A 72,089-nucleotide genomic window follows, 5' to 3' on the forward strand; every position below is an offset into this window, starting at 1 on the left:
CTTCTTCATTTTGTCTTGTATGAGAATTGTGTGCAGCCTCCCCTGATGAAGAAAGGCATTGACAGTGTTTGTTAATAACAACATCGCAGCCAGAATAAGCAGGGGTCCATACCACAGCATCTTGGTCTCAGAGAACGTGGATTGCTACCGACGTCCTTGTTAGAAAACATTATCAAACCCAGCCAAGAGGAGACAGTCTGTAGGATCTTTCTGAGCTTCTCATAAACAAAAAACAGGGAAACACCAGTCCTGAGCTGGTCAGTCTTATCCACTAAAAAATGAAGGGAGACAATCTGCAGGAATTGGACTCAGCATCACCTGGAAATAATTCAGCTGAATGGTTCCACCTGATGTGTTTGACTGAAGGTAAAACTTGTTTAAAAATCTCCTAGCTATTACAGGTGTTTCAACTCTCAGTGGTCATTGCTGAATTAAGGTAGCCTTCAAGCACCAGAAACAAGTAGGGTGTGAGAGAGGCTCCCAGGTTACAAAGAGCCGGTGGAGGGCCCCCTTGCAGCTGATAATGGTTGTCAGTTAGAGGCATCATATCTTGACTGAAAGCAAAAACTAAATATTACTCCATCAAAACCCACCAGGAAACCACAGAAATCTGCAGGATGCATTAGTATCTAAGAAAACTTATATTTTTTAGGGTGAGTGGCTAAATATGAGAGCTGCTTGTTTTCAACAGCCCAACAGGGAGAATTAGAGTTCCTGTTGCCTGACCACCTGAACAACCCTACATGCCACCTGTCATGCTTTGATGGGCTAGTCCCAGTTTTGGCTGAATCCTTAGCTATTTCCTCTGCTGGCCCTGTACCCAGCAGAGTCTAATCTGAAGTGAGATGAGTTTACTTCCTGTGATTCCTGCCCCACCCATCCTCTTAGCTGTCACCATCCAATTGGCAAACTGAAATGAAACAATAACTAATAAGCCAGGGATTGACAGGGGCCTTTGTAACTCTCACTGGTTAATACATTCTTCTTATTAATAATAATTAATATAAGATTGGCAATAACACCACCCCCATTAAGTCCCTCTATTAGCTCCCCGTTTCCCTCATATTCAGTTCATACTTCTAATCATCGCTGTCAAGGCTCTACATAAGTCTACTCCTTCCTAATTATTCAACTTGGTCTCCCATTGTGTTGCCCCACCCAGTGTTGAGCTGCCAAAATCTTAACAACCTGTTCCCTATAAAAAGTTCTGATTTAAGGGATGTGCCACAGTATGTATCCTTTTGTTCCAATAGGGTTACCATACGTCCATATACAGACGGCGATTTAAGAACCCAAAAGCCTCACATCTAGGAAAATACATCTGTATGTAAACCGCACCTAACATTCTTTTTTAAAAAGATGGGTCTGAACTAGAATGAGCTCCGTTTCACATGTGTGAGTCCCTGCTACTCCTTGGGGGTGTGCTAGGGTGACGAGATGTCCCGATTTTATAGGGATAGTCCCAATTTTGGGTTCTTTTTCTTATAGAGGCTCCTATTACCACCCACCCTCCTCCCAATTTTTCACACTTGCTGTCTGGTCACCCTAGGGTGTGCACGTGTGGGTCCCAGCTGCTCCCTGCCCCTCTCATTGAAGCAGGTGTGCAGGGTTACTGCCCTGAGAACTGCAGGGCACCAGTGGATGTGGGGCCAGCTGCAGACAGGGGCATGGGGCAGGGCTAGCTGGAGGCAGGGGATGCAGGGCTGGCTGCAGGCAGGGCAGGGGGTGCGGAGCTAGCTGGAGATGGGGGTGGGAGCTGGCTGGAGACAGGGGCTGGCTGCGGGCAGGGTGGCGGCTATTCACAGGCAGAGCGGCTCAGAGCAGCCCAAGCAGCAGGACGCAGCCCAGGCCCAGCAGAGCAGCCGGGAACACATCAGGCAGCAGCAGGAGCCCCAGAGCCAGGCATCGGGGGAGCAGCAGCCGCATCAGGGCCCGTGTTCAGGGCCAAGCAGCAGCCCACATGGCTCCTGCAGCGCCCCCGGTGCCCAGAGGAGGAATTACATCACTTCCTGGCTAGAGCCCATCAAAGCTGCAGTGCCCCCTCACAGGGTTCTAAAACTGCTTCAAAATTTAACAACCAGTTTGCACAAACCAGCACGAACCGGCTCCAGCTCACCACTGGCCCCACCTCCACTCACTTCACTTTGCGACTGATGCCAGGCTCCATGTTTTTTGTCCATTTCCTCCACAACCATCTCACACTTTCTTCCAAAGTAACTGCTACAATAAGCAGCAACTCATCTTGTCCCTTTTATGTCATGTCCCCTATTCCTGACCCGCTGTTCGGTTTTCACTCAGCTGAGCTGAAATTGAAGTGAAATGGCAGAGACCTTCTAGGGAGGGGAGATGCCAACATAATGGACACACCCTAGCACTGAGATATAGATCCTATTTGACTATTCATCAATTAATGGACAATAAACGTGGGAGAGAAAAGAAATGAGGCTTATTCATGGCACTGACTCACTGTGTCTGCCCACTAGAAATAAGATTACTTAGCTATACATTTCCATCAGACATCATGGTAATGACTCACTATTTACAAATGGGACTTAACTCCTTATAACTATCTGGCAGTAAAAATTGTGTAGGGCAGGGGCATTCAAAATTTGCTCAAGTGAAGGACCCCACACTGGCAATTTGCACAGGATCCTTAAGAGTTGTACCTAAATTGAATAAAATGGAGCAGAACATGGTTGCAATTACTTTGAAGTTGGAGATGCTGCCTCAGAAATTACAGTCCCAGGATTAAATGCTCAGTCTTGGTCCAACTGGCCTGGACTCTATTAAAGATTGAGAATTGTTGGCCTTTGTAATGCCTTCTTTGGCCTTCAGGCCTTACTTTGAGCATGAGTAGTGCTGTCTCCAGATCATTCAGCTGCTCCAAGGACAGAACTTGCTCCAACAGAGCTGGTTACAGAAATTCTACTGAGCAAATGAGCTGAATATTTCCCAATTTCAATAACAGCTTCCTTCTGAGACAACTTGATCCACATACTTTAACTGGATCATTGTCACTTTTTGAAGAAATATATCATTTACTCTGATTATATAATGACAAAATATTTGTCTACTGTCAGAACATGTGGCTGGGTAAATAACACCCTAAAAATGTGTATATACAACTCAATATGAGTTCTCTGTACAAGTAAGTGACTGCTTGCATGTACAGTGATCCAGATTGCCTGTACATATGTCTGTTTGTAAGCACAAATGAAGAACTTGCTTCCAAATGACTACTTATGCAAATCTTGAAGGCAAAGTTTAGAGTTAACAAAGGAGTTACACTGATGTATCACAGATGAGGAAACAGGTGTTTGTACCTAGTTTTGAAAATGTACTTGAACATGTTAAAGGCAATTAAATGAAATAGTTCAGAAGTTTAGGACTGTTGAAATGTATATCTGCTACCTAATAAAATCACAAGTCTTGTGATATATAACCAAGGAAACGTTGAGGACATTTACATATAAATCAGTCCCTTCCTATTGAGAAATCTCTGCCTTGGGCATTTCCTTGTATATCTGGGAGAAACTCATATTCCTGCTGTGAAGGCTCCCTACAGATATCAACATGTAAATAGCCCAAATATTTACGTAATTGTGGAATCATATATTTCATAAGGAGGCTCCTCACTTTAGTTGCAAGCTTGGAACTGGCAATCTATTACAACATTCTCTGTGACTGGAATGAGTATGACAATGCTTCTGGATTGCAAAAAATGACTGTGATCCTGCAAAACATGGACACACATTGGTTGTGTTTATATATGTGAGTAATTCTATTTAGCCCAATAGGGCTACTCATGTGTGGAACGTTCCCCATGTGAATTCCTGTTTTGCAGGATTAGGGTCAATAACAGTAAATGATAGATGCAACTTTCATTTAAAAGTTGAGAAGAACCCCAAGTATTGCCAAGATATCTATATCTATGGATATATTTTTTCTTTATTTTTCTGTGCCTCTGCACTTCTTAATTTCAGACAGACAGAAAATGAAATTTTCCTTCTTCTAGATACTTTTCCACACTAAACCTCTGCATCATCTGAAAGTCTACCATCACCAGTAATTTCACTGCTGTTGCAGAAATCATCATCAGACTTTGCAAGATATCATGAAATGTCAAGGTAATTCTTTCAAAGATTCCCTTTTACTCAGAGTGACACTGTCATCACAAGATTTCTTAGGAAATGTCAAGAGACTTTATGCAGTAACTTATTTGTGCCACCACCATTGCCTCATAGAATTTATGCAAAGTGGGGATGTACAGTACTGAGGCATCAGTCCAGCAAAGCAAATGCGTAGCCCCACTAACTTCAATAGCATAACTTGTGCTTAAATTAAGCACGTATTTAAGTGTTTTACTGCATCAAGGGCCAAGTTTTATTTACATTGGAGATGATAATCAGACTTTTCTTGCTCTTAACTTTCTTATGTTTATTAAGTTTGGCTAATCAGTTTCACCTCCCACAGCCCCAATAACTGAAGCATGCTGATGTGAGTGAAACACAAACCCACAGCAGCATACAAAGCCTGGGTGAAGGCTCTCCAATTTAAAAGTTACTTGTTGTGGCAGCTCTGAATATAGGAATCCTGAAGCAGAATGGGATGTTTGGTTTGTTTATTGATATGTCTGAACGCTCTTCCAGCTCAGCCCTATTATAGCACTTTCAGTGTGCAAGCTCTGGGAGCAGCCTAAAAAAATTGGGTGGATTTGTGGTTGCACTTCCTTTGCTTGTGCGTGTATGTGAGATTTGTTTGTTTAATTTTGTTTACTTTTGAATCAGAGGCATTGATCTTTGATCATTTCTGGCACAGTCAGGGTAAGTTTGAAGGCCTGAGATTGAAAAATATCCCATGCTATCTGGGAATCTAAAACTAAAACTGCATATGTTGTCACAGAAACATTATTTTAAATGATGGCTTTTTGCAGGGTAAGTTAATGAATAGCTGTTGCGTGACAGAAAAGAAGTTTGGTCAGTGAACAAAAATATCCCCACTTTGCCTCAGGTTCCATTTTATAAGGTAATAAAGTAAACTTTTTTAATTTTTAATGAAAATGTCGTAATGCCTTTGGATTCATTGAAAGATGCTTAAAGCCTTTTGAAAGTTCTGTATCTGCCAAGCCATGAAGTAACACCTCCCTCCCCCAGACACGTACACACACTTCTCCTTTCAACATCTATTCCAGAGTGAAAGATCAAGGAGTCCTATGATTACTCTGCAGACAGACGGATACACAAAAGAATAAAATCTGAGGAAAATTACAGTCACACAAATGGCCTTGCATAAAATGAGAGTCGTTGCCTCACACTTGTAGTCATATTCTAGTCATACTTTTAAAAAATTACCTTGAATGATGATGTAACCAGGAGCGGCGCCAGGGTTTTTGGCGCCCTAGGCGCAGGGCCGGATCTAGCCATTTCACCGCCTCAAGCACGGCCGCTCGCCGGTCCCGCGGCTCCGGTGGACCTCCCGCAGGCGTTCCTGCGGAGGGACCGCTGGTCCCGCAGCTCCGGTGGACCTGCCATGCCTGCGGGAGGTCCACCGAAGCCGCCTGCCGTCCTCCAGCACTCCTGGCCCGGAGCGAGTGAAGGACCCGCTGCAGAATTGCCGCCGAAGACCCGGAGCGTGGAAGGACTCCCTGCCGCCAAATTGCCGCCAAGGGTGGCAAAATGCTGCACCCCCAAATCCTGGTGCCCTAGGCGACCACCTAGGTCACCTAAATGGAAGCGCCAGCCCTGGATGTAACTTTATAAAAGGCATAGTGTAATGGCTTTAGAGCCATTGTAAACTAGCTTTAAAGGTAAACTGCTTTTTCAGAAAGAGGGCTATTTTTAATTACTTCAATAATAACGATTACTTCATTGTAGATGGAAACAAAGTGATGAATGGGCCAAATTTGAGTGAGTGGTGTTGCAACCCTGTGTGCTAGATGACAATGCCCCTCTCTCAAATTTTGGCACATATTCCCCTCCACAGATGGAGACAGAGAAGTGGATGGGCCAAACCTGAGTGCCAGGGGCTGGGATGCGACACCAAGAGTGGGGAGCCAAGCCCAGCCAGCCCTGTGGGATGGGAGCCGCTTCAACTGGAACTGGAGGCTTTGGGGGGGGGGTCAAATCAGGACACTCTATGAAATCCAGGACCACTGGCAGATCTGTGTTTGCTTGTATGTATCAGCTGGGATGCCCTTAGTTTTATACAATTATATTAAATCAGGGTTTCTTACATGTTCTCATAGTATATAGTACTGCTGTCGGCTAGAGAGAACTTCTCTGGGCCTACTTCTTAAGAGGAAAGTGCAGGGTTGAGGGGACTGTCTCTGGAAGAATGTGGGGAACAATAGCGTCTTTCTGAAGGCTGAACCCATTCTGGCAGATATACTTTAGCCAAACACAATGCAGGGATAACTGGGTGAAGTTTTATGCCCTGTTATACAGGAGGTCAGACTAGATGATCTAATGGTCCCTTTTAGTCTTAAAACATATGCATACATGTAAGACTGCTTGCCTTAAATTGAGTGTAAACTATGGCCATATACACTGCCAGAGTGGAAATGAGGATCAGGCATACTGTGTACCAAGGCCCCAGGATTTGTAAATGAGAGGTGTTACGTTCTGACCCCATTCATTTAAAGGAATGCTGTGAAGATAAAAATCAAATAGGACTAGATTGTGCCTTTTAGACAAAGGCTCTTGGCAAGGAGGTGATGTGCAGCTAAATTGCTCCAGGGGGCAGGTGGGAGGCATTTTGCACCAAGAATGTCTCTTGAAACTCCTGTGCATACAGAGGCTGCATACAGCCCCTTGCACTGCAGCTTACTCTCCATTGTGCATCCAGTTGGCTCTACCTTCCACTGAACCTTCCCTGCTCATTTCGGAACTTGCAGTTCCCCAGAGGACTAGACAGAGAACAGTTCCTGCGCATCCCTAACTGTAGCCAGGGTGGCAAATCTGCCTGGCCCTTACATGGGCCGTGCATGGGGATAGGAAGGCTCCTTGCGCACTCCCCATCTCCCAAGACCAGACAGAATCTGGCCCATTGAGAGTTACTACTGACACTTTACGGGCCACAATCCAGAGAGATGATGAGCACCTGCAACTCCCATTGATTTCAATGGGAGATGAGAAGTACTGAATGCCCCTCAGGATTTGACAATAAAGCACAAAAATAAATCTATATTATAAATCTGATAGATTACCTAAAAACCCATCTTTGTTTAAAAGCCAATCTAAGCTTACACTGTATGCAAGCAGGAAATCCCTGCTGGAAAAGAAGCATATTTAACAGAAATATATTTATACTTTACCATGGGTAAGCTATGTCATGTGATCCACAGTGCAGCTCTGATATCCATGGCAGGAATGATGATTTACCTCAAGTTTCTTTGTGGAAATAGTCTTACTTCAGATTCTTCCATGCTTCCATCAAAAAGGGGATTTCTGTCAGTTGTATACAACATTCAGATTACAGTCCAAGCCTTTGAAAAAGGGGGGCATGCTTTGACCATAAAAGCTGCGGTATGCGTTTAACTTACTTTTTATTCCAAATCCTACAATCTGACAGAGTAAGATCCAATCAGATGCAAACTGTATTCCATCTCTGAAGTGGAATAACTCATCCATCATAGCTGTCCAAGATATACAGTCTCAAGGGAACTAAATGGACATGCATGTCTACACATTCATTCTGACAATATAGCTTTACAAAGCAACTTTCAATAATACAGAATACACGCAAAAAAGTTTTAACCAGTTTGCCTTTTTTGGATATTTATCAACATTTTCCCTTCTTTCTGAAGAGCTGAAAAGTGCTGGAGTTCAGAATGTAGCTTTTGGAACCTACTGGTGACTTTGTACTTTAGATGTTGTTTTGCTGACATTCGGAATTCTTTTTCACATCCCCTGTGGCAGGGTGAGAGGCAGGAACAGCCCTAGAAACAAAAGAAGCCCTCTTCAAACAAAGAGAACAGAGAAACCGGAGCATTGATCTAGCTGCAGCAGCTTAGTCTTCAGTTCAACCATGCTGAGACATCCTTTTAAATCAAAAAACTAGGAGCTCTCAGGAGTTAGACCTTCAGCCTGCATACGTTACCTTTTCTGTAAAAATAATTAATAGATTCACAGATTTTAAGGCCAAATCACCCGTTATGATCATCCCATCTCTCCCTCTCACTTGATGCAGGCCATAGAATTTCACTCAGCAACTTCTGCACAAGCCCAAAACTTGTGACTGAACTAGGAAATACATGTTAGAAACATATCCAGTCCTAATTTAAAGGGAGAACTGACCACAAATCTTGTCAGGGCCGGCTCCAGGCACAGCACAGGAAGCAGGTGCTTGGGGCGGCCAATGGAAAGGGGAGGCACGTGCAGCTCTGAGACGGCAATTTGAGGGCGGGTCCCTCAGTCCTCGGACTTGCCGCTGAAGAATGAAGGGGCGGCAGTAGAAGTGCCGATCGCGGCTGTTCCAATGATTAATTGCTCTCACTGATAAACATTTGCATTTTAATTCCAGTTCTAATATTTCTTAACATCTGCTTCCAACCACTGGAGTTATGCCTCTGGCTGCTAGGTTAAACAGCTGCATGCAGTGTCTAGCATCAGATATTTTCTCCTTTTGTAGATAGATATACATTGTGATCCAGATACCTGCTAACCTTCTCTTTGACAAAGCTAAATAAACTGATTTTCTTAATTCTGTCATTGTATTGTGTGTTTTCTGAATCACAAATCATTCTTGTACTGTTCTCTGAATATTTCTTTTGCCCTCAAGAGCTTTATACGGAAGGCATTCATTGCTACACATTAAAATGCCAACATTTACCCAATAACCACCCAGTAGTTTTTCAGACAACACAATATTTCCCTACACTCAGGATAAGAAATAAGGTCTGGATTCCACAAGGTGCTGAGAACTTGCAACTTTCATTAACATCAGTGGGACTTGTGGGGACTCGGTACCTCTCAGGCTTTTGGGGGATGGCTACTGCACATCATGCTGTTGCTTTTAGCGCTTTACAAACACGCACAAATTAAATCTCACCGTTCCCCTGCAGAGTGGGAAACAGAAAGGTGGAGTGACTTTCCCAAAGTCAAGCAGCAAGTCAGGGACAAAGCCAGGAATTGAACCAAGATTGTCTCAGGTCCAGTATCCTACTTTAATTACCAGACAATCCTCTAGTTGTTCCAGTATGGCATGAGGTGAGTCAGTTATTGAGTTCATTGCATCATTGGAACACTTTTAAAGATTAAGGTCCAGATTGTCATTTTTGCCACCCGAGGGAGTGTTTTCAAAGGTGTAGTGCCTGAGCAGCCATTGCGGGAAGAGTTCGGCATTGAGAGGGATTATAAAGAAAGCAGGAAGCTGGCCATGGTAGTGGGGGAACCAGCTCATAAGTGGCAAACACAACATCTATTAACAGGATGGATTGTGTGGCTCCCCCTGTGACAGACACAGCAATTTCCTGCTATGTCTTTGGGAGATCTTACTGTATTAAGTCTGGTTTCAGAGTAGCAACTGTGTTAGTTTGTATTTACAGAAAGAACAGGATCCGATGAAGTGGGTTATAGCCCACAAAAGCTTATGCTCAAATAAATTTGTTAGTCTCTAAGGTGCCACAAGTACTCCTGTTCTTTTTGTATTAAGTCTATGTATTAAGAAATCTGCCCCTTAGAATTCATTTTCCAGAAGCTTTATTTTTTCTCGAAGAACTCAACTTTATGTTCATCAAAAGCCAGTACACAAGGGGTATGAACATGCAAAGCAACTCTCTTTAAAAATGCAAATGAATGTTCAGAGTAAGGTTTTTTGCATCATTTGCTCTGCTGCAGTTACCTTGTATGTTCTGTCTAACTCCTAAGATCAGCTGTCCATCTCTTCAGGCCAGGCGTATCGGAGCAGAATCTCATCTGGGGTAAATTGGCATAGTTCCTTTGGCTTCAAGCCTTGAACCCAGTGGAGCCACTCCATTGATGCTAGCTGAGGATCTGCCCTAGCATTGAATATAGTACATCCATAATAGCCTAAAACTTCCATTCTTTGACATATAACAACCAACTAACATTTTGACACAGAATAGACATATTAAACAAAGTAGAGCAGTTAAAAGAACACATAAGAGAGAGAGAAAATCTGGTTAAAAAGATAATTAAAGAATACAAATTGAAAGTAGGGAAGCTGGTCTCTATACATCACACAAATACTGGCTGTATTTCACTCCTGTCCTTAAGTCTTTTCTCATTTCTTTCATTATGTCTGTTCTGTTATTAATGAGCTCTAGAAGGGCGACACAGCTGCTATAAATCAATGTTTCTACAACAAAGTTAGTGTATACCACTGTTTACATGATATAGCATCTTACAGGATACCAAAATGCTCTATCAGGCACTAATACACAAATTATACACAGGAGCAACTTCAACTACTGAAATGTAGCTATCTCCTGGGAGGAAACACGCAACATTTAAACAGCATCCCATAACACCACACAGAAGATTAAGATATGACATGAAGGACATCTTATCCAATGGAAATTTAATTACCCAAGGGGAAATTTGACAGTATAACAGTTCTAAAACACCTTATACTTGCACAAAGACCCACGAAATTATTGACACACACAGTTTTATATCTCATCAGAATCAGAGCACTCTCAGCAACCATGTGCCTTGGCATTAGTTCAGAACTGAATCAGAATGAACATCACTTTCTGAATCACCAAGGCCATTTCCTGCAGCATATGGGTGTTCCTTAGAGGTGTACTAATCAAGCACTGCAACCTCCTCAGCTTGAGAAATCAGACAGGATTGTAACATAAGGCAGTATGTTCCTTTCCTCTGTGTGCTGTTCTAAAAGAGAATTGCAGGAAGCTTTCTTACTCTTAATCTCCTATCATTTTTGTGTGTGGCTTAGCAAATTCAGATGTTCATATTCAAATCTTTATACATTTAAAATGAACCATGGTCAGGTGTAGCTCTTCCTGTATTTGCAGGCCTCTCATGGGTTGTATAGTGCTAAATAGAACCAGTATGAATGCAACCAGGTATCTGCAAGCTGGGAAATCCTGAGACAGTTGACACGTCAAGGCACCTTATGGGAGTGGAGAGACCACCCAAGCAAGCATTCTGGAAAGTAAGAGAGATTGGGAAAGCTCTCATTTTGAATACTTCAATGCAGCGGAACCCCTGATGTTGCAATGTGACACACCTGAGCCAAGTCTAGGGGCTACCATGCTGCAAGGGTGATCCTGTTGCATTCACAACAGAAGATTGTCTATGACAGAGAAGGGCTATGCTCAAACTCAAAGACAGTTGTTAGCAATACTTTTTGGAATGGAAAAATGTCACTGATTGTACTTAAGGTAGTACCGTGGACATACAATCTGACCATAAATACCTCAAAAGCATTTGAAGAAAGACATTACTCAGTGCATCAAAGTTCTAACAGCAGGTGATGATCTGACTACAGAGGTATGATGTACAGATCGAGGATTACCCAGGGAGAAATTTGGTATTTGCGGACACCTTGATCCATGCATACCTACCAGAACCCAGCAAGGCGGGATGCGTACAGGCCGAGGTGAAGACAAATATAGTAAAATACGTATTTATCCCAGAAGAAAGGCTGAGAGAGATACAGAGAGGTACACAGCAAGACAGAGTACAGTAGGCACTGAAACTCAATCCGGCAAGGATGGCTAACAACAAAAGATCAGATACCTAAAGAGATTACACCATTCCTCCAGATAAGAGATGAGTTGTGTGTACACAATGGCATTATATTTTGAGGAGAAAGAGCAGTTATTCCAGCAGCTTTTGGGAATGAGATTATGAACAAAGTTCATTTGTCACAACTGGGAACTGAAGACTGTTTCAGACGAGCCAGGGAAATTATATACTGGCCAGGAATGAAAGAGCAATTATGGACATTCATGGAAAAGCGTGAGGTATGCAGTTCCTGGGAAGATGGTCAAATGAGAGAGACCCTGTGGTAACACAAAGTTCCAGAAAGACCATAGGCAAAGGTGGGAGTGGGTTTGATTATGTTTGGAGACAAAGAATTTGTGACCATTGTAGACAATTTTTCCAATTTCTGGGAGACAGACTATTTACCAGACACAGGAAGATAAAAGTACATTTTGCATGGTATGGGATACTGGATATCATGTGTTCTGGTACCAGACCACAGTTTGTTTCGGGAGAGTCCCAGAAGTTCAGTAAGGACTGGTATTGTGATCACATAACACCTTCACTGGGGTATCCTCAAAGCAACAGCAAAGTGGAATCAGCAGTAAAAACTGCTAAGAAAATGTTGAAACAAGCAAAAATTGCAGATGCTGATCCATACTTAGCATTACTAGATCACAGGACTAGTCCATCCCAAAGATTGATGAGATGGAGAATGAAGTCACACTCTTGCCTTCCCTTGGAAAACTGCGGAGACACCAACAAAAGAAACAAGCATTTTACTACAATAGATCGGCAAGAGATCTGCCAGATCTGGAGCCAGGTGACAAAGTGCATATGTAAACCTTAATTAAACAGGATAGGTTCTAGCACAAAGCTACAATGGGGCAACCAGTAAACCAAAGATTATATCAAATGCAAATGGACAACGGACAGATAGTGAGGCAAAACTGTAGGCACCTTAGGAAAATAAAAGAAACCTCTAAGGATAGTACGGACAACACACGTCTTAGGATTCTACAGCAGGAGGAAAAGCATGTTTGGACAGAGATTCCACCAACACCAAGCCCAGAGACTGTGGCTGGAGGAAGACAGCACCAGGGAGGCACCAGTGAATCATACCATACTAAAGGAGGGTAGATTGTTAAAAGCCCTGCTCAGCTGAGGGATTTTGTGTGATCGACTTCCAAGTTGTATGGGTATATAGCTAGACAAACTGATAAGGCGATGAACACAGTAACTGCAAGAATGGTTAGCATCTGAACGGAATATGTTAGATTATGTAATCAGTTACTGCAGGGATGTTTGACAGTTTTCTTTAAAAGAGGAAGAATGTAACAATATGAAAGTGATAGACAACTGCAGGCAGCACACTGTTTTCTGGTGTTTTAGGAAGTGATGCTCCCAGGAGAACTGTCTGAGGAGCCGTAAAGCTGGAGAATCCATGTTGTAAGCAGTCCTAATAAAGGTGGAGTGTGTTAATTAACCCAGTGTCAGAGTGAGATCTTATATGCAGAAGATCCAGACACAACGAAGCATAAAACGCCTAGAGCGTGAAGATTGGCAACAGTGACACAGCTGGGTAAAGCTGTGTCACGGCGGGGTCACCAGTGTTGTCAGATGCTACCTTTGTGGTGCTCTGTTCTGTTCAGTGTTGATATCGCTTGGCTGCATGAGTGTGTTCCCTCTGTGTGCTGTCCCAGCTCTGCGCAGTAGGCTGACACAGGAGACCCGAAGGGAACTCCCAATGACCACAGAGTCTAGTAAGGTACGAAGGCACGTCGGCCAGGTTTATTGCCGTATTGGACACAATAGTAGTTCCCTGTAGATTTTTACTCTAGCTCAGGGCATGCTACAAGAAAGTGCCCTTTGGCAATGGACTCAACTCAGTCAGTGGAGGGACTTTCCACTGCCCCCTCAGACGGACAAAGATACCGCCCCAGGGATGCATTCTTATACACAGGTACAAACAAGTTGCACATCACTCCTGACGTATTGAGGTGCAACCCCTCTACGCAGCAATACAACCCCTCTACGTAGTAAGGTGATGCCTCTCACCTTGTACATGTTGGTGGAACAAAACAACTCTATCCATCATATTACCCTTTTGGCCCTGTCATTGGAATGGGTCAGCCTCTTCCTTGTTATCTGTGTGGAATGTGCAAGCATGTGAATGTTCTGATATCTAGTGTTCAGTACCTTTTAGGTACGTATCTTCTTGCAGCATCAGCCCTTTCCTTGCCAGCTTCTGTGAGCAGGGCCTGCCTCTGGCTCACAGCTTAACTTTGCTTTATGTTAGCAAAGTCTTGACCATTACTTTAGTTCAGGCCTCGGGCCTCATACCGGGCCTCTGATACCAACGTTTATATCTTAGGCCTTCCTCTTACTACAAAGCTTTCTGAGTTGTAGCTTGCCTTGCTCCTAGGATTACCGCATCTATAGTTCCACAATATGTAGCTTCTTAAACTGGTGCATAATCTTAATAGGCCAGGTACACAGCCATGATGACCTTCCACAAACATAACTGACTTCTAGGAACAAACCCAAACTGGCCTGAATAAAGACTGAGAGTGGATGGGTTATTACAAAAACTAATTTCCCCATACTGTTACTCACACCTTCTTGTCAACTGTTTGAAAGAGGCCACCCTCATTACGACTACAAAAATGATTTTTCCTCCCTTGATATTCTACTGTCTCGTTAGACTGACCCCCCACTTGGTAAGACAACTCCCATCTTTTCATGTACTATGTATATACACCTACTATGGTATTTTCCACTCCATGCATCTGATGAAGTGGGTTCTAGCCCACAAAAGCTTATGCCCTAATAAATTTGTTAGGGTCTAAGGTGCCACAAGGACTCCTCATTGTTTTGGCTGATACAGACTAACATGGCTACCACTCTGAAACCTGTCAGGATATCTTGACTCCCTAGGTGGGCCCCTTTAGCCTCTTACACGGAGAAGGTTTCTACACAGAATTCATGCAATCTAGTTTTGCATAGCTCAGGGGTTCTCTAATCTTTTCACAGTATGGACCACATCCTAACATACAGATAGTCTTGCAGACCATCTTATCTCTCATTTTCAATTGCAAATACCACAGCCACTCTCATTGGTAACTAACTTCTCCTTCAACGAAAGCAATTGTTCACATGAAAAAGTAATAACGGATTTTTAGTTTCTTTTTATGTGATTTAGCAACTAGGAACAAGGAGCAGCAGCTAGCATCATGAGACCAAGAAGTCACCTCTCTGTGGAACACCAGTGAATGCTCTGTGAACCGCTCATGGTCCATGGATCATAGGCTGGGAACCACTGATATAGCATCACTCATACAAAAATATCCTAGAATTCTTAATATCCAATTAGAGTCTATATATGCAAATACTAATGTAGTACAATATGCAACTATGGGAGGGTAAGAAGGGAAAGGGACACATATTAAGTTTCAGGAAGAATGACTGAGGTCAGGGAAACTTGATGACTCAGGGAGTAGGATGTGATTGTTTTACTCAAGAGAATGGTAAGAGTCATAGGCTAAGAGGAAGAATGGATTTTCACATAGGATATGAAAATAAATTATGAGCCATTTAGGTTCAGAGAGTTCATCGGTGAGGCCCACGTGGGAATGATCCCCTGTGGGGAGGAAGGAAACAGAAATAAGTCTAGTACTTGAGAAGCATAAGGTAACCAAGAGAACATAAAAAGGGAGGGATGAAAAATAGGGTGGAGTAGAATCCATGGAGTATGACTATAGCAGGGAAGGTTTTGAACTGGATGCTGAAACAATAACTTCCAGGGACAAGGCCTTCCCCCCCTTAGATCACTCTGGCAGTTCAACGGGGATGGAAAGCGGTCTTACACAGCCAGCTGGCATTGGAAAAAATCACTGGATGACTGAGTGGTAAAGCTTCAGTAGCCAGCTCTACACCACCTGCTCTTGGATGCTCAGCATTCGGGTTTGTCAGCCCCGGAAAGGGAGTGTGGCTGCAGTGCAATATGCTTTAGCAATCCTAGGCCATTGGCTCTGAAGCTGCTCTAAGTTGTGTTGAGTGCTGAATTGGCTTCCAGTGACCCCACGATAGGGTGGAGGGGAGCCAATGTAGCTCACATGCATCTGAGGATATAGTTCCTGCTACCAAATGAGAAGATGAGAAGATTCAAAATATTTTTGAATTTGAAACAAATTAATGTTTGGAACACCAAAATAGGAAGAGTAGTGAGATTCGTATTGTGTGAATAGCGTTTTGTTTTGTTTTATAAATAATGTACAAGTGCCTAAAGGCTGGGAGAGGTGCTTTTAGCAAATCTACATAAATCAATTAACTAAATAAATGAGGGAATTACAGTAGTAAAGCTGAAAGGAAAGGCAGCCATGGATGTGAATTTGAGTACCGGAGCAGTTGGGATTAAGTCCGATACAGGTTTCAGATTACAAAAATGACTGAATGCAGATTTAGAGGTAGGGGAAATATGGATAGCAAATGACAAGTACAATGAAAACAATGTTCCAGATCAACAGTGCTGACATACAGTTCCCCTTGACCTTGAGCTTGTTCTTAAAGCCAGGCAAAGGATGGCAGAAGTTTTTATAACACCCACAGGTAGCTAATGTATTTTGTGTTGCTTCTGCCTTTTGGAATTGAATATTGTGCAGCCCTAAAAAAGCAAAATCTGCCCAATCAGGAGAATTCAGTTGACAGCCAATGACAGTGGTTGTTTGATCTGAGGGCTCTAATTGGCTATCAAAGTTAGTGAGAGGCAACATCACACAGAACATCCACCACTGTTATTTTCAGGTTAGTTTTGAAGCTCCATGAGGCTGTCTGAACTCACCTAGTCTAAGTAGCAGTGCAGATGAAAACTAAGTATTGTAAAAAACTGCATTCACTGTTGGCAGTCTCTGACCATTTGTAAGTACTGTATTCAGATTGTTATTTTGGTTAAGGAGGTTGTGTGTCATTCCAGAACACATTTTTATGGAACACTTAAAAAAATATTTAACTAGCTGATGTGACAAAGTTCCTCCTCTACCTTGGTGGGTCCTGCACTTATTGGCAGATTTGCTCACCTCAGTGATCTTTCCCACAGTCTGGATCAACTCCTCCTGAGTCTGATCAGGAGTTGGGAGGTTTGGGGGGAACCTGGGCCGGCCCTCTACTCTGGATTCCAGCCCAGGGCCCTGTGGATTGCAGCTGCCTATAGTGCCTCTTGTAACAGCTGTATGACAGTTACAACTCCCTGGGCTACTTCCCCAAGGCTTCCTCCAAACACCTCCTTTATCCTCACCACAGGACCTTCCTCCTGGTGTCTAATAACACTTGTACTCCGTAGTCCTCCAGCAGCATAGCCTCTCACTCTCAGCTCCTTGCGCCTCTTGCTCCCAGCTCCTCACACACACTTCCTCTCCAATAGCTCCTCCCTCCCTAACTGGAGTGAGCTCCTTTTTAAACCCAGGTGCCCTGATTAGCCTGCCTTGATTGGCTGCAGGTGTTCTAATCAGCCTGTCTGCCTTAATTGGTTCTAGCAGGTTCCTGATTACTCCTGCTCTAGTCACTCAGGGAACAGAAAACTACTCAGCCAGTGACTAGTATATTTGCCCTCTACCAGACTCCTGTACCACACTGGCCTGGGTCTGTCACACTCAGTAGTAGACCATGTGATACAGGGGTAGAAAAATGTGACCTTAGGAAAGACTAGTTCAAATGAAGTCTCACAGTTAACCATTTGCTCTTTTATATTCCATGGATGAACCAAAATAATGACTAATCATGAATGCCACTACTACCCATGGAAAATTAAAGTAAAGCTAATGGTGAAGGCCTCTCATCTGTACCATGCTTATTCCTTGTTTCAACCATATTTAAAATAAAATTGTTATATCCACACATAGGAGCTGACTGAGTCACAAGTATTTCAGGATCAGAAAACCCTGAAGTGGACGGGATAGCTTAGAGTTTTGGCAATGAGATTCAAATTGTGCCACTTTTAGATCCCTGTTTCAACTTTGGATCGGGTCTATCAGGGACAGAAGCTGTGGCTCATTACCATCTGATGGCTATTTGGTGCCTGTGTGAAATGGGTTGGTAGTGTACTATTTTGTTCCCACTGGATAGATATCTATGTTGCAAAATAAATGTCACAACTGGCAGAATCAGCAAAGAGGCCAAGTACTGAGGGTCTGATCCTTCCATTGAAGTCAACGGGAGTTTTGCCACTGTCTTCAACCATAACAGGATTATGCTCTGAATGGACTACGGGAACTGAACTATCAAGCAAGTGATCCATTTAGATCAGGGTTGAGGAAGACTGGTGGAGTGCGGAGTCTGCTCTTGCCCATGTTATTCATGCTCTGTGAAGAGAGGATTTCTGTCTCCAGATCTGCCAATCTAGCTCCTATCAGTAGCACGATTTACTTGGAAAGAAAAACTAATCAATACAACCAGTTTACTGAAACTGGCAGATCAAAAAAAGCATAATTTATATCTGCCCATTTGCCAGCTTTCATGTTATGCTAAGAATCTGCTTGATAAATAAAACATGGGGATGAATTTTTTGGGCTGACATTCCTAGAGGAATTCATCCTTACATGGGAAGCCCTTTCTGTCTTGCAGGGTAAACACACACAGCATTGCATAGACATAAAGCACTTGGAGCAAAAAAGAGTTTAATAATTTTTCATATAACCTTTCCTGTGAGTGGATGCAGCCTGACTGTTTGTTTCTTTATCAGTCTGATTAGTTTGCCATTGTATACTTATACCATAAATATCAAAAATGTAACTGGAGCCTCTGCAGGAAAACAAAATAGCCTTACTACAGTACATCAGAGATGATAGATAAGAGGAAGACTGGTCTTGTGGTTAAAGTACTGGATTGGACTCAGTGGTTCTGGGTTCCAGTCCCATCTTTGCTGTAGCCTTCCTGTGCAACACCAGGCAAGTCCTTCAGGGCCAGGTTCTGCCACCCTTATTTACATTGAGTAGCATCTCACTCTGCGAGTTAGTTGTGCTGATTTCAATGGCAATATTTCCAGAATGTTTCTGAGAAGGGGAATGGCTTGGGTCTAACACGGTATGAGCCAGTCCCAACCTCTCCTGCTGCCATTGAATGACTGGAATCAGAGTAGACCAACTGATTGGTTCCCACCTGTACAGGGAGAAGGGTTGTTTCTGCGCACTGATGGTCTGTAGCCATTTTGGCTTTGTGAATAAGGATAGCAGAATACAGCTCTTAATGTCTCCCCATCTCTAAAATGAGGCTCACAGCACTTATCTATCTCAGCAAGGTGTTTGAGGCTAAATCCATTAATGTTTATAAGGTCTGTTGATATGTCAGTGATGGACTAGGTAAAATAGCTAAATGGTCTTTAAGCTTGAGCCAGATAAAATGAATGCCTACTTTCTTCAAAAGCTGGTCACATTAAAAAAACTGAAGTATCATGGCCTCGAGCTGAAATGAGCTTAACTAAAGATTACATAGTAGAACACTTCTAAAGCTTATCAGCAGGACAGGTTTGCAAACTGAACAATGCAAAGCACAAGCATGCTTATTTTCAAATCTGTACTTTGCATTTCAATAGCCATAATCTAACAAAACATCTACATAGAATTTACTGTGTGCTTATGAGGTAGTTATGCAGAAAAGTACTGTTGGTGGAGAGCTGACTGTTTAAAAAAAGACTACTGACTATTATGGATAAAACACGGAAGTCAGGGAAGGGAGGAATCAAGTTATGCTAAATTCTAAATGCTTCTATGGTAAGATAAAATCAAAATGCAAGTGGTGCTTCAGGCGTGAGCTGATCAACGTAGGGATCGGAAAGGAATTTACTCCTCCATTTATAATATTGCACAATTGGCTAGATTTCACTTTCCTCTGAAGTATGTGGGTTTGGCAACTGCTAGACACAAAATATTAGGCTATATGCACCAAAGAGCTATTCCAGTTTGACAAACCCCACATCCCAGTGTTCTTAAGAGATATTGGGTGAAATCCTGATGCCACCAAAGTCAATGGCAAAATTTCAATTGATTTCAATGGGACCAGAATTTTCACTGGGGTCATGTTTTCAAACCTGATTTATTCATTATTATATCAGACAAATAAGGATGTCCAGGGTTGTGGTTTTAAATACTCACAGTAACAAATCTTAGCTCTTATACCGTATTGGCATATAGAGCTTTTCACCTGTAGATTTCAGACAACTTCACAAAGAAAGGTAACTCATTGTCCCCATGTTACACATGGGAAAACTGAGACAAAGAAGTTAAGCTACAGTCAAACACCAGTAAAACGGCAGAGCTTTGAATAGAGCGCAGCTCTTCTGCTCTCACTCCAGGCTATAACCACTAGCTGATGCTGTCTCTCAATTAGGCGCTTTCATCATTTTAGCCATATAAATATTCATCAAGATAATACTTGGTACTACAAATGATGTGTCTTGAATTACCAAGAAAACCAATTATGACTCTTAAATCACAATGTGTGGTTCATAATGAAGGCCCTACCTTAACTTGCAGTATTGCGGAAATTGCAGATTTCCAATATTAGCCCTGCCATGCCTGAGACTGACAGCAGGAGCCCTGGCCATCCTGGGGCTCAGAGCAGGAGCCTCTGCTGTCAGCCCCGGATGGCCACTCTCAGCCCCTGGCTGCCAACAGCGGAAGCCCCTACTCTCAGCACTGGTGGGCAACAGCAGGAGCCACCTCTCTCAGCCCTGGGTGGCTGACAGCGGAAAATCATGGAAAAGTTATAATGAACTTTATTACCACAAACAATAAGGCCCATTATTACTTTTCCTCAATTTTCTATGGCTTGGGGGTTGGGTGATGAGCCCTGCTGTTGCATGGCCAGAGCCAGGGCCCGATCTCTGCTGATATACAGGGCTCAGTGCCTGCGGCCACAACCCAGAGCTGGGGACAGGAACTACGTGGCTGAAACCAGGGATCAGAGCCCAATGCCACAAAGCCAGAGCTGTGGGTCAGCACCCAGGGCTAGTGCCTGCCACTGCATGGCCAGAATGCAGTGACCATGTGTCCGGTTTTTGACCAGAACACCCAGTCGAAAAGGGACCCTGGTGGCTCCAGTCAGCAACACCAACCAGGCCATTAAAAGTCCGGTTGGCAGTGCTGCGGGGCTAAGGCAGGCTAGTCCCTACCTGTCCTGACACCACGCTGAGCCCCAGAAGCAGACAGCAGGTCCAGCTCCTAGGTACTGCCCCCAGCCCAAGCACCAGCTCCGCACTCCCATTGGCCAGGAACCAGCCAATGGGAGCTGGGAAAGCAGTGCCTGCAGACAAGAGCAGCACATGGAGCCTCCTGGCCCCCTGCCTAGTAGTGCCGTACCTGCTGGCTGCTTCCGGGGCACATGCAGTGTGGTGTCAGGACAGGTAGGCAGCCTGCCTTAGCCCCGCCCTGCTGCACCACTGACTGCATTTGAGAAATGTTGCTCTAAATACTGAAATTACTAGATAATCATTTTATTAATTTTGTAAATTAAAAAACAGTTAAATATTTCTGGATTTGCCATTCATCCAAGATTCTGCACTGTAATTCATTGATCATTACGATAATCTGTCTTTTGATTTCCAGGCCATTGTACTTGTCTACAAGTTAGCTTTTCAGATCTCTGTGCTCTGTCATTCAAATTCAGATTTATTTTTTTTTAACGGCAAATGAAAAGGGAAAAGGCATTAGATCAATGAACTGGGGAAAAGATTGTAAACATAGTGAAAAATGGTAAGGCAGCTCGTTTGCATTTCAGTCTTCAGAGAAGCCCAGTCTAACGGCTCCTTCTCATGGCTTTAATCCTTTCATTCACCTCAGCTATAGCAGAGTTGGTACTTGCCCAGACTAAGGGTCCAAATTTCCTCTCAGTTACACTGTTTTCAGTTTTAGTAAAACCTGCCTTAGGGCAGTGGTTCTCAAAGTTGGTCCACCACCGCTTCTCACAGTCCCCATGGTCTGAAGCAGCGAACCGCGGCCAGTGGGAGCCGAGATCAGCCGAACCTGTGGACACAACAGGTAAACAAACCAGCCCAGCCCCCCCAGGGGCTCTCTCTGAACAAGCGGCAGACCAGTTTTAAGAACCACCGCCTTAGGGAACACCTCTGAAGAGACCACTTGTCATGGGCAACTTCTTGCAGAGGTCATGGAACACCTCTGCTCTCTTGTGGGAAAACTTTTGAAGAGAGACCACCTCTTACAAGTGACCACTTTTGCTAATTCCCATGAGTGCTCACTCTTGGTAGGTTTTAGTGTATTTCAGTAGTGTTGCACCAGAGGAACTGAGAGGAGAGTTTGGTCCTTAATATTAATCCAATTGTAGGACAAAATATATGTAATAGCAGAAAGACATGCATGTAAAATACACTAATCTGAGTCAAATTCACTAGGTGCTGAGATAGGACTTGAGGGCCATATAAATATTTGCATGAGCACCTAGATAGAAGGCTCCTTTTGACAATAACACATCAGACTGGTTCATAACTTTGTTGAAATCTTCTGTACATTTCCATTTTGTATCACCTTTGCACATACTGCTTTACTTATCTCCAGATTTAATGAGAGGGTTCAGTGCCAAGGTCGCCATTTCAAGGAAGTATTTTCCATTTTGAGTGGCAGAGATAACCATGATTGCAATGTACACTGCATTCTAGTTTTATAAATAACATTTGTTTTGCAAAAAACATAATTAAAGTCCATCTTCTTGCATCTTTAATCTGTGTCATTACAACTGGGCCTGTCGTCCAACCCTACTGTTTACAGTTGCAGCCTAACCTTTATTTTGTAAGCAATTTTTAAAGGAAAATTACAGGAACAACCTGAAAACAGCTCCTTCTGAATAAATAATGATTCATACCATGATCTGATTGCATAGCTATCAAACAGCTGGAGTTGGGCATGTGAGATCTGCATTTTGAATGCAAACCCCTTTTCTCTCCACCCACATGAAACCTCCAAAACCAGTAAACTCAAGGGGGAATTAATTTTGCTCACAGTCATCAATTTCATAAAGGAACATGCTCAGAATTCTTTTCTGTATGTTAGAGGGTGGGATCTACATGGTATTTTAAATTAAGTGTAAATGAAAATATAAACTGACTTTTTCAAAAGGACAAATGGAAAATTTGAGGGCTTTGAAAATAGCAAATAATTCTCAGGACACTGATTTCCTCTCTGCACAACCCTATTGGATCAGTACTATCTTGAGAGTAGCATTTCCCCTATAGGGAGATGCAATCAGTACCCAAGTTCCACCCATTCTGTCTTACTGTGGCATGGAGAGGTGGTGTTAATGATCTGGGCTAGATCCAAACTCCCATTAAAGTCAACAGAAGTTGGTCCAATAAAAGATATGTCACCCACCTTGTCTGCCTAATATCCTGGGACCGACACAGCTACAGCTACACTGCACACACTAAAGTCAATGGAAAGACTTCCAGTTTCTTCAGTGGAATTTGACTTGAGCCCCTAGTAATCTAGCCCTCCAGAATCCTCTATAGGCACCCTCCTCAAAGTACTTCTGGGGGTGGCCAGCAAGTCCACACCTCACCAGAGGATGCCAGGACCTTCTCCTATTATTCCAGGTGTGGTGGTTTGGAGGGTCCATGGAACCCAGAAATACACTGCCAGGTTTTGTAGCCCCTGGCCTTTAACACTCAAGGACAGATTCACATAGTATTGGCTGTGCAATGCAGTACTTGTCAGCCCCTGCTCAGACAAGCTGAGGTCTGGTTCAATTCTGTATAGGCCACTGGGGTGGGGAGGAGTGCAGAAAGGGTGTGATGTGATTGGCTGTGTAGATCCAGTAGCTACAACCCTTTGCTAGTAAGCTGCAGAAGAGGTTTCTAGAATTATTTGTTTTTGTCCAGTTTCTGGCTTGGTGTGGAGCTGAGGCTGAGAAATGTAAACCTTGTTATCATGGGGATTAATTAAAGAGGAAGCTGGCCTAGTAAGTGTGCGCCTCTAACAAACAGAGAATTACACATAACAGGAGGTAGTGTTCCATATGTATCAGTCCGAGGCAAAAACATTCAAATAGTTTCATCAAGTACTCACATGCTGTCATTTTTCACTTTAAGAATAAAATGTTTTGCATTAATTTCCTTAAAAATGCAGTTTGCAGAGAACTGTGTTTGCAGTTCATTCTCTAGACTGTCATCTCACTGCAGGTTCTGTTAAGGAAGCCACAGTCATTCTTCCAGGTAGGCGCTGGCAGGTATATCTCCATCTGAAGCACACAGCAAGGGAAGAAACATGTGACCATATAACCGAGAGGGGACAGGTCACTCATAATAACATTGTACACTGACCTATCTGAGAAAAATGCAGATTTCTGTCATTAAGAGACTGGGATATATTGTAACTATTACGCCACAGCCTGTGGTAGGAGCCACAAGGAAAGGCTCTGTACAATTCCTTCAGACTTTCTGATCAGAGAAGCTAGAACCTTACACAATTCTACATGCTAGAGCACTTGAGAAAATGTGCATACATTCCTTTTTCACAGAAGACTGATTTTAATGGTGACGCAGTCCATCTAGCCAGGATCTGTCTGCCATATGTCCACACTGAAAACTCCAAGTGGGCCAAATTCTGGCCTCAGTGCAAACACATAAGTCCTCTGACTTTAGAGGAAATGCATTCACTTATCTGAGGGTGGGATTTGGTCCATTAATTTCAGTGGAAGTTCCCCCCAAAGCCTTATTCAAAAGGACTTAAGCACATGTTTAACTTAAAGTGTATACTTTCATGCTTAAAGAGATGACAAAGTGCTTTGCTGAACAGGGATGGACTTATGTTCTTGAAACTAAACAAATGTTTTGCTGAATTGGGGTCAAAAGTCACAATTGGAAGATATTAGAGTTAGGCAGCACCATAAAAAAAGTTTTCCTGATCTATCTGAGCTTCTTCCCTTAATACATTTGAACAAATCTCTCTTTTCTCCACTCTGTGACTGTGAATAGATATTGATCATCAAAATCAAACGTGGGTGGAGGGGACAGGACTGAAATCTGGTTTCTAAATTACATTTGCTGTCCCAGTGACAAGTGACTGTGCAAACAACTAAGTTACAACTCTTACAGCTGCTGTAAGCAAGCCAACCTTGATACTTTCATTGCTTCTCTTTTAGTGCATATAGGTGAGCTCCATCCAACAACCACCCCTGCTTAGTTTGCACAAGGAGGACTAGTCACATAGCTGATACCAAATCAAGTGATTGCTTTATATCCTTTCAGTCAATAATGTAAAACCAAATGATAAGGTAGTGTAAAAGCAACACAGTGAGCCAACAATTGTGACAGCAAGAGAAAAGAGCAGAAATCTATTCAATTTACTGGCTTAGGCAACCCCTGAAATTTCAAATAGTCTATTTTCCAAAACAGGTCACAACAAGCCCTGCAATGAATCAAACAAACTATAATACTCAGTTTGAGCTGGGCATGATTTCATTCACAAGAGAAAAAACTGTTTTGTCTCTAACTCCCAACATCTCTGCAAGAAAATGGAAGCATCAGGGAATCTCCACTGTTTACTCCGCATTAACGATGACTTCAAATGCTGACAGTAAACTGGGCTAGTCTCAGATTTACCCCAAATCCAGATTACTTGTCTGGTTCATCACATTAATCTGAGAGAACACAGTGTCTCTTCTTAGTATTCTGCCCTGAGTTTACACCTCTATCCTTTCTTTTTGGAACCCTGAAGCTTCTGATTACCAACAGTGGACCTAATCATGAGAGGAGCTGTGCACCCCCCAAGAGGGTGCTATGTAGGTCATCTGCCATCAGTGTCAGTAATTGAATACATTATTTTAATTACTCCATTTTAGAATCAGTGGGAGCTGAAGGCTTTCAGCCCTTTGCAACATCGGGCCCAATATTTCTTTCTTTGCCATGGTTTTGGGTTGGATAAATTTTGTGCTTCTTTGCTTGACTTGCAGGGATTTAAATATTTTCCCTCCCAGAGTCTGATGCACACAAACTAGAATGTTAGTGCAGACTAGGGTGCACTAGATCAGCACTAGCATACGTATATGGTGCAACCTAGAATTTCTCACCGGAACAGATGTTTTCTCTCTTATTCACTTGCCAGGGCACTGGCACGCGCATAAACTCACACACACTTCCACTTCAATGAAAACAACACAATGCAGTCATGTAAATATGAACATTAAAAGCCAAGGTCTCAGCTATGTCAGAGGAAACTATTCCAGCACAGTTGAAGGGTATGTATAGACTGAGGTAATGTCATTATTAAAAAAAGATAACAAGCCCAGAGTAGGTTCTGTACAGTTAAAGACATATGCAAAATGTCACAGAGACTTCAGATGCTAAAAGATTTTGGAAAATAAACATGTATGTTCTCGTAAGAAAAGAAGTTACTGGCTCCAGGGGGATTCTTGTGACACCGCCACTCCTTGCTAGTCTTAGGGGACACGGTACATACAGAAGTGCTAGCACTAAAGCTAGTATTTCAGTTACTCCTCCCCCTTACATGCCCCCTCACCTCCTCTGCCCCTCCACCTTAGATTCTATTGGGCTGGATGTTAGTGCCGCAGCACTTTTCCAGCAGGAAAGCAGCATCAATCCCTACAAGACTGTGGCAGGGAGGTTTATTTATTTTTTGTATTACAGTTATAATAAATAAGAGATATTGGGGTGAGGTCACCTTTTGGAGTGGAGGTTGCTGTGCGAAAGGGGGTAAAGGGTGTCCCTCTCCATGAATAGCAGGAGTTGGGTGGTGTGGTTTTTTATCTCCCCAGAATGAAAGGACTGGGAGGAGGAACAGAGGTATTCCCCCTTAACATAGACTGAGGGGGAAAGGGGAAGACTCACTCATGCTTGTATTAAGAACAGCCTGCCTGATTTCTGATACCAGCACTCATTGCCAGATCATGGAGCATGCCCAGGAGGGATGGCCTGGTGACTGGGTGAGCTCCTTGCATCACACCTCAGTACAACAGGTGCCATCTTTTTTTTCTGTTCACCCTATCTCCTGTCCTTTTCTGCCTCTGCTGTTTCTGTTCTTTCCCTGTCCTCTGTATTTTGCTCTTACTTGCTTTCGAGACACCTGAATGCTGGTATAAAGATACATTTGTGATGGGATCCCCAGGGTACAACCTGGAACTGTGGGACCACTGTGCATCCTTAACTCTCCAGCCTGAGGTGTCTGTCACAAAGCTATGCCAGTGATAATCAGCAACCCCTCCAGGTGCTGTGATCACTCAGCAGTTGATATGTGTAGCCCCACACCCAGCTAAATTGCATGAATGCTCCCTGAGCCACTCACAAATCATACTGAGAAAGGTAGCAGCCAATCACCCCAGTCCCCAACCTTGCACCCTAGAAATTTACCATCCTACACTGCTCAAGACACCTTGGACAGTGCAAGCCCATTCATTAGTTCCGGGTAATGGACGTGCAACACGTTTGTTAACCTGAGCTGAGATTCCCCAAGCACTTCAACCAAACCAACACTGTTTTAGGTAAAATATAGAGAGCAAATATATTAACTATAGAAAGAGATTTTAAGTGGTTAGAAGTAGCAGGCATAGAGATCAAAGTTGGTTACCTAATAAACAAAAATAAATGTGCAGTCTAAATTCTAACTTTAACAGACTAAGGAAGATTTCAGTCAAGCAGACTCTCACTCTAATAGATGTCACAGGCAGTTTGTAGTTCTCAATACTCAGACTGAACTCCTGTCCAGCCTAGGGGACCACTCTCTCTAGTTCAAAGTCTCTCTCTTCCAAACAGTCTTCCAGGTGTTGAGATGGGGGGAGAGGCCAAGTGATGATGTCACTGTCCCTCTTTTCTACTTTCTTTCATCTGCTAGAAAGATCCTTGCTGTGATGTGGGGGTCAGGCAGTTCCCACTGCGTACATGCTCTCTCTGAAAAGCCTATGGGAGAGTGGATTCTTCTTGGTGAGCCATTAATGCCTGTCTGGCCAGTGATAGCTGCTCCTTTGTCACTAATGAAAGGCCAGCTGTGGGTGTCTCCCAGCTTCACAACATATTTCAGTAACACATATAGCAATACGTCATAATTTCACATACAATGATAGCACATACTAGCCAACAGGATATTAAGGTTCAATAGATCAAGACCTTTAAAATGATACATCACAAGGCATGCATTGTACAAACATATCTTAATCACATCACAGAGGTGAATGTGGGGATTCCAGGGTGCTACTTTGAGGTACAGAGTGTCACAAAGTTTCTGATCCTCTGGAAAATTATTTAATCTGAACAGGCTGTGATCTTCCATGAAGCTCTTGAGCCAATTATTCATGAGCTTCTGTATGCCAATGGTTGTGCTTTAGAGGCACATACTCTGGAAGATATTAAATTGATCATGGACAGATTCACAGAGTCTGCAGAAAGGAATGGGTGGACAATGAGTCTGAAAAAGGCAGCTGTCATATATCAAACTATGTCCCTAAAGTCACCATCAGCACCACCAGCTGAATGCTATTACAGACTCTCTCTGACTTGGTAGTAATATTAGCAAATGATGTTACCATAAACAAGGAGAAGACAGGTCATATCAACAAACCTAGTTCATCATTTGGCAGACTATCAGACAGAGTCTGGCAGTAACATAGTATTGAGCTTCAAACCTAGTCAAAAGTCTATCAAGTGGTTGTGTTGTCCAACTTATTGTAAGGGTATGATCTGCTACAAGAATCACATTAAGCTTCCAACAAGTTCCAATTTTGACATATGCATGCCACACTCTGCATCAAATGGCAGGATAAAGCTACCAGTAATGAATTCTGGACAGTAGTCACTCCACAGGGAATGGATTGAAGCCATGCTTATCACATCACAGTTATACTGGGCTGGTCACATGTTGAGGAAGGACACCACCAGAATGCCAAAGTAGTTGCTGTATGATGAACTGAAAATGGGCCACCATATACGAGGTGGACAGAAGAAACATTTCAAGGTTACACTGAAACATAACTTGAAACAGGACGACATTGACAGTTGAGAGTCACCAGCAACACATAGATCATGCTGGCAAGAAGTAGCCAGACAGGGGGATACCCAGTGCAAGATTAAATGCCGTATGGATCTTGAGGCACAGAACAGAGGTGAGCTGTAAACAGCGGCACACTCAGCAGGCACAGATTGTAATGCCTTCCCCAGGATCGAGCTGCCTATGTACTTCATGCAGGAAGGATTGCCACTCTTGCATCAGTCTTTCTAACTACATTCATACTCTCAAGACATAATGTTGATGATGGGTTTATCTTCGGCCACAAAGGACAACAACAACAACAATGTTGCTTTCCTGTTTTTTTCCTTCTGTTCTCATTTTGTGGCTTTCCTTTCCTATTGTTCATTCAAACAGAAGGCTACATGCCATTTGGAGGGGATCCATTGGTGACCCCATAAGGCCACTATCCTGTGCTCTTTTAGCATAGCTGAATGTCATGGGAGCAGAAAAGAGAAACTTGGGTTAGTGAGCGGCTGTCTGAGCCTGCAGCCTTGACCTTGTGAACAGGGGCTGTCTACAAGAGTTGCTGCTGTGGAAAGCCACCCACCTTCTGTTCCTGCTTCAAGGAGCTACCCCAGGCATTAACCACAATCCCAGCAGAGCACATTTGCACATGTGGAGGAGATGTGGGGTCATGCAACTTTCTTTACTGTTCCTCTACATTCCATGCTGTTATTTCCTTCTGCCTCTTGCTCCTACCTGGACCAATCTGGAGACACCTGGATGGCAGATACTGACCCCCAAGTTCACTCAGCATGTAGCACAGTGAAGGTATGCCCATATGGCCTTGCACAAGCATATCAGCAACAGCCTTTTTGGTGTGCTCCAAGGTTGGCATGTCAGAGTGTAGCAAAGAATATAATACAACATCAGAGGACATTAATAACCTGAAGTTTCACTTCCAGGAATTGTGTCTCAGTTTTGGAGCATAAATATCAAGTCTAACAAGTGACTGTGCTGTCATGGATCTTCAGTAAACTAATTTTCAGATATTTTAATTGATCTCTGGCTCCTAGGAATACAAGGTAGGCAGAATTCAGAATGCCTAACGTTTTGCACATTATATAATGAGATTTCACAGACATATTAGGAAGAATATTATTTTTTCCTGTCTAAACTGGATTACATTGAGGAATCATAGCAATTCAAGTGAAGCAGATGAGCTGGTATTTGTGTTGATTTTCCAGTAACTGCAGCAATAGCTTCTAAAGAGTTTAAAGAACCAGTCTGGCTCTGTGGAAGATCACTGGCTATATAGTAAGGCATTGATACATGCATAACAAGGCCTGGCAACTCACAGGTTGTTCATCTTTTCCCATGCCCATACCGGTCTAGGACAGTTTAACAAAATGGCAAAACCCACCATAACCTAGGAAAAATTCTGGCTAACGACAGAGTATGTAGGAATCATTTAGTTTACTACCGAAATGTGGCAATTATTAATCAGCTCACAGCAACTCTGCACACCACGTAGGCTCAGGAAGCAAGGAATACTATATGCTATTGAAATTGCAGGGGCAGTTGAGTAAGCAGCATGTAATTGCACCTATTGGAATTTGGTCAGATCACCAGAGCTGACAGTCAAGCTGTGCTAATACTACAGGGTTTGATGCACAAGGTATTTGCAAACTATTTGCAGTTCACTTGCCCAGAATTAGCACCAAGGATGATCGAGTATCTTTGCTGTCCTTTCAGTTCTGAACCAGAATCTCCAATGACATCATCCACCTCTTGCCCCCACTCAGCCTAGACTTACTCTTCAGCTTCCCTCTAGCCCCAGGATCTCTCGCCTTAACTCTGATAGCTTTTTTGGTGGGAATGGGACATAGTGGCCTGCTCCCTCTCACTTAACTTGTGGTTATGTGGCACTCCAACAGGACTTCACGGGACTGAGTGGACACCTCCTCTGCAGAGAGTCCATTGGGATCTACTTTGTGTGGGCCACAGCATCTTCAGGCCTTAGAAGGATTGGAGGCTCAGGGTGCAGCACCTCCTTACATCATATACATGGAACAGCTATGGGATAGAGATGTCCCCAGTCCCTAGCAGATATTAGGGATTACGGTGCATCCTTCCTCTGTCATCATAATCAACAGCCAGCTCGCAGAGTTACTCTAGCTATTATGAAAGGGATTATTCATTGTCCCTGCCTATTCATTTATTCTGTGAACTGCTGATAAATTGAGTGTTTTCGTGGTCCCTTCCTCCCTTCGCTCCTCAAAAGACACTAACAAATTGCTGGAAGCATCTCAGTCAATCTCCAAATAGCCTTCGGGGGGAAGCAGCCATCTTGTGCCCCCTTTAGTTTGGTATGTGAACCATTCAGCCACATGGTCAGCCCACTGGACTCTTTGTGACAATATCAGAGATAACTAGGGGATTCTGAGACTTGCTAGACAGTGTTAAAATTGGAGGGAACAGCCAGACTATCTTATCTGCAACACTCAGCCTGTATCTACAAAACCTTTCACAAAGGTGAGCTGGGGTCTGAGAACCCAGCAACCCTAAACATAGGCTGTGATGATGTGGGTCCAGGGTCACTGTTTCACACAATTCTAATTATCACATCAGTTCTTGGAAATGGTGCCTTCAGAAAATAGTCCCATAGGATTTTTATTGTCAACAAGTGGCTAGGAAATCTGTTCAGTATCTCAACAAAATGTAACTAACCCTCATCCCTTCCCTGTAATGCCTGACAGGCACATGGGTTCATTTCTGACTTAGTGACCCTCAGTGACTAGCACCAAGTACCAATCCCATCCAATGCTCCTAAGTGCCTGAGATCACAGTTCAGGGTGATACTGCTATAAGCTCTTTTGTTTTGGACACTGCTATGGAATATTAGAATCATAGAATATTAGGGTTGGAAGAGACCTCAGGAGGTCGTCTAGTCCAATTCCATGCTCAAAGCAGGACAAACACCAACTAAAACCAAATATTGTAATATATACAAGGAAGTGTTTGCTGGACTGCAGTTCTCCATTCTGTTAGGTCTTTTGCTGCTTGAGATGTCTGTTTTAAGCGTCCACTGGGCATTCACTCAGCTTTGCATTCTGACCAAACAGCAAGTTTTTGCACCTTCATGGTGCTGGCCTGTCATATGTTCCAGCAAAAGGGAAAAAGCATTTCACAAAGCTCCCATTAATCTTATACACATGGAGTGGGAGAGTGAGCAGATTCTTGGCTGGACTCTGGCCCAGAAGAGCCAGTGCATGAACAGAAAGTGGTATTATAAAAGCAGAATTAGCAACAATTTAATCTAGTGTTCTTACTAAGCACTTTGCTCTAACAGGTAGAACACAATAACACCTCATAATTTAAATCAGTGCTACAGAACTATTGTTCACTGCTTGGTTTATATTTAGCTGAGGCAGATGGACACCCTGTAATTTTATGCCAAAGTGTATTACTCCTATTTTCTCCTAACAGAAATGGGCTTTTTGGGGCTGTGCATTTGTTTTGGCTAAACCTTTTCACAGAGCTGCCCTTGAAAGACTTTTCATGAACAACTGAAAATTACTGACGTCCCTACTGAGCTGAACAAAATGTCAAGCTCATTTTGCATTTTGTGAATACTTACATGGGCTGTGGGAGGAGCCCAGAACACCAGAGCTCCATCCAAGGCATCTGCTTCATGCCCTAGAGTTATGAGAAATCATTAATTCAAATAACCACAACATGGCAGAAGTCTGATCTTGCCAGTTTGCATATGTCAGCCCTGCCTTCAGGATAGATAAATTCAACAAAAGCTTTATATTATCATTGCTACTATCATAGGAACCTCTAAATACTATATATAGTCAAATCCAAAGAACAAGAAATGTTCCCACCAACTTTTCCCCCTATGGTTCAGAAGCTGCTGTGAAAAACATCAACCTGCAATTATATTTTCAATTACAGCAATTGCTCATATTTTCCATATCTCCATTTTCTTCAACTTTCCCTGGAGATTGACTTTATGCACCTTTAAATTATTTGATTCCTTATTAAAACCAAGTACTTGACAACCTGGAACTGAGGGAATCTGTCAAGTGTTTTTCTGTCACCTGGTAAGCTACTCAGGTGGCTAGAGATTTCCAGTAGAAGGCATAACTGTAATTTCACTTTAATGAGCATATGAGTGATTATAACCTCTTAGCATTACATGAAGTAATTGCTTTTAATTCAAATGATCCCAGTGCCATGAAAGCTGGGATTTCTTTATCAGATGGTGTTTTCTTTCTAGCCCTGAAGAATACCCATGGCATTTCCACATTTAATTGCATGAACATCTACACAGCTACACAAATAGACCCTACTGTACTTTCCATTAGCAGAGGTTTTGAAACCCTGTTGGGAACTAAAGTTTGAGGTGGGCAGGCACAGCTTCATGAAACATCAAGAGAGGTCTAATTGTTTTCTTTCTTCTTCATTTTTCTGTTTACACTGAGGTTTTTCGCTCTATGGAATGTGCCCAGTTGCCACAGCAACAGGTGCACTATATATAAATTATTAACCTGAATCTCTCCTTGATTATTCTTGTGATCAAAATGAAAACTGTACAAAGAACATTCTAGACATTTTCCATTTTAAATATATTTTCAATAGTCATAGGAGAAACAAAACTGGCAGGGGTCATATCATCAATATGAATTAAATGAATACTAAATACTCTGCTAATAACAGAGTAATTTTCGTTAACATCAATGGAACACACACACACACACACACTATGGGGACAGTGGATCTATATAGCAGTGAATTTTTTTTAGGTGTTTCAGAGTAAAACATATTTTACAATTATGGAATCTGATCCTGTGCATTTTACTCAGGCAAAACTCCCAAACTGGCTGCAGTTTGCATCTTACCGATGGAAGGAGGGCAGGTTTGGGACCATGAGTTGGATAATAACTAGGGATGGACAAAACTGATGAAAAACTGTATGTGAAAATGCATGAGATTTTGAATTTATTTCGCATGATTAATTTAGCAAATATAATAAAATAATAATAATAAATAATAATATTACAGCTTAATATGGAAGCAGAGAGGCCCAAAATTCAATTCTTTCCTCTGTCACTGACTAGCCTTAATAATAACTGATATAAACATTAATTTAATATCTGATCTCATAAAGACTTGCACTTTAAGCCTTGCATAGCCCAAACTCCCAAAAGGCCCAGCAAGAAATTGCAAACAGCAGAAGAAATAAATAGGCTAGAGTAAAACTTGAAGTAAAAATGAAAACTCAGCAAGTAGCTTGTTCAAATCTCTCTTCAATTTCATTGCACTCCCTGTAGGCTGATGAGCTGGCTTGTCTCTCACAGGCTCTCCCAGTGTCCCATTCTTTTAATATCTCTTTAGCTTTTCTAGTTTTCTAGATGCACCTGAGTTGGGGAAAACATTTAGGATTGTTCCCTGGGTGGATACACAAGGTAGGTAGGCGGGCCAACTGTGGGTTTTTTCCTTTACTCTGTAAACATATCCCAAAAGGCTCGATCTCTGCACTCCAGAAATGCAAAGACTGGAGGTCAGATACCCGAAAGGAGGCAAGGTGGGCCTGGGCCAGCTCACTCTTCCTACTCCCCCATCACACCAGCTAGTAGAGCTGTCTCTGCACCTTGTCAAAAGTACTGCACCTAATATAAGGGTGTTGCATCAGCCATGCTCCAGTGCTGAATACTAAAAATTAATAATCATTTATGACTCTACAATATTTGAGATAAAGCATACCTGGGCAGATGCAGTATATTGTTTTTACACACAGTCATACACTTTTCAGGACACTGCAATGCTTCCCCTCAAATAATCCAGATCATGTTTCTCAACACTCTTAAGAGGATCCAAATTCAATTTCCTAGTGGATCATTTCTTATAAGGTGGTGTGGTCTCCTCAGAAAAGAGGACATATGGGCTGCATGATACAGTTCCTCAGAATACAGAAGGTAATCTGTTTACTAGGCCATATCTGAACCATGTCTGGGTGTGGAGTGGAGAATGGGTGTGGAGTGGAGACTGTACTGTACTCTATATTAGAGGCAGATTCACTACCTCAGCCATCAGACCAATAAGAAAAATATTTACAATGAAATTAATGTCAAAATCATGAAACAAACTAACCAAGAGCAGTTACATTTTCTTTTGAAAGCTCAGGGGAAGCTAACAATAGTCAGTGTGTCCAGGTCAGAATGTAAGCCTTACATCTGAATGCTGTGACTTCCTAAGGGTTATGTCATTTGAAGAATGAACTACATACTTTTTTGTTGACACGTCTTTTTTTTTTTTAAATAGGAAATCCAGCTTTGTCGACTAATATAAATTGCACATACAGGACTGTGTAAATGCCATTTGTATGGACTATTCAGACAGATAACAAGGGAGAGAGTGGTAAACGGATAGTCAAAGGATAAGTAAAAGTACTCAACAAAAAGAAATGGACAGAAAATGGAAGAATGTGAAAGGAAAACAAAAGTAAGAAATTGTCAGTGAAAGGCTGAGGGACAAATTCTGCCTGGCCCTGGGTGGGTATGCAAGAGGGGGAGAGAAAGTACAGGGAGCCTGTGTCCCTGGGGTCTGAGCAAAAGCCCCCTGATGCCGAGGGAAGCCTTTCCATGGACTTTGGATCAGACTGCGTGGATGAAGTGACCATAATTTCAATGTCTGCCTGGGGAGTGCAAGCGATGGGGCTGCCCATCTAGTCTATAAGTGGGTTGAATAGGCCACAGTTTTCAAAAATGGCCCTTAATTTGGGGGTCTCCATATCTGTGGGCCAAAGCTGAGACCTTTGGGTCCAATCTTCAGAGGTACTGACAACTTTCATTTCCCATTGACTGTACCTGGAGTTGTGGGTGATCAGTTCCTTTGAAAAATCAGTGTTTAGGAGTCTGAAATTGGGCACCCAAAAACTGAAGCACTTAAAATAAGTGTTCACATTTCTAACAGCTGTAGTCCTGGAGAACCAGGTGAGCTTCAGGGTGGTGCTGGGGCCAATGTGGAGGAATAGGGCTTCTGCATGGATGGCCCTGATCTTCAGATCACTGGGGATCTGCCAAGTTTGGGTGTAGGTACTGCAGCTTAACAATCCCCTGCCTCTAACATACACTGTCCAATGGGACAGTCTCCACAAAGGGATCCTCATGGAGATTTCCTCTCTCTGATCCCCCTTCATATGGTCTTTGTCCACATGAGGGGTGTCCTAGGAAGATCAGTCAGCAATCCAGAAATAGTCAAAGTAAAAGGCTATGGAGGAGTCAAATCCTGATCAATGGAACACTCGATCTGTGAACTGTTTGTACTATTTATAAAACACAAGGAAATTCCATAACACAAAAACTATATTAAAATATCTTACTGTTAATTACTGATGTGCAACTCATTTCAATGGGGTTGACCAGGTGGAGATGAAGAAAGAGTTGTCCCTAAAAACATACAGTCTAAGACAGTTCCCATTGAATTCAATTGAAGTCTTTCCAGTGACTTCAGAGGGAACTGGACCAGGAAATTCAAAGATAGAAGCTGAAGATTGCACCCATTTTGAATTTTATGTTTTATTCCAGCTCTTTCCTGGGCAAAAGCTAACAGAGTCAATGAGAAAGTACAGAGCCAGATGAGGAGCATGTATACTATATTGCCAAGTCTGTGTTTTGCCCACAGCTGCTCCTTCCTGTGTATATCTGTGCTGTATCAATCCATGTGACACAAAATGAAACAACAACATAAATCACTTTCACTATACAGCCAGTGCTTATTGAAAATATAGAACAGGAGCACAGCAGGGAACTATGCAGATAGAAGAGGCAACACTGTGTTTAAAAAGTCTGTTTTCATTTTCAGATAATTTTATTATAAGGAGCAGTTACTTACCCTGCACAGTAACTGGAGCTCTTCGAGATGCTTGTTCCTATAGGTGCTCCACTTCAGGTCTGAATGTGCCCCATGAGCCTTTGATTGTAGACTTTTGGTAGCAGTTCTTGTGCTTTCTGCACCTGCGCCTTAGCTATCCTCATGCCCCATAGTGAGAGTATATAGGGCAGCATCAGTCGAATGTCCGTCAGTTCTTTCTCTGCAAAACAAGGACCCTAGAGCAGAGGGGAAAGAGGTCAGGTGGTGGAGCACCCTTCAAGGCAAACATCTTGAAGAACTCCAGTTACTGTACAAAGGTAAGTAACCTCTCCTTATTCTTTGAGTAATGTCCTTGTTGGAGCTCCACTTCAGATGACTCCTGAACAGCACTCCCTACTAGAGGTGGGTTCTTTGGAGCCTGGTCTAAGAATGACTGAAGAACAGCAGCAGCGAGAACTCTTTGCTGTCTGCAACCTGCTACATTTTCTTCTGTCTCAGAATGTAGATACCAAGCAAATGGATGGTGGCAAGTAGTCCTTCAAGTAGTGCAAGGATTCATCACAACACAATTTCAGTCCACCAAAGGAAAGATCCTTGATGTTGTGAAATCCTTGATGTTTTCCAGATTCCTGAGGATTGAAGCCAGGATGCACAGCACTAAATAACTGCTGTGAACATGAATTGGGCTGCTGTGCTGAATGTGCCCAAAGATGCTTACCGTGCTGTCCTGGTGATCAACTCTCCTTACATAAGAACATAAGAGTTGCCATACTGGGTCAGGCCCAGGCCATCTTACCCAATATCCTGTTTCCAGCCATGATCCTTACCAGAGCTTTGTGGGGAGTGTAGACAACAGGGCAATTATAGAGTGTTCCACCCATTTTACACTCCCAGCTTCTGGTAGTGTTTGCGTCCCTGATCATCTTGGTTAATAGCCATTGATGGACCTATCCTTCATGAACGTATCCAGTTCTTATTTTTTTTGGTCCTAGTTATACTTTTGGCCATCACAACATCCCATGGCAATGAGTTCCACAGCCTAGTTGCAAGCTGTGTGGAAAAGTATTTCCTCTTGTTTGTATTAAACTTTCTGCCTACTAATTTCATCAGGTGACCCCTGATTCTGTAGTGTGTGAAAGTGTAAACAACACTTCTCAATGCACTTTTTCCACATTATTCATGATTTTATAGACTGTCATATTCCCCCTTTGTTGTCTCTTTTCTAAGATGCCCAGCCCTAATTTTTTTAGTCTCACCTCATATGGAAGCCATCTCAGACTCTTGATTATCTTTGCTGCCCTTCTCTGAACCTTTTTTAGTTCCAGTATATTCTGAGATGGGATGACCAGAACTGGAAACAGTATACAAGCTGTGGGAGCACCATGGATTTATAAAATGGCATTATGATAATTTCTATCCCTTTCCTAATATTTCCTACCATACTACTAGCCTTTTGGAACACTGCTGTGCATTGAGTGGAAGTTTTCTGAGAGCTATCTATGGCAATTCAAAGATCTCTTTCTCGTGTGTTAAGAGCTAATTGTGTACATATAGTTAGGATTATTTTTTCCAATATGCATTATTTTGCACTTTTTAATGTTGAATTTCATCTGCCATTTTGTTGCCAGTTTTGTGAGATCCCTTTGTAACTACTCGCAGTTAGCTTTGGACTTAACTATGTTGAATAATTTTGTGACATCTGCAAACTATGCCACTTCACTCTTCACCACCTTTTCCAGATCATTAATGAATATGTTGAACAGCACTGGTCCCAGTACAGATCCTTTGGGGAGTCTGCTGTTCACCTCTCTCCATTGTGAACACTGACCATTTATGCCTACCTTTTTTCCTATCTTTCAACCAGTTATTGATCCATGAGAGGACCTTCCCTTTTATTCCACAGCTACTTAGTTTCCTTAAGAGCCTTTGGCGAGGGTCCTTGTAAAATGTGTTCTGAAAATCTAAGTACACTATATTGACTGGCTCACTCTTACCTACATGCTTGTTATGTTCCAGCTAAATGTTCTGAGTGCTAATTCTTACTTCCAGCCCCCATATCACTGGTGGTCAATGCTGTAAATGAACAAAACAGAGAACACCATTCCAGATCTATGCTGCATGATCCAAGCCACTATTTGGCTGCAAAGGGCTAATTATCAGGTTGCAATTGCTAAATATAATTATACGAATTACACCAAATTAAACTCTTTTATTAACCATCTGCCTCAAAAACAGAGTAATTCCAGGCTCTCTTTTCCTCTAATGAGGAAAATAGGAAGGACCCTCAATTCTGGCAAATAGAATGTAAATGTATAAGAAGAAAGGCCAAAAAAGAATTGGAGAAGCAATTCTCTAAAGATGCAAAAAACTAACAGTTAGGGAAAGCCTACGCTACCAAATTGAGTTGACCTAAGTTACACTGATGCAAAAGCAATTTAATTACTGTGGTGGCTATACATGTCCACACTACGCTCCTGGTATCAGTAGTACTTGTCCTCACCAGGAGCACTTGCACCGATTTAACTGTCAGTTTGGGGCACTGTGGGACAGCTTCTGAAAAGCAGCAATAGTCAATGTAAACAACGCAATGTCTACACTGACACTGTGTCAACCTAACTACATCGATCTAAGTGCTACTTCTCTCATGAAGGTGGAGTTATTAAGTCAGTGTACTGGGCAAGTTGCATTGGTGGGAGCTACATTTTAGTGTAGACTCTCATAGAATTAGATTGATATAAGCTGCCTGTAGATGAGCAGACTCACCCCTGCAGCGCCTCCTGCTGGTGTCTTCTGGAAATTAGCTCATTCCAACTCCAGAGCACCCTCTGCAGGCTGGTGATCTACGTGTCCTCTGGCTCCCATGTCCCTCTCTGGATGCAGTGCCTTTTTACCTGAGGTGCTGCCCCCTGGCCGTACTCCCCTCAGTCTTAGGGTCTCCCCTCTCTGGGGAACCCCCACCCACTATCCCCACCTCACTTCAGTATATGGCTACTGCCAGTCATTGTCTAGCCCCTGCACCCTGGGGCAGACTGCAGTATCAGCCTACTCATCACTGGCAAGGTTGGGTTTACACCTGCTGTCTTGGCCTACGCCTGGGCTGCCCTCTGCAACCCGCAGTACCTATTAGCCCAATGCTAGGCCACAGCCTGGGACTTTCCAGGCTGGAGCTCTCCAGCTCCTCTGCCTTTTCCCAGCCCTGCTCCAATCAGGTACCCTGTGTCTAGCTCCCTGAAGCCAGGCCCATCTCCCTCTATAGGCAGAGGAAGACTGCTGAGCTCCTGGCTCCCAGGCTCTTTATACAGGCCAGCTGTGGCCTGATTGGGGTGTGGCCCAGCTGCAGCCACTTTCCAATCAGCCCAGCTTAGTAGCTCCCAGCCACAACCTTTCCCCAGGGCTGTTTTAAGCCCTTCAGGGCAGGAGCAGGGTAAGCACCCTGCTACACTACCTTACATTGCGCCCGCCCACTTCCCAGACACCCAATAGATACACTACCTTACATTGACTTAACTTTGTGGGGTACACCAGGCCTTAGAAACTTTTTAAGTACATCAGAAGCAGGAAGGAGGTCGAGTGTCCAGCAGGAGTATTTGGACCTGGGTTCAATGAAGAATGCAGGGAGTGCTCCATGATGAGGAGTCTAAGGTTGCCTCTTCATAGCATAGTTAGCTCGAGTCAGCACACTCAGGTAAACTGCACTTGAGCTAGCCTTATTCAGGTGTAGGTGGCCACATTTCACAGAGCAGTTGGATTAATGTCTGTAACTGGAGCTGTTTCATCTTCACTACATTACTAACTTGAGCATTGGCAGTATGACCTGAGCATCACTGACAGGCAAGCTAGCTAGCGCTCAAAGCACCACTTAACTTGAGCTAGAGATTTTTGTGTGTTATCAGGAGTCAAGTTAAGGTGTCCTCTAGGCAGCATACAGCTAGATTGGCCATCATATTCCCAATAAAATTCCCAGTAAGTTAGACAGCATTTAAACCCTGTAGATCTAGCACATCCCAAGAAGGAAAAGTATTCTTCAGAGAAGACAACCCACCAGGAATAAGAGGATGAGAAACAAGAACAAGCTTGCAAAGGCCCCCAAAACTATATACAGAAGTAAATAAGCTAACTAATAAATTAACCAACCTAACAAACACTACCCCCTAAAATAAAAATGTACAGGAAATGAAGCTAATCTAAGAAGTAGGCATGAAAGTCATGCCTCATCTCAGGCTGAAGAGGTTGAGAAAGAACTGAAGGCACTTCATCTTGGCACAGGGCATAAAGAGAGTTAGAGTACATGTGAGGACCCAATAGACATGGCTACCAAAAGCCTCCAATCAAAGGCTTATAGGGTTCATGTGCACATGAAAGTAGAGCATCTATAGGGATTTTTACCCAAAGAAGAACAATTATTGTTGATCATGGTTAATTTTTTCAAAAGTGGGTGCCTAAAGTTAGGCACCTATGTCTATATTTAGGCACCTAAGTCATCTGATTTTTGAGGCACTGATTTTAATGGGAGCTGCATTTTTAAATATCATGTCATCCATGTAGGCTTTTTATATTAAATCTGTATGTGGGTGCCCACCTTCAACTGGGATCAAATGGGAAAGAATTAATTTCTTAATCCTATATCTATTAATATCTCTAATATTGCAACCAACCACAGACTCACTTTTAAAAGTATTGTTACTTCTTTTACATTTTGTACCTACAAACCTTCCCAATTCCTCTCAATTTTTAGTCAACCCTGTTTAATATATCCTGCTATTCAAATATCTGTTTTTAAAAAAATATCAGGATGGGCAACCAGTTAGCTGCAGATGGTTTTTTACAGAACAAAGGTGTCCTGTGCAAAAAAGTCCTTCCCGTGGGCATTTAATAGGAATTTCAAGCCCTGAACTAGGTCAGCTTTGAAATTCTGAGCAGTCTTCTGGTGAAAAGAGTAATGTAAACAATATGGTAAGTAGATTTCCCTGTGATGTTATTCCTATGACATTTTCTCTGACCCCATGTTAAAGGCTATTTTAGTGCAGTTTGCACTATTTTTATAATTTTTACTTTATGAAGATTTCATGTCCAAAGGCCATCAGGCAGGGATAGTGAGAAATTAAAATGGATCAAAAACTGATTGACAGATTTACCTATTCCAGTCAAAATAGAGAGGACCTGAGTAGATTAGTTCACTTGTTCACAGCAGATGACATTCACTACTGTGCAGAGGGCCAATGCAAGGCATATGCACCATTTAAGTCCCATTTAGGCTCTCAAAAGAGCACGTAGGAGTTGCACTGAAGTTGTGGTAACCTAACAGGGGTGAATTTCACCCAGTATGTGATTTCAATCCCTCCCACACTGCAAGAGAACTAACAGAACAGACATGTCAATCAGAAAATACCAACCACTGTTCAAGAAAATTCTAGGACCCAAAGGAAATGCAAGAAACCCCCTTGAACTCCACAATCTACTATGCAGCAGTATTGAAAGAGACTAAAAATGAATGCTGACATTCACAATAAAATTAGTGCCTAGATTCATAGTTTGATGGAAAATTCTGTAAAACCCTAAACCTAAGGAATTAAAACCACAGGAGTCCATTATTCTTCCTTTCCAAACCGGAGGATTTAATCAACACCATATAATTTGCTGGCTACAGTTTTAAATTGCCATGCACATATGCTCTCTGAGCTTACAGAAATGTCAGCCTGTTTCAAAGCAGATAATGTCTCATTCTGTTCTCAGTTACACTGATGTAAATCAGGAGTAACCCCACTGCAGTCAAAGAAGTTATACCAGTATAAAGCCATTGTTGGATCAGAATCAGACACTGCATCTCTAGCAAATGATCTAGCATGGGATAGTTAAAACAGCAGACAAAATACTAAATGAACTAAATTCATACACGGAATGTGGTAAGGACCACCCAGCGTAAATTAGTGACATCATATGTAGCTCTGTCAAAAGCGAAGACGGGTGAATAATTTCTAGTGAATACTTTCTTTGATTAATTTTACCTTTTACTATTTGTGAATTGTTCACTAACAAATTGCAACATTCATCAGTGTATTCATTATTTGAAATCATTTGGTGACCAGTGTTCATGAATGGTTTCTTGTCTGTAGCTTTTTTGCAAGCAGTTTGTTGTAAGTATATGAGATTTGAAATTTGAACTAGTTTGACAGGACACATAGATAACATGGAACATTTCTGTTCCCTTATTGGATGAATGTAACTCTTAGAATCAGGTTTTCTGTGCAAATACTTATGGTTACAAATTTGAAAGTTGCTTTCCATGATTATTCTACAATATTTATGTATAATTTGCTTTTTCTCTGGATATTCTTGCCAGTAAAATTATGTGCTCAAAAATTCATGGGAAGTAAACACAAAATGATCACAAACATACCTGAAGTTTTTAAAAGTCAAACAAATACTCACTGAAAACCTTTTGTGGCATTTGTCTACTTTTGGGCAAAAGAAAAACACTGATTGTGTTTTTAATAGCCTAGTTCCTTTTTGGAGCATTTTAAAGTACTAGAAAACAAAGACTAAATTAAATGGTAATTCTTCTCAAACTAAGATGTGACTTTCTGGATATCTTAGACAGAGCAGCTTTGTTCTTTCAGTCTTAGCTCTAGCTGTGATGACAGTAGTTCATAAATCCAAAAAAATCTTTGCTGCACCAAGAGAAGCTATAATTTGGGTAGAAGTTGTTAAAGTTTTTACTATGAAATGTGCCTGTTGAGTTTGCAAAAGTTTCACAAAATTGAAGCAGTTTTGTTAAACTTCATGGGAAATATTTCCTGTTACTGGAGTTCATGAATAATCAAAAATCCCAAATTCTCTTGAAAAGCCAGATTGGTGAATTTTGAAAAAGATGTGGGGAAATCTGGGGTTTCCTTGTGGAGGATGAAACAGAGAGATGGAACCTCAGATGAGCTTTACTGTCACCTCTGCCACTGAATGGTCTTAATTATGCTTTGCACATATGGTCATCTGATACTTTGCAAACAGATAATGACGTAAAGTGGTTTCTTTAAAAGTCAGTGCTATTATCATGATAGGAATCTACTATGAAGTATAGCGACTCATCACCTGCTAGAGAATCAAACGAATACACGTTAGCACAAATTCTCACTTCTGCAAAAAGCGCTTATTGATTTCAATCATAGTTTTGCCACAATAAGAACAAAGGGAAGATTTCTAAAATGCTTCTTGTAAGATCATTACTGAGCTTCTGTAATATGTATTTGCTTTCCTCCACCACCCTACCAGCACCTTAGGCCAAAGTAATCTGAGCCAGAGAGTCTTGTGAGTCTTGTGCAGGGGTTTAGCTGTCTTCCACTGATGAAAGAAAACACACGCCTTGGGTGTAATTCCAGCATCAATGAAGTCAATGGCAAAACCCACATTGACTTCAAATGGTGCAGGATTTAACCCAGGATGTTGGAATCAATAACATTACACAACTGATAAAACTAAAGCCCTGAAAATGTAGTAAAAAGCTCAGTTCTTCTACCATTTGAAAAATGACAGTAAAAGGACAATTTTCCATGTTTTTAGCGAATGTTAAATGTATTGCTTATCTCTGCAGCATTTTTTTCACGGGTGTTTTTTGATTCTTGCCATACCTTGATGACAGCAATTGATGCAGTGTGGGCATATTCCTTCAGTCATTATTCTTTTAATATGCTGGGCTTAAATATTATGCTGCACCATTTTGTATAAACTGTAGGTTTTTCATTTTGGAAACCAGAATTTGTTTAGAAGTTTCATGCTTGATTTATGAATAGGTAACTAGCACCTAAGAGAGAGAATTTCCTGGTTTCCAAGTATACCTCAGGTGTATAACTGGGCAAGTTTTACTGCCCAGTGATTTAGGAATAGGTGTACTGTAAATTGATCAGACAGCGAGCCTGATTTCTTCATATCTCCAGCAGCTTCCAGCAAAAGCCTCACCAAACTAGTCAGAAAAAGCTTTAAAAAGTAACCTCTGGATCTGAGCAACTTTTTGTGTAACTAGTCATTAAAAATCTGGTGCCTGTGTGGGTCTCCTGCAGTGAACCCAGTTTCATTTGCTAACAGTGTCTGACATTCTCTGTGTCTGAGGCAAAAGGTTCAGAATGTTAATGAGGCCAATGAAACATGAAACTGGAGGTGAGCCAGAAAGCAAATATGATTATGCTTTCCTTCACAAGGAGTATCTTAGAGGCACCCATCACCATAGTACTTGGTTGCATTTTATAATTAAAATGCACATTTAACATTACCCCATAACAGCTAATGAATGGATTCTGCCCTAACCCACTTCTATCTATTAACCAACAAAGCCAGCCAAACTAAAATCCCACATTTCATAGAAAATTAAACAAACTAAAACGTAGCAAGATATGAACTCTGATAAACCACCAGAGGAATCCATGCCATACAGGATTCAGGATCTCCTGTAACAAGAAGCAATGTCATGAGCCTTCTACTTTATTAGCACATGATCTGACACTGTGTTTTTTGTGCTTACATTGAGGAGAAAGAAGGTTGCATTGATAATACCCATGTGGTGAAGAATAGGTCAGGAGATTTGGGAGGGACCTATCACACATTATCCCAGTGCATGCAATGTTTATATTGTTCTGCAAAGCAAATAGAGCAGGACTGGACAAACAATTCTAATAGAAATCTAAATCAAACCTGGTCAAATCTGCTAAAAAAAAACCTAATCTAGTTGTTTTTCTGTGTGTCTTCAGTAACAGTAAGGCCCCTAGGTTGTAGTTTCAGCAAATGAATAATGTGATCACTTCACTATGCAGATCCATTGTAGTCTGAGTCCTAGGAAACATTTCTGGAGCACAAGTGATAGGAAAGGGCCATCCAAAATGGACCCTGCTCCTCAGGAGCCTACTTCCAGAGAGCAGGGTAGACAAACTGACCTCATCACCAGGTAAACAATTTGTCCTTGTACAAATAAGCCCTGATTTTTTTAAATTGTGTCCAGACAACTACACATCAATTTTGAATGCAAAATTACCACAACTGAGATACAAATAAAGTAATTTAGCACGTAAACAGAGTTTTTAACAGGGGCGCTGGAACAATTTGTATAGTGGGGGTGTCGAGAGCCATTGACCCTGCGTATAATGGAAACCACTTCAAGCCAGGGGCTGCGGCAGCACCCTCATACCCCTAGTTCCAACATCTATGTTTTGTAATTACTCCATTTAAGTGCACTATCATGTTCAACGCATGCAAAGATTAGGAGAGTGTGTGTTTTTGTGCACCGAATTGGAGGTGAGCAATTTTAAAAATAAGGTCCAAGGTGAGCCATTACTGAGAGCTTTTTTCAAAACTAGAGATTCTTCAAATTCCTAAATGTACTAACAAAATTTGCAAAACTAAACAGCTTTGTGCATAATAAGAGAAGCAGCCAAACCTGTCCTCCCTATTATAAGACACTGTTTCTTTATTCCACTCTTTTTGTGTGGATCCCTAGAAATTCAAATGCATTGACTGAGCAGCACATTTTTTAATAACCTCCAAATGTTTCCCTGAAGGTGAACTGCTGTGAACTGGTATATAATAGCATTAGGCATGTCAGTCTGTATCTCTGTATATATCCTATCACTCAAAAATGAGTTGTTGAAGAGTGGCTTCCCTGTCACATCGTATCACAATCCTCACTGCATTACTCACCAGTATCACTTTCCCAACACTCAGTAAGCAGTTTAGAGGAAAACAGAGACAGATTATAAAGAGGGGAAGGAAAAAGGAGGAAAACCAAGAAGAGGTAAGATAAAGAAAGAGAAGAGGAGAGATGAGTGGAAATTATCGCTGATGTCACCATTCCACCAAGCTGTGATTTATTTATTTTTTTTACAGATTCAATTTTTTTCTTTTTATTTGAGAGAAGCAATGAAAGACTTTACATTTGAAATAGAAAGGCAACCTCACATCTTACAGCTCAGTCAGCAGGAAGGCCAGGGATGTGCCATTATTATAAATTATTAGGATTCTAGAAGGCACTCATTGTGAGATCGGTGAGCGTGTTGAGAGATTATATGGTACCATCTATGCAACCTTCTTTTTCCTCAATGTAAGCACAAAAACACAGTTTCAGATCATGTGCTAATAAAGTAGAAGGCTCATGAGGTTACTCCTTGTTACAGGAGTTCTAGCAAATATTTCTGATAGCAGATGTCAGATTACATAGTTGGGGTGAAAATTACCTTTAAGATATTTCTTTTTGACAATGAAAACAAGGAGATTTTATGGAGAGAAGCATGGACTGCTCCCAGTGGTCAAATAATTTGAATTCAACTCATTAAAAAAAGGGAACTATTACAGAGAAGACATCAGAGCAGAAAATAGATGAATTACAGAACTCAGTAAATAGGCAAAAATGGCCCAAACTATTGTTTTGAACAGAATACAGACTTATTTTTAGTACAGGTACAGAAGCTAATTAAGCAAAAACTAAGATCTGAGAAAGTCATTCCTTTGCAATGAGAACGAGATAGATAGCATGCTATTACATATTATTATTATTAAAAACTCTTATACAGAACCAGAAATTTATACAATGTTTTGCAAACATATGGTAGATAAAGAAAAGTCCCCTGCCCTAAGGAGCCTAATACAGAGTAGACCCGACAGCTAAGAAAATGGGTCCAAACAGAGGAAACATAATACAGAGAATTCAAAAGGGACTTGTTTGGACTCCAGAGAGATGTAAACAGTTTTGTTTATTTTATGAACATCTTTCAACATACTAGCCAAGATTTTCAAAACCAATTGGTTATATTGAGTGCCCAATTTGAGACACTCTAAAAGGCCTGCATTTCAGAGGATGGATGTGCAGCATCTAAAATTCAGGGTCCTTTAAGGAATTTCAGGTTGGGTCACTTGAAATCTTAGTACAGGGGTAGGCAACCTATGGCACATGTGCCGAAGGCAGCATGCGAGCTGATTTTCAGCGGCACTCACACTACCCAGGTCCTGGCCACCAGTCTGGGGAGCTCTGCATTTTAATTTAATTTTAAATGAAGCTTCTTAAACATTTAAAAAAACCTTATTTACTTTACATACAACAATATTTTAGTTATATATTATAGACTTATAGAAATACCTTCTAAAAATGTTAAAATGTATTACTGGCACGCAAAACCTTAAATTAGAGTGAATAAATGAAGACTTGGCACACCACTTCTGAAAGGTTGCCGGCCCTTGTCTTAGTGAGATCTGGAGTCATACTCCTCCAAATTTCTATTTGGATCTGGGGGCCAGTGGTGGGTTGGTGCATACTCATCTATTTAAAAAGATAAAATTCTGTACTTTTATGATAGAGAACAAACCATTTATTCCTGTGGTAAAATCATCCAACCAATGAGTTAATACTCATTTGATTAGAAAACTGTTGACCTTTAGAAGTGAGAGTCACCAGTTTGCATATAAACACACACACACACACACACACACACACACACACACCCCTCCGTTTCGGAGTTAATACAAAACTAGTTCAAGGCAAAACATTGAAGATGCACCTTAGGGAATGCTTGCTCCATGTGTTTGGTATTTTTTCCTAAAATGACTTTAGAGTGTTCAACAAAATCCTTTTAAAAGTGGGAGAGGAAATTTGATGAGACTTTGGTGACACGTGGCCTAATATAATGTCACAGCAAATCTACAATTTCTGTTGTTTTAGGGGAGAGTGAGAACACCACAGTGTAAAATTGTGACTAGATTAGACCTGACACTGGATTGGCTACTGCCTATTTTCTCATCATAAATAGCTGGCAAGTATCAAAATGATGTCCTGAAATATTTGGGTTATAAAGAGATACAGATTCTGCAATTATTTTATGTTGGACCTGAACCTGGCATTAACTACCATTTTTCTCTCTTGGACAACACCGTTTATCAGTATTTTTGCCTGAATAAAACATGGCAAATGAGGTTATGTTCTTCTGGACCGATTATTCTAAGTAGTAATGGTTATTATTTATAGTTTAGATTTATTTTTAAAATGGGAATACCTATCCAAGGCTCTAGGAGCTGTGCAATAAATTACTGAAACAAAATTAAATCATCCACAGAACTCCCCTCTTCTCATACATCTGTCTTCTCTCAAAGGCCCATCTCCACAGCAGCTCATGTACATAAATGGTTCTTGCAGAAAGTTATGATGGCCAACAGACTGGGGTATTTTGGTCTGCAGGAGAAGCCTGTTCCAGAGCAGAGGGCCCTTCACAGACAGTGCTCTACTGCCAGCACTCTTATTTAATTCAAAGAGATCTAGTCTCCTTTGAGTGCCTACCCTGACTACAATATGGCAGTGTGGCACTAGGAAAGAGGAGATCTCTCAGATAACAATTCCCAACCATTTAGGGATTTTATAGTTCAAAACCAGCATCCTACGTTCAATCAGAAACCAACAGATTACAGATCATGGAGCACGACTGACAAAGGGAAGGTTCAGGGGTGACTTGATCACAGTCTATTAGTACCTACATAGGGAGCAGAAATTTGATAATAGATGTCAAGTACCAGAGGGGTAGCCGTATTAGTCTGGATCTGTAAAAGCAGCAAAGAGTCCTGTGGCACCTTACAGACTAACAGACATATAGGAGCATGAGCTTTTGTGGGTGAATACCCACTTCGTCGGATGCATGATTGTCATAAACAGATAGCTAAGGGTTAATGTCTCTTTCACCTGAAGCACCTTACCAGAGGACCAATCAGGAAACTGGATTTTTTCAACTTTGGGTGGAGGGAAGGTTGTGTCTGAGTCTTTGTTTTCTGTCTGCCTGCTGTCTCTGAGCTTTGGAGAAGTAGTTTTACTTTCTAATCTTCTGTTTCTAAGTGTAAGGACAAAGAGATCAGATAGTAAGTTATATGGTTTCTTTTCTTTGGTATTTGCATGAATATAAGTGCTGGAGTGCTTTGATTTGTATTCTTTTTGAATAAGACTGGTTATTCATATTTCTTTTAAGCAATTAACCCTGTATTTGTCACCTTAATACAGAGAGACCATTTGTATGTATTTTTCTTTCTTTTTTAAAACCTGTTAAAGTTTTCTTTACTGGGAAATTTCAGGGAAATTGAGTCTGTACTCACCAGGGAATTGGTGGGAGGAAGAAATCAGGGGGAGATCTGTGTGTGTTGGATTTGCTAGCCTGATTTTGCATTCCCTCTGGGTGAAGAGGAAAGTGCTTGTGTTTCCAGGACTGGGAATGGAGAGGGGGAGTCACTCTGTTTGGATTCACAGAGCTTGTGTCTGTGTATCTCTCCAGGAGCACCTGGAGGGGGGAAGGGAAAAAGGATTATTTCCCTTTGTTGTGAGACTCAAGGGATTTGGGTCTTGGGGTCCCCAGGGAAGGTTTTTCAGGGGGACCAGAGTGCCCCAAAACACTCTAATTTTTTGGGTAGTGGCAGCAAGTACCAGGTCCAAGCTGGTAACTAAGCTTGGAGGTTTTCATGCTAACCCCCATATTTTGGACGCTAAGGTCCAAATCTGGGACTAAAGGTTTGACAATGATGAAGTGGGTATTCACCCACGAAAACTCATGCTCCTATACGTCTGTTAGTCTATAACGTGCCACAGGACTCTTTTCTGCTTTGATAATAGATGTTTTGTTAATCTAGCAGATAAAGATATAACAAGATCCATGGCTGGAAGTTGAAGCTAGACAAATTTAGACTAGAAATAAGGTGGTTTTCATATTTTGTCTTGTCTTGTCTCATCTTATTTTACAGTGAGAGTAACTAACCATTAAAACAATGTACTAAGAATTGTGTTGGATTCTCCTCCCTCACCGGCCATGTCTAAATCAAGATTGGATGTTTTTCTAAACATATTCTGTAATTCCAAAAGGAATTATTTCAAGTTGTGGTCTGTGTCATACAGGATGATAGACTAGATGATCACAATGGTCCATTCTTGTCTTAGAATCTTTGTGCCGCCACCAAGAAGAACCTCTTCACAGGCGAGCTACTGCATTTTGTATTAGCTGAAGTAGCATTCAAAGAATGGAGGGCCCACCTTGTGCTAGCTGCTGTCCAACGCAAAGGGAAAAATGCTACCTTCCTTGAAAAGATTACAATACAAAAGGCTCAACTGTAGGAGAGGAGTCTGAGAAACTGTATCACTGTGGCTAATGGGCATGAATATAGTTGCTATGTCAGCAGCTAAAACTATTGCTCTTATAAAGTGACTGAGCTCATGAGGCCCCTTTCCCCTCTTGATATGCGCTAAGCCTCTTCGCATCTACACTGAGAGCAACCAAAGGTGTAATGGCTAACATACATTTGCATTAGGATATTAATTAGATGAAAGATTTCCATTTTTCTCCAATATTTAAGAATAATGTTATATGTAATGTAAATTATAGATATATTCATAAAAAAAGGCAAAAAAAACCCACTGCTTTATATATGAATACTCTTTAGACAGCAAAGGAGGTAAAGAGCTGCCTTTTAACTTTTTTTTTAAAAATCATACAGAAAGCATCGCTCTTGCAGCATTCAGATCACATAGTGAATTTCTTTTCTTTAGGAGATCAGGGCTTCTGTGATGAATAAGCTTTTGAGAAACCATAAACCTAGAATCAAACAGATACATACATGCAACTCCTGACCTCAGTAGGAACTGCACGCATGTATCTGAGGACAGAATTTGATGCTTATTGTATAAGAACATAAGAACGGCCATACAGGGTCAGATCAAAGGTCCATTTAGCCCAGTATCCTGTTTTCCGACAGTGACCAATGCCAGGTGCTTCAGAGGGAATGAACAGAACAGGTAATCATCAAGTGATCCATCCTCTGTCGCCCATTCCCAGCTTCTGGCAAACAGAGGCTAGGGACACCAGATTATCCCAAATTGATCCTACACTTGATTTATACACATATATATTTTAAGCTTTCTCTCTTTGTATGTTTGATCTGTAACTATTTTGGAGTCAGTTCTGTCTGGATCTGGAATTGACCAGCTGAGGAAAGTTACCTTAAAAAAACATAGTGACCAAACAAACAGGAAACATGTAAGATTCATGTGTGCGCTGCCAACATCCACCTACATCCGCTGATATTTAAAGCCACGCTGATGAATAATGGCATTGTGGTCAGACTCCTGAAAAGCTACTTCCTGCAGAGAACACATCTAAGAATGACATCCCAGTACTGGGCATATGAGTGGCCATGGCCAGTATCACTTCTAACTCTTTGGAATCAAAATTTTCTTCTATTTACATCCTGTGCAACCCTGGTTAAAGTTGACAGATTTCATAAGGTATAATTTCACGTTGGGGTACAATTTGATCCTTTGATCTGATACCTAGAAGTGCCTCAAGTGGAACGAGGTAAAGTGATGCTAGTAGGTTAACACTTTGGTAGTTTAATGGTGCAGGTAAGAAAATCTCTTCTCAAGAAACAGGCAGACAACTAGTTTTCCCACTTGCAGAAAATTGACACTTTCTTATAGCAGACATACTGTAAGTGAACTAGTTTACATAAACTAAGAACTAACATACAACTTTATCCAAAAATAAACTGAACATCTCTTGAGGTTCCAAGAAGTTCCATTAACTGTTTTCATTTATGTAATTTTCAGGTGCCTCATTCCTTTCTGGTTTGAGACACACTTAAAAGCAGAAGTACCCAAAAACCCACAAAAAACTTATATTTGCTGTATTTCCAAGCCTAGTTTCTCAACCAAAAGTAGATCAAATACATTCAAATAAGCTTTTGCTAAGAAACTGAATACTTCTGCATAGAGTTTGAACTTCAATCATCTCTAGCACCAGCTTCTGTCTACAAGTACAATAACTGAAAAGCAATTATGTTCTACATTCTCTTAATGAACCCTCTTAGTGAAGGATAATGATTATTAAAGCTTTATTTCTTTGATTTCTCTTAAGTGCATACATTCACTTAAGGACTCATTGTTGCTGCCATTCTTATCACAGGTACCAAACAGCTGTACTAACATTGCACTATCCTACATTGCTCCCCATTGAACTTTAGTTTTAAGTGCAACGGTGGTTCATTTCCTGTTCAACAGGAAAATAAATACAGATTTCCAACCTTTGTGGAAATAGTCTAGTCAAACATCAGGACAGTTGGGAGAGCCTGGAAAACCCTTGATCTCAAACAATTAGAGGAAGGCAGTAGCTGAAAGTATGTAATCAGGCTCTTTGTAGCAAAAGGTTGGAGTTTCACACATAAAAGATGCAATTTGGCCTTTAGAGTGGTTAGATGTTCTTTGCATTTATAGATATAGACAGTAGAAGGGTTTATTCTGCTTATTTTATTTGAAGCCACATCTTTAGCTTGGGTCCCTATACCCTTTCAGAGTTCCAATGACATCAGTGGAACTCCACATGGTCTGTCCATATAGATCTGTTTGCAGGATCAAGGACTTGGTTTGCAATGGTCTTTGATTTCAAGCAAAAAGGTACCACAGATTAACAAATCATAAAAGAAGTCGACTCAGACAGTCTGCACTGAATGGATGTGATGGGCTATACCCCTGTGCTTACCCTTTTCATGGGATTATGTCAAATTTTGGATAAAGTATGTCATTTGAACACTTATAATCAGCTGTCCTGGTAAAATATGTGTGGCAACATTGTATGTAAAGTTATAAGATTCCTCTGTATGGTATTACTAAGACACGTTCCAAGTTCGGGGAACAGCCACAATTCCCCAGAGACAACAGGCAAGCTGATGCCTCAGCCAGGTGTCAACAAAATCAAATGGCCCATCACCTGGTTAAGTGACCACACGGTGGCACAAAAGAGGGTGTGGGCAAAATAGCTACATCTTGACAAAAAAACAGCTTGGGGTGCCCCATCCACACAGACTTTCTGTCTTCTGAACCTCGGCTGCAGATGCTTCTCAAAGAAGAGAAAGAACTATAAGACGACACTCCAAATGATCCCTCCCTTTGTCTCTGCCCACGGCATCCACAATACCTGAAGAACAAAGGAAGCAGCATTGGACTGAGGGAGGGATCCTGATTGAAAGAAATTCAGCCAATACAATGGCTGAACAATGTGGTGAGAGAGACTTTGCTTTGAATTCACTTAGCTTGTTAAGTTAGGCATTAGATGCCTTTTACTTTTATTTTCCTCGTAACCTATTCTGAATCTCATACCTCATTACTTGTATTCACTTAAAATTTATCGCTTTGTAGTTAATAAACTTGTTTTATAGTTTTATCTAAACCCATGTGGCTGAACTGAAGTGTTTGGGAGACTCTATTTGAGATGATAGGATTTGTGCATATCATTTTCTATTAATAAAATGGCAGACTTTATATGAGTTTGTATTGTCTAGGAGAGAGCTGGGGAGTACGAGACACCATAGGCACCAACTTCCCCTTTGCCCAGTGGGTGCTTGACCCCCACATCCCTGGCCCCGCCCCTTCCCCTCCTCTTCCTTCCTCTGCCCCATCCTTACCCTGCCCCCATTCCACCCTTCCCCAAAGTCCCTGCCCCATTCCACCCCCTTCCCCCAAATCGCCGCCCCGCCCCGCTTGTTCTCCGCCTCCTCCCCTGAGCGCACCGTGTCCCTGCTCCTCCCCCTCCCTCACGGAAAGTCCAAAGCACCAACAAACAACTGTTAGGCAGCAGGGTGGCAGGAAGCACTGGGAGGGAGGGGGAGGAGCAGGAACGTGGTGCGCTTAGGTGAGGAGGTGGAGAAAAGGCAGGGCAGGGGCAGCGACTTGGGGGAAGGGGGTGGAATGGGGGCAGGGTAAGGGTGGGACAGGGGTGGGAAGAGGCAGGGAAGGGGTGGGGCCAGGGGCAGGGGGATCAAGCACCCACTGGGCAAAGGAGAAGTCAGCACCTATGGGGGAGCTTGGCTGCGGATGGGTGCTAAGCACCTGCTAATTTTTCCCTGTGAGTGCTCCAGCCCCTAAGAACCCTAAATCGGCGCCTATGCAAGACACACATTTCTGAGGAAAATCTGTGACTGGGAGTTTGCTGGTGTTGCTCTGCAGTATAATTCAAGGGTGGCTGATTGCAGCACTCATACAGTATAACTGGGAGTAACTTACATACTGGAGGCTGTGTGTGAACAGACTAGGAGTAGTAGCTGTCACAGTGAAGCTGGGTAAAAGGTGGGAACACAGCTGTTCATCAGTCTAGATATATCACAGGACAATTTTGGCACAGCTAGCCTGACCACAACTCCTTCTTTCTTCCCTCTGTATCTGTTCAAAGAGGACACTAGCAGTGGTCTGGTAAAAAAAAAATGTGATTAATAACATAGGCAAGATGACCAACATTTTCAAAAGTGGCCACTTATGTCATGATCTTCAACTTTTGGATGCCCACCTGGAGACATCCTGACCTGGATTTTTAGCACTACTGAGCATCCAAAGCTCCCACTGAGTTCCTAGCGCTTTGTCTCAAGTTGAACACACAAAAATGGGGTCTAATATAATATATTGCACAAGCATTTCAGAGCATTTAAATAGGAGAATGAAATTAAGCTGTACTGCATAGTTCTCTGTTTCACAGTTAGAATCATCCTGCCTCTGAGGACATCTTCCTTATTGTCCTACAGCCAAACTTGCAAGCAGGAAACACAGTGTACAAAGTTTATTTGATCTTATACTTTTTGCACATTAACAACAATATTAAAAGAAAAACTTGTATCAGGATGTATCGAATTCCAAACTGGAAAGTATTCAGACTGCAACGTTACAGACAAAAGTATCCACTAACACTGTGCTATCATTAACTGAAGAGTTATTGAACTCTGTCAAAAAATTGGCTCAGGGATAGGAAAACTCATGGAATCAGTTAAATATAATTGTTCAAGGATGGGAAAGGTAAAAAAGAGCCATAAAGGTCAGTGTCCTTAGATCCACCTTGTTTACATTGTTATAAATAGTCTGAAAAAAAGGGCAAAGTGGCTAAAATTAGTTAGGCAATAAAATACGAGAAAACTGACAATGAGGCTGGAATAGAGCAGTTTTAAAAATCATATCGAGAGGATCTGGTTTCTCATCAGAGAAGTGTGTCTGTGACATCACTCCAGCAACATGCTTTCAAGTTACGCACAAGCAGTAGCTACATCTGCTCTAAGACTAATACGTTTTTCTTGTTCATCTGTAAAGTGTCATGAAAACCTATGCCACTATATAAATAGCAATAACGATAACAATAAAAATATGCAGGCTGGCTCATAGCAGTAATATGCATAGGAATCAGCCAGCACGGTGGTGCCCAAACTTTTCCTGTCGTACCTCCCTCCCCTTACCAGTAAAGGAATCTGTCCACACATGTCCTCCATTACTGCACAGCTGGGTGAGCAGAGGAGCTTGGGCTGAAGGCAAAGCTAGGGGCTGAACTGGGGATAAGGGAGAAGCGAGGACTAGAGGCAGAGCAGGACTGGGGGCCGAGAAGGAATGAGGGCAGAAGTGGAGTCAGGTTGGAGCAGGGGTCAGAGTGAAGTTGCTGCTGGCAGGAGAGTGGGGCTGGTTGGCACTCCCTCCCTGCCGCCCCTGGGGGCTGGCCCCACTGTGCGGCCCCTGAACTTTCCTCTGCACCTCCCTAAGGGGGCATTCCTCACAGTTTGGGAACCACTGGCTTAGTAGGTGATGTCATTGCAGGACAGACACTTCTAGGCGTTTGGATGCCATCATGAAAAGTAGATCCAGAGACAGTGATTCTGATCTTCCTGACACCGGGGTGACCTCAAGCGAGTTTTCTTTGTTTTACACCAATATTGGATCAGAATCAGGCCCAGAAAACCTTGAAAACATACAATGTTATTTTAGTTCTTGAAAGTGATGTTTAATTTCTTAAGTTGTAATGCAGCCTATCTACAAGGTCCCCTTTTCTGAGCAGTCTCCTGTGTTAAAAAGACAATCCCATGGTATCCCCAGCATGAAGCTGAACTGAACTCTGAGTTTTACCAATGTATATCTGGGACATCTCCATGAAGAGCAACGTATCTATCCTGGATTTACAATGAAAGCAGAATTTGGCCCACTGACTACAATTCTGCATCATGTTACTTAGAAAAAGCCACCACTATTTTTGGTCTCTCGAGTTGTCACTTGATATGTTTCACTATATCTGAACAGCAGGTTTTAAATAAAAGAGCTATATAAGGACTTCATATAATTATCTTGCTCATAATACTGCCAGAGAAATCTTCTCCCTTGTTTTTCTCTCCAAAGATCGGAGATATATTAAAAGCACTTGTGTCTAAACTAAAGTGTCACTTAGAGACAAGTACTTTGCAAAAAGGAGCTTCTCCATAGCATGGAATTGGTTATTTTGGATTCATCAATTGTTTCCTCAGATGAGGAACAAGATAAAATGTGGAAACTCAATATAGAAAGGAAGAATAGTCCAGTGGTTAGGGTACCAGTCTCAGCAGATGAACATTAAATTCCCTACTCTGCATGTGACCTTGGGCAAGTCATGTGGTCGCTCTGTGCCTCAGTTCCCCACCAATAAAATGGAGATAATAGTATTTCCCTACTCAAAAGGGTGTTGTGAGGGATACATTAAAGATTGTGAAGTATTCAGACAGTATGGTAATACAGGACATATAAGCACCAAAGGTAGATAGAATTTACATGACCTCTTCCTTAGTAATGCGATAAGCACCTGAAAAATTAAAATGCTTATAATGAACTAGACAAACCTGGTGGCTTCTGAATAACTGGGCTGGAAGTCCCATGAGAACTGGATTTCCTGGGCTACTGCTTGTTTCTGGTCAGACCAGGAAGATCACAAAAGCCTCTCTTGTGGTAATCAAGTATTTCCAGTTCTGTGGAAAAAAAGGAGTAGGTGAAAGCCAAAATAAAATAGAAAGCGGGGAGGGGAATAACTAAACATTTTTTAACTTAATAAAGTTCCATTCAGGGTTTGTTTATGGTGGGGGAAGGATCTTTGACTACCGCCACCATCCCTAATCTATCTCCAGTCAATTTTGTCTTTCACGAAGATATAAAGGGCACTATTTGGCCATCTGGATTTGTTTTCAATGAATAACTACGTTGCATCTAGTGGGACCAAATGTAATTTCTGGTGAATAGGACTCTTATCCAAAACAAGCAATGAAGAAAGGAAAGTATTATAAATTTCATGTTTCTGCTCAGACCTCAACAAAAGCATTCAGTAACTCACAGGACAGAGACAGCTCAATGCATGTCTTTTTAACATTGTTTTATAAAACTGATGCAGCGTCAGTTTCTATAACAACAACAACAACACCTCACTCTATCATTCTCATCTCTAGATCGCAAAGCACTTTACAGAGGAGGTGGTATCATTATCCCCATTTTACGGCTGGGGAAACAGACACAGAGTAGTGAAGTGACTTGCCCACAGTGACTCAGCAGGCCAGCAGTAGAACTAGGAATAAACCCCAAGTCTCCTGATTTCTAGTCCAGCGCTCCAGCCATTAAACCACTGTATGTGTCATGCATGGCCCATCAACTACAGAAACAGTTCTGTGAAATGCAGTATATAAAAGAGGAATATTTTCCTTTTCTGTGGTTAAGAATATACCTTTCGGCATGTAAGAGGGACAGCTATAGAATATATGTGAACAGTTTCAAACGGTATATTTATCTACTCTTTGCATACCTGAGCATGCAATAATTATTTTTCATTCATTTATGGACAAAGCAGAAATCCATGTGTGCAATTTAAATATAGATTCTAATCCTGCTCCTATATACTGAATGCAAGTGGAAAAACCAAAACAAACTCTGTCAAACAATCAAAACTATTGAAGCCTGCCTGGCCAAGTGGAATCTCATCAACAGCTACTTTGGAAATTAGTTCCTCATGTTGATTTAAAAAAAAAAGGTTAGCTGATTTGCAGTAAGAGTAGTTGATAACAATTTTGCAATCCTGCATTGCAAATGAAATCTAAAACATAGTAACAAAGCATGTTATGTTAAAGCTAGATGATGGTAATGAATAGTAATTGACTGGTTTGTTATACTAAAGTGCTTCCATTTGTGATTCATCGCAAAATTACTGCTACTGTTCCTCTTACTATAGCAATCACAGAAAGCTCTTAAATGACTGATTAGAATCATATGCTAGTTTTTAAACTCATCTGCTCAAGCAGAACTTTGTACTCTCTAGGCTTTTTTCTTATAGTTGTGTCCAACAGTTATTAATGACTATTGGATATTTAGGAGTAGTTTGAGGTAATTAAGAAGACTTTATTAACTGGCATTTTATAGGCTGAGAATTATGACACAATCAATAACTGAATAATATATTAAACATGAATGCTAAGGGCCCTCTCCAGTGCAGATATTTTGACTTAAGACAAGCAAGCAAGCAAGATAATGGTGGATCTTCTGCAGAGTAGGATGAGTACAATAGCTGCATGATGATAATATTTACCAACCTCAGATGGGTGTTGCCAAGCTTAGTTATGCTGCAATTTTAAGTGCATTTGTAGGCATACATATAGAGGATTACTTTCTGTGTTTCTACACTAGCAAAATTAGTTCCAGCAACTACCAGTAGTAGTAGTTACAAATTAAACTGGATTTACGTATTTTAATCACTGTCAGTTTACCAAATAGTAGTGTGAGTTTGATGTCTAATTAAAAATGGGAGTTTGATGCCTAATTATTATTTGTGCCTTTAAATATCCCCATAGTAATGAAAATTTCTTCCTGACAGGGTGGTAAAAATCCCAGAGGCCTACACTAGCACTTACACCATTGCTCCAACAGTACAACTGTACCGTTGCTGGCTACTGCTGAAATATGGATTCTAATTTTGCTCATGCAAACCAGGCCTTTATGCACACTGCTGGAGGTGTGAATGCAAATCCCCAATCTCGCCATGTGCATCTATCTTCCCAGGTGCAAGTAAAAATAAGTGACACAGATGCATGTCAAAAAATTTACTGAAAATCATCTCTTAAAGTCTATTGGGCACAGGGAGGAATTATACAAACATTTATTCAAATTTATATATGAATTTGCTTTGACTGTGTTTTCATCCCAAATCGTTCATGCTCCATGCATAGTCTAGCTATCAGATTTTACCATACAGAACAACTGCACATTTGAAGTGGCCATTGGAAACCTGAAACCATACAATTAATTTCATATTTGTTTTTCCACTGACTTCAATGGGGCCAACATTTCACCTCTGATTCTTGTCCTATCCTCTCATTCACTGCGGGAACTGAAACATATAATTTGTCCAATCAAAACAGCTCAGATTCAGAAATAGAGGGGCCTTCTAGGGGCTTGCTAGAGGCATGTTGCTCAACTTTGTGGCATAACTCATGGGGCACCCTCAGAGTGGCAGAAAACCTGAAATGGACTGACTACATATTCTACAAGGCCAGGAGTCAGGGTCTGGTAGAGTATCAAAGTAGAATTAAGGGGTTGTTTTAAGGGAGCTGATACAAGTCTGTAAATAGGTTCAGGTTTGAAGACATAGGTATAGGTTCAATGTTGTGCCCAAACTTTGTTCACTCACTCAGTGTTCTTTGCACCACAATAGTTATTCTTACTAGAGTAGAGAAGACCACCTATTACATGACAAGATACACACAATTCCCATAAAGGCTGATAAAGGAGGTGCTGTTGTCATCATGAACAGGTCTGACTACCAAAAGGAGGCTGTCAGACAACTCTCCAACACCAAATTCTACAGGCCACTTCCCTCAGATCCCACTGAGGAATACACTAAGAAACTGCAACATCTACTCAGGACACTCCCTACACTAACACCAGAACAAATCAACATACCCCTAGAGCCCCGACCAGGGTTATTCTATCTACTACCCAAGATCCACAAACCTGGAAATCCTAGAAGCCCCATCATCTCGGGCATTGGCACTCTCACTGAAGGACTGTCTGGATATGTGGACTCTCTACTCAGACCCTATGCCACCAGCACTCCCAGCTATCTCCATGACACCACTGATTTCCTGAGGAAACTACAATGCATTGGTGACCTTCCAGAAAAAACCATCCTAGCCACCATGGATGTAGAGGCTCTCTACACGAACATCCCACACACAGATGGAATACAAGCTGTCAGGAACAGTATCCCTGATGATGCTACAGCACAACTGGCTGCTGAGCTCTGTGCCTTTATCCTCACACACAACCATTTCAAATTTGATGACAATATATATCTCCAGATCAGTGGCACAGCTATGGGCACCCGCACGGCCCCACAATATGCCAATATTTTTATGGCCGACCTGGAACAATGCTTCCTCAGCTCTCGTCCACTCACGCCCCTTCTCTACCTATGCTACATTGATGACATCTTCATCATCTGGACCCATGGGAAGGAGTCTCTGGAAAAATTCCACCATGGCTTCAACAGCTTCCACCCCACCATCAACCTCAGCCTGGACCAATCTACACGGGAGGTCCACTTCCTAGACACCACGGTGCAAATAAGTGATGGTCACATTAACACCACCCTATATCGAAAACCTACCGACTGCTATGCCTATCTTCGTGCCTCCAGCTTCCATCCCGGGCACATCACAGGATCCATTGTCTACAGCCAAGCACTGAGGTACAACCGCATCTGCTCTAACCCCTCAGACAGAGACCAACACCTACAAAATCTCCACCAAGCATTCTCAAAACTATAATACCCGCATGAAGAAATAAGGAAACAGATCAACAGAGCCAGACGTGTACCCAGAAGCCTCCTACTGCAAGACAAACCCAAGAGAGAAACCAACAGGACTCCACTGGCCATCACATACAGTCCCCAGCTAAAACCTCTCCAACGCATCAGCAGGGATCTACAACCCATCCTGGACAATGATCCCACACTTTCACAAGTCTTGGGTGGCAGGCCAGTCCTCGCCCACAGACAACCTGCCAACCTGAAACATATTCTCACCAGTAATTGCACACTGCACCATAGTAACTCTAGCTCAGGAACCAATCCATGCAACAAACCTCGATGCCAACTCTGCCCACATATCTACACCAGCGACACCATCACAGGACCTAACCAGATCAGCCACACCATCACCGGTTCATTCATCTGCACATCCACCAATGTAATATACGCCATCATACCTGTAGGAGAACACTTCAACCTCCCCGGCCACACTATAGCAGACCTTAAGATGGCCATCCTGCAGCAAAAAAACTTCAGGACCAGACTTCAAAGAGAAACTGCTGAGCTTCAGTTCATCTGCAAATTTGACACCATCAGCTCAGGATTAAATAAAGACTGTGAATGGCTTGCCAATTACAGAACCAGTTTCTCCTCCTTTGGTTTTCACAACTCAACTGCTAGAACAGGGCCTCATCCTCCCTGATTGAACTACCTCATTAACTCTAGCTTGCCTGCATATATATACCTGCCCCTGGAAATTTCCACTACATGCATCTGACGAAGTGGGTATTCACCCACAAAAGCTCATGCTCCAAAATGTCTGTTAGACTATAACGTGCCACAGGACTCTTTGCTGCTTTTACAGATCCAGACTAACACGGCTACCCCTCTGATACACAATTCCCAATCTGCCAAGGGCCAATTTTGTCCAACCCCGCCCCAAAAAAGGCTGTGAGAAAAATAACAGTGTAATAAAACTAATATAACATTGCTGTCTTCAGTGTAAAGAATCTTTATATCTTCATTTCCATAGTTCAACCTTTTTATAAGATATATAACAATAGATTTTAAGACCAGGATGGACCATGAGATCATCTAGTCTGACTTCCTGTATATCACAGTACATTACATTTCACCCAGTTACCCCTGTATTGAGCCCAACAACTTGTGTTTGACTAAAGTATACCTTCCAAAAAGGCATCATGTCGTCAAATCAAGACTCAAAGAGATGAAGAATCCACCACTTGGTAGTTTGTTCCAATGTTTAATCACCCTCATTGTTCAAATTAACAATAACGCAATATTTATAATCTGTCTGGCTTTAGTTTCCAGCCATTGGGTCTTGTTATGCTTTTCTCTGCTAGGTGAAAAAGCCTTTTGTACCTGTTATTTTCTCCTCATGAAGGTACTTACACACTGCAATTGCTTTCAATTTTCTTTTTGATAAGCTAAACAGATTGAGCTCTGAGTGTCTTACTGTGATGTATTTGCTCCAGCTCTCTTAAAATGTGGATACCAGAACTGAACGCAATATTCTACAACTAGTCTCACCAATGCCACAAGCAGAAGTAAAAAAAATCAACTCTCTACTCCTATTCCCCTGTTTATACAGCCAAGAATCATATTGTCCCTTTTTGTCACAGCATCACACTGGAGCTTAGATTGAGTTACAAAGACCACCCTGGATCCTTTTTGGAGTCACTGCTTTCCAGGATATAATCCCCCATTTTGTAGATATGGCTGCATTCTTTGTTCTTAGATGTATGACCCTGCATTTGGCTGTATTATAACTCATGTTGTTTGAATGAGCCCTGCTTTTTAAGTGACCCAGATCACTCTATCTAGTGGTTCTCAGACCTCACTGATTCAGAGCCAAATTAGTAATGAACATTACCCAAAAGAGTCACAGTTGTGTGAAAACAACGAGGAGTCCTTGTGGCACCTTAGAGACTAACAAATTTGTGGGTTTTAGGCCACAAAAGCTTATGCCCAAATAAATGTGTTAGTCACTAAGGTGCCACAAGGACTTCTCATTGTTTTTGCTGATCCAGACTAACATGGCTACCACTCTGAAATAGTAATGTGAACTCATCATCAGCATATATTCCTATTTTCCCCAGTATGACAAGGGAAATATTTAGCAAAATGAATGACCAAGTTTTATTATCAACTACATTTGGTTAATAACATAGCAAAAGCATCCTGACTGGTTAATCACTGAGATTGTTTTCATCTCATATGCTGCAAAGAGCCACAGGAAACACAATAAAGAGCCAGTTGCGGCTCACAAGCCTCAGTCTGAGTATCACTGCTCCATAGGATTGCCCTGTTCTCATTGTTATTTACCATCTGCCAATCTTGCTGTCATCTGCACATTTTACCAGCAGTGATTTTATATTAACTTCCGGATTCTTGACATAAAATGTTGAATAGTATCAGGCGTAGTACTGATCCCTGTGAAATCCCACTAGACATGCCCCCATTTCATGATGATTCCCACAAATTGCTACTTTTTGAGATCTGTCAGATAGCCAATTCTTAATCCACTTAACATGCACTTTATTGATACTGTATAGGTTTAATTTTTTAATCCGAATGTTGTGTGTTACTAAATCAAATGCCTTACAGAAGTCTAAATATATTACATCTAGGTAGTTATGTTTATCAGCTAAGCTTGTAATCTCATCAAAAATGAATTGAAGTTTGTTTAATAAGACCAGTTTTTCATAAAACTTGCTGACAGGCATTAATTATATTCACGTTCTTTAATTCTTTATTAATTAAGCCCATATTGGATTTTCCATTATTTTGCCAGGGATTGATATCATGCTAGCTGGCCTATAATTACTTGGTTCACCCCGCTTGCCCTTTTGGAATACTGGCAAAAGGTTAGCACTCTTCAAGTCTTCTGGAATGTCCCCAGTATTCCAAGATTTATTACAAATCCCCTCATATCTCCTCAAACGACTCCTTTAGGGCTTTTAGTGCAAGTTATCCAGACCTGATGATTTAAAAATGTTGATCGCTAGTAGATGTTGTTTAGCATCCTCCCCAGTTACTGATGGAGAGGAAAGTATTTCATCATCTTCATGTGATATAAGTACATCATCCTGCTTTTTTTCCAACGGTAGCAGGTGTGTGCATGGACAAGATCAAATTTCTATCCAAAATTATCTGCAGAGTAGAAAACTAAGGATAATCAATCTCAATCCTTTCAAAAAACACCTACTGCTAGAAAAGTACCACTAAAGAAACCAACACCAAACTCCACTTCTAGTCAATATGAAGAGATGAGCAAAACTGATCTGATTTGTAGGAGCAATACATCTTTGTTCTGTCCAAAATAAGAAACTCATATGCATGGAGAGTATAACAGCATAGTCTGCACTGAGAACTGTGGATGGTGGTCTAAATCCTGCAACTGAACCAAATACAAATCAGATCATGGTCTGTTATTTGTTAAATGGATTTCAGGCTAATTATATTTTGATTTCAGTAATCTTCTCAAAAGTACCAGTAGACAGTAATTTACAATGAGGGTTGCAGTACCCTTCTCAGGTGCATGGTTTTCTTTGCATATCACATTCTTCTTGATCAAGAAGTGTGTGAAATCAGTGATGAGCTGTAAATTTAACTCATGAGTCATTACACATCTATTTGCACCAAAAGGCTGGAATAAACAATGATCAGTTATTGCTACAGAATAAATTTATTGACCAGTGACCTTGGAATGAGAAATCAGTGATAGCTCAGGAGCAACAAAGCTGCCTTTAATAAGTCAGTTAAGGACAAGCTAGGGATTCTATGAACAGCTGGGCCTCCTATGACCACTATGTCAATCCTTCACTTACAGTTTTAAAGCCTATGAGGTTTTTTCCTTCATTTCTCTGCATTCATCTAGCATACATGCTGCTAGCAATTGCTTTTGCTAGAAACAAAGTCAACAGCAGTGCAACTGGTTCTGTGTAACTGGATTTCATCCCCCCCCAAATTATGAATATTTTGTATTGCACTGTGGTTCAGAAATCACATTTTTGTTGTATCAAGCAGGATTTTTGTCTGTGTTTTATATTAAGTGGCTTTCTTCTTTTTGCTTTTTCTGGAAGTGATGAAATTCTATGGACAATCTGGTAATTTACAGATTTTTTTTCCCAGATACAAAAAAATATAGAGGGAAGCCACTTAATGTAAGCAATAGTACAAAAGTCAGAGTGGACTGACAAAAGCTTTTTAAAGAAACAAGAAAATTAATAGTAAGGATCTTTAATTGTGAAGAGTCCTACATAATGAGGCCTGATTTTTGAAACATCAGCACTTAAATGAGTATAAAACTCCTTCTTTCCGATGTTACAGTAGTGTAGCAGGCAGTGATCGATCCAACGGGGGTCGATTTATCGTGTCTAGTCTAGATGTGGTAAATCGACCCTAGTGCTCTCCCATCGACTCCTGTACTCCACCAGAGTGAAGGGTGCAGGTGGAGTTGATGGAGGAGTGGCAGCAGTCGACTCACCGCAGTGAAGACACCCTGGTTAGTAGGTCTAAGTATGTCGACTTCAGCTACGTTATTCACATAGCTGAAGTTGCGTAACTGAGATCGATCCTTCCTCCCCCCAGTGTAGACCAAGGCTAAGAGCTAATGTAAATATTCAAATTCAAAACTGACCGCCACTCAAGCCCCTTGAAATTCTTTTGATGTCATCTGTGTTGGTTTGCTTAACATTTATCGTTTAATGTTTTAATTTAGAAAACTACAATATTTCCTTGCTGCCTATGGAAAAGCAGTGACAATTCATTTTTTCTGAACCAGAAATCCTTGAAGCTGTTAACTCCTCAAGTAAGGACAAGTACAAATACTGCACCTGTGATTTCGCCAGGATAGTGGCAAGTTTATAAACACAAATGACCATTAACAACTAAAACATAAAAGCATCACCTGCATAATTTAAACATACACACAGTCATAGGATCCAGTCCCTGCACTGGGATGCACTAGTGCAGGCCTCTGGAGCCTTTTTAAGACCCATTGGCTCCGTAGTACCCTGCACACACATAACAGCTATAACCATGGCCCCCCGTGTAATACTGGGGCCCTACTTGGTATCCATTGCAAAAGGACAATGCTCATTATACTCAGGTGCTCACCAGTCCAGGTGTACTGGAAACACAGCGTTGAGTTAACTGAGCGATGCGGACAGTTGTTTGAAACTGTGAACTACTCTGAGTCTCTTTCCACGTTCTCCTGTTCACTGCTCTCTCTGCTGCATTCATTCCTACTCCCCCACACTCCCAGTATTTTGATCTTCTCTGTCTTAGCTGACACAAACACTCCAATTCAGCCTTTCTGCTCCCTGTTGTTTCCAATCCTCTGCTCTTTAAGCAGCTCTCATCCATTTGCTTAGTTTACAAAGGCTATTCGGGGCCTCATTCTCCATTCCTCAGCGTACTTCCATCTTTCTGCTCCTCCAAGACACTCAAGTGTTCTAAGTTCCCCTGAAACTCTATCTTCTTGTCATCTTTCCGTTCCACTTGTCACACAACCTACTTTTATTCTTATGCATGATTTAGGAATTTAATAAAAAAATCCCCCTCCAGCAACAGTATAGCAACAGCACTATTTACTATTAACTTTCTACAGCAGCTGAAGCATAATACAATCGCTGATACATCAGGAATCCTTCTCATCCACAGATTGGGCAGGGATCAGGCCTTTTATGTGCCTGTCAAGTGCCATATGAACACCTATGGTGTTGTATAAATAATATGTAACACTGTGATGGGGTGTCCACCCCACAAAAGCCTCACTGGGTTAATGTGGACCAGAAAGGGCTAATTAAATCTTAGCTGCTGCACCTGGAAGGGAACCAGAGCTTGATAGGACTTAGTGGCAGTTGACGCCTAGCTGAGGGAGAAGCTGTGATACCATTATAAAGCCAGGAAGTGAAAGCAGGAAGAGTAGGATTGCCAACATTTCAGGATTGTCCTGGAGTCTCTGGGAATTAAAGATTAATCTTTAATTAAAGATAATTTCATGTGATGAAACCTGCAGGAATTCGTCCAACCAAAGTTGGCAACCATAAGGAAGAGGCTACAGGGACGAAGGCTACAAACACTCCCTGGTGGGAAAGAAAATTGACTTGGGAGAAGGAGGAAACTAAAGGGGGAGAATAAGCCCTGGGATCCTAGCCCTGAAAGAAGGGTCAACCCAGAGATGATGAGGGGAAAAAAGCCTGAGGAGATGTGGTAGGAAAAAGCCCAGGGAAACGGCAGGAAGGAGTAGTGCTGGCTGCTGGTTATAGGGTCCATGGGCTGGACCCCAATGTAGAGGGAGGGCCTGGTTTCCCCTACCAGCCACTGGTAAAGTGGCATAGGCTGGAGTTCAGAAAGAAGAGTACCTGAGATGGCATACAGACAGCCTGTCCAGTGGGGCTTTGCTACCCCTGAAGGGGGAGGGAAGGGATGGGACTATATAGTGACCTGGCTGGAGAGCTGAGTTATGAAGAGGGAGCTCCCTGAGTCAGAGAGAGGGGCCACAGTGTGAAAAACCAGTGGAAAGGGACTCCAGATGGTGCCTCACACTAGCCACAAGGAGGTGTAGCTGTGATAGGTAGATGCTATCTAGAGTGGTTCACAACCATGATTGCCAACCTCAAGGCAAACTGTCAAGAAGCAGGGCAGACACCCCAAAGTGGTGGTAACTAGATTTCACCAACCTGGTAATAAATGTGAACATCTGAAGCACTGTAAGTTTTAGCCTGGTGTCACAGACAATCCCCTTGGTCATTCTTATCTATCTTGCGATCTAGGCTAGCCGGACTTAGCAATAGATGGATGCTATACACCCAAGATCACAAAATATTCAGTTTGCTCCCACATCCAAGAGATCAATCACTTATTCCAGGCCCAAGGGCGGCTCTAGACATTTTGCTGCCCCAAGCACGGCAGGCAGGCTGCCTTCGGCAACTTGCCTGCGGGAGGTACACCGAAGCCACAGGACCAGTGGACCCTCCGCAGGCAAGTCGCCGAAGGCAGCCTGCCTGCCACCCTCACAGTGACCGGCAGAGAGCCCCCAGTGGCTTGCCACCCCAAGCACGCACTTGGCATGCTGGTGCCTGGAGCCGCCCCTGCCCAGGCCAATTTGTACCTTAGATCTCACACCAAAGACAATGCTTATAGCCAATTCTATAGTAAAGTATCTAAGGATTTATTAATAAGAAAAGAAATGAGTTATTACAAGGTTAAAGCAGGCAGACATATATAAACAAATGAGTTACAGTCTATGGTTTTAAAGGGTGACAGAGTTGTAGTAGTCTGTCAGCTCTGAATGTCTTTTAGGACTAACCCAAGTCGACCCGAGGGATCTCTGTTTCTGTTTTGTATCTCTGGCCCTTATGAGAGTCCAAACAGCAAAAGAGATGAACAATTTTCTTGTCAGTTATTTTTATTTGCTTCTTCCAGAGTTCAAGCTGATGAGAGAAGCCCTTTTGCATGTCGCCTCTTCATGGGTGTAAGAGAGAAATTAACAAAGTCTTTGTACTGTGATGTTCCATGATAGCCCATTTAGTTTTGATAGGCCTTCTTGATGGACAGGAGAGGATCCCTGACAGGTTCACAGTTTCACTGACCACTATACTTACCTACATGCCTCCAACTTCCATCCAGGACACACCACACAATCCATTGTCTACAGCCAAGCTCTAAGATACAACCATATTTGCTCCAATTCCTCAGACAGAGATAAAAACCAAGTGACACCATCATAGGACCTAATCACATCAGCCACGCCATCAGGGGCTCATTCACCTGCACATCTACCAACATGATATATGCCATCTTGTGCCAGCAATGCCCCTCTGCCATGTACATTGGCCAAACTGGACAGTCTGTACGCAAAAAAATAAATGGACACAAACCTGACATCAGGAATCATAACACTCAAAAATCAGTGGGAGAACACTTCAACCTCTCTAACCAGTCAGTGACAGACACGAAGGTGGCAATTTTGCAACAAAAAAACTTCAAAAACAGACTCCAAAGAGAGACTGCTGAACTCGAATTAATACGCAAATTAGATATAATTAACTTAGGTTTAAACAGAGACTGGGAATGGTTGGGTCATTACACTAATTGAATCTATTTCCCTATGTTAAGTTCTCCTCACACCTTCTATGGGTCATCTCAATTATCACTTCTAAGGTTTTTTTTCTCCTGCTGAGGATAGCTCATCTCAATTGATTGGATTCTTCCAGTTGGTATGCATACTTCCACCTTTTCATGTATAAATATCTCCCATCTGTGTGTTCCATTCTATGCATCTGAAGAAGTGGGCTGTAGCCCACAAAAGCTCATGCTGAAATAAATTTGTTAGTCTCTAAGGTGCCACAAGTACTCCTGTTCTTTTTGCGGATACAGATGAACACAGCTGCTATTCTGAAATGTTTCAGAGAAAACATTTTTTATAGTTATAAAGCAGAAACTTAAATATTATCTCATAGCACATGATAAAGATATAAGTGAGATGAATGCATGCTCAACTTACAAGTATTTCATAATGTCTAAACACGTTGTGAGCAGGGCCAGGTCTAGGTTTTTTGCCACCCCAAGCAAAAAAATTTTTGGCTGTGCCCCACCCCAGCCCTGGGCTCTCACTCCACCTCCACCAGTGCCCCCTCCCACCTGCACCCCCTGCCACCCCAGCCCTGGGCTCTCTCTTCGCCCCCCCCAACCCGCATGCCCTTCCACCCCAGCCCTGGGCTCTCCCTCCCACACCCTACCCCACCTGCATCCGCTGCTGCCCCAGCCCTGGGCTCCCCCCACACCAGTGCTGACTCCATCTGCTCCCCCCTTGCCTCTAGCTGGTTCGGCACTGGCAGGGTCGGGGTAAGCAGCGGGGCTCCCGGGCTGTGCCTCAGCCCAGGGTCCCTCCAGCCAGGGCTCCTGCCTCAAGGACCGGCTGGGACCTGGGAGGGCAGAGCTGTGGGACTGCCCAGGCAGGGAGCTGAGGAGCTGGGGCAGGGCAGCCCCATAGGGAGCGGAGCCCTGAGAGTGGGACATGGGCCCCGCACAGCAGCACCCCGCCCTCTCTGGTCCCGTTGCTGTTGCTGCTTCTGGCTGCCCTGCCACAGTTTTTGGGTGGCTTGGCCCGCTTGACCCAGCCACGGCACTGGGGGGCGGCTTTCCTGTGGCACCTGCAGGAGGCTCCATGTGCTCTGCGGGGCGGCCCCCAGCCCGAGTGTCCCCCGCTTGGAGCCTGCCCATCCCAGCCACAAGGTGCAGGCGCTGCTCCCCCATGGCACAAACTGCAGCGGCCCCAGGGTGCCCCCCACACACGACGCGCTGCTGCTGCCAGGGCCAGCTCTAGGCTTTTGCCACCTGAAGCAAAAAAAAAAAAAAATGACTGGAATGCAGCCCCTGAAAATGTGCCATCCCAAGCACATGCTTGGTTTGCTGGTGCCTAGAGCCGGCCCTGGGTGTGAGTCCAATACCCATCATAACCATACTAACACAGAGATGAAACAGACTGGTTTCCAAGAATGAATTTGTCAGTGCTTTGCTGAGGCCTAAAGAGCTGGCACCTGGTCTGCCAGCATCACAGACCGCATTCCAATCACTTCTAAAGTATTCTAGAAAACCAAAACATAGTCTACTCTAAACCCAGGGCCGGTGCAACCATTTAGGCAAACTAGGTGGCTGCCTAGGGAGCCTAGTGGTTGAGGGTGCCTAAAAGCCCGTTCAGGCGAGGAGGTGGAGTGGAGGTGAGCTGGGGCATAGGGAGGACCACCCACAGTAACGTGGTGGGGTGGGGGGCGCCAGGACCGGTGCTTCCATTTAGACAGCCTAGACAATCGCCTAGACAATCACCTAGGGCACCAGGATTATTCGGGGGTGGCATTTTGCCAGGGGGGTGGCAGGCGGCTCCGGTGGAGCTGCCATAGGCGTGCCTGCGGAGGGTCCCCTGGTTCCGCAGGTCCGGTGGACCTGCCACAGGCATTCCTGCAGATGGTCCACTGCTCCCGTGGCTCCGGTGGACCTCCTGCAGGCATGCCTGCGGCAGCTCCACCGGAGCCGTGGACCAACGGATCCTCTGCAGGAATGCCTGCGGCAGGTCCACCAGAGTCACAGGACCAGGGCGTGGGGCGGCGAAATGGCCGTGCGCCTAGGGCGCTAAAAACACTAGCGCCGGTCCTGGTGGGCGCACAGGGGAACTGGTCAGATCACCTCCACTCTGCCTCCTCCACTGAGCACACAGTCCCCGCTTTAAGTTTCCTCCAATCGGTGCCACAAGCTGGGAGGGGAGGAAAATTAGAGCAGCGCCAGCGTGCTCAGCAGAGGAGGGCTGGAGCGGGTTCCCCGGGCAGGGTTAGCTGCTGCGGCAGGCGGTGTTAGCTGCTGTGGGGTGGGGGCTCACTGGGCAGGGTTAGCTGCCCCAGCGGGCAGGGTTAGATGCCACAGGGGGGCTCCCCGGGTGGGATTAGCTGCCATGGAGGAGGCCTCCCTGGGCGGGGTTAGCTGCCATGGAGGGGGAGCTTTCAAGGCAGGGTAGCTGCTGCGAGCGGGGGCTCCCCGGGTGGTGGGGGTTAGCTGCCGTGGCAGATGGGGTTAGCTGCCACGGGGGGGGAGGGACTCGGGTGGGAGGGGCAGGTGGGTGTGATTAGCTGCCACAGGGGGTGTGGCCAGGGTTAGCTGGGGGTGGTGGCACAAGGTGGAAGTTTAGCCTAGGGCATGAAACTTCCTTGCACCGGTACTGTCTAAACCATATGTTTTCAACCCGGAAGTCATGACCACACCTCCCTTCCCTTACTGCTAAATGGGAGGGCAGTCTGGCTGGGGGGAATGAGATCTCAGTGAACTTCTGGTATGGAAAAGGGGGGCCTGCTATGAGAGCCAATGAGAACCACTGGTCTAAATTAAAAAGTAGCTAGCTTTAACTAGCAAACAACCACGCTCCCCCCAAAACAGGATATATCTATTTC

The 72,089-nt window shown here is 42.5% G+C and overlaps 1 long non-coding RNA gene across 1 annotated transcript; it reads right to left on the bottom strand.

The window, feature by feature from the left end:
- Nucleotides 1-7,686: 7,686 nt before the first annotated feature.
- On the bottom strand, nt 7,687-34,490 carry LOC127045463 (uncharacterized). Its single transcript, XR_007772737.1, has 3 exons — nt 34,418-34,490; nt 32,286-32,344; nt 7,687-7,936 (listed from the first exon to the last, which is right to left on the bottom strand). It is a non-coding gene; the product is annotated as an uncharacterized LOC127045463 (long non-coding RNA).
- Nucleotides 34,491-72,089: the final 37,599 nt, after the last annotated feature.

Source organism: Gopherus flavomarginatus, chromosome 2 (assembly GCF_025201925.1).
Source record: "Gopherus flavomarginatus isolate rGopFla2 chromosome 2, rGopFla2.mat.asm, whole genome shotgun sequence".
NCBI lineage: Eukaryota > Metazoa > Chordata > Testudines > Testudinidae > Gopherus > Gopherus flavomarginatus.